This window comes from Acomys minous (genome assembly GCF_964271855.1).
Source record: "Acomys minous genome assembly, chromosome: 11".
NCBI classification, from domain to species: Eukaryota; Metazoa; Chordata; class Mammalia; order Rodentia; family Muridae; genus Acomys; species Acomys minous.
Genome location: NC_140492.1, coordinates 4,658,219 through 4,728,829, shown reverse-complemented (window position 1 = coordinate 4,728,829; position 70,611 = coordinate 4,658,219). Strand labels below are relative to the sequence as shown.

Sequence of the window (70,611 nt, the reverse complement as noted above, 5' to 3'; positions counted from 1 at the left end):
GCTTTTCCCTTCTTGACATCATTTGTAGGGGGCGCGTTAAAGAGACTGCCGACATGACCTCTCTATTAGGCTGGGTTTTTATTGTGGGTAAGAGAAAGAAGATATCCAGAGGCATCTGGAAGAGTCTAAAAGCAGAGACGGAGGGAGGGAGAGGAGGGAAGGAAAGCAGAGAGCAGAGTAGAGGGTAGTTCAGGGAAGGCGAAGCTCAGGTCTGTATGAAGGAAGAGGGACTTTTTGGGGATGGATGTCCCATTTCATACATTCCTGAGGAATGCTGGCTTTTCTCTAACTGCCAGAAGCCCAGAAGTCTAGCTTGACCTCTAGCTATGGTCAAGTATGGAGGACCTGGGACCTAACAAGAATCCGTAACGACTGACTTCCACAAACACCAAATGTGACTTCATCTGTATGTGTCACCAGGCTCCCACTGGGTAGGCTTATCCCAGGGACCTGAAAAGAAAGCATCTCAGAGGCGATGTGAGCGTACGTCTTCCCTGGTGCAAAGGCGCAGATGGTGGCAATGTGGACTCAGGTCGTCTGCGGTTGGCATGTCCTAGCCTGGCAGACGCCCCACCTCTTACCAGCGGGAATCACAGGCATCTGCAATTCTGTCGTGTGTATGCAGTGCGGGGCTCAGACCCAAGGCTAAGCAAGCACTCTGCCAACTGAGCTACACCTCCCGTCTACCGATGCCTCCCTTTGAGATTTTTTTTTCTTCCCACTGAGTGAGTTTCTGTACCCACCTTGAAGTCAACTGCTCTGGCTCCATCCCTCCCAGAAAGAGTGATGGAACCGACCTGAGGAGTCACTGCACTAGGCAGAGGTGCACTAGGGAGAGGTGGTGCTTGCCAAGGGTGACAGGCACAAATGACAACAGTCTTGGTGTTCTTCTAAAGCCCGGAGCTTAGGAGACAGAGAACTTGAGGGGTGTTGGTGTGAGTGAAGGCTGCGCATGCTGACATGAAGTGCTTCCTCCTACCGGGACCGGGCAGGGTGCCCAGCACCTCACACACATGGTTTTACTGTCTTGTTAACACTTCCAAGATGGACGTGAGGCTCAGAAGCAGGCCCAGGGATCAAAACCAAAGTCCCCCAGACTCTAGAGCAGTGTCAGCCCCAGCTTTGAGAAAGCAGACCAGGAAGGAAGCCCCTGCTGCAGCGAGAGCTTGTAAATTCTGGTTTCTTGGGCTGCCCCACCCAGCTGTGACTTCCTGGAAACCAGCCTGTCCTGGGGCCACAGCACTGAGGAGGCCTTCCAGAGGCACAGAGAAAAAGGAAGGAAAATAGGAAGAAGCCATTAAACATGGGACCCAGTTGGCCATAGCCAGAGCTACACAGGAAAACCCTATCTCCAAAAATAAAAGATAATAAACCTTCTCCTCGGGGCTGGAGAGATGGCTCAGAAGTTAAGAACACTGACTGCTCTTCCAGAGGTCCTGAGTTCAATTCCCAGCAACCACATGGTGGCTCACAACCATCTATAATGAGATCTGATGCCCTCTTCTGGCCTCTAGGTGTACATGCAGGCATACATGCAGGCAGAGCACTGTATATGTAATAAATAAATGTTTGTTTGTTTTTAAGTAAAAAGCTAAACCTCATCCTCTACCACACCTAGGTGCAAGCGTGCCCTCTCCTTCCTTTTTTACATTCACACTGTCCTTTCCTGGGGTCAGAATGTTTGTGACCCTGAGTTTCAGCCTGTTGACATGTGGCTGAAGCTGAGGTACATACTTCAGGGAGCCACAGGAACACTTTCATTTGCAAAAGGAAACTCTTGTTAAGAAAACAAAAGTTAGCAAGCAAAGATGCTTTTTCTTAAAATGTAAGCTTCATTTAATCTTTACAGATGGGTTGGAAAGTATGCTCTTTAAACAATGTAACTTAGCTGGGTGTTTACGCCTTTAATCCCAGCACTCAGAGAGGCAGAGGCAGATGGATCACTGTAAGTTCCAGGCCAGCCTGATCTACAAATCGGGTCCAGGACAGCCAAGGCTACACAGAGAAACCCTGTCTTGAAAAACCAAAAAAAAAAAAAAGAAAGAAAGAAAGAAAGAAGAAAAATAAATAAATAAAGGAGTGTCTGTGTGTGTCGTCTGGAGGACTGCCTCCAACATCCTGGAGGTGCCGTCAGGAGTGCTGAGACTGACGCACCTCAGATGCCCTGGCCCAGTGCTGGGAGACACAGTTTCTATGGAGCGTCCACCCTGAGACACTCCAGGCCCCCAGGATCTTCTCTGCTCCTATAGCCTCAGAGGCTCCCAACACCTCCACCTTAAACAGGAAACCACGGAGAATTCCTAGGCTCTGTCCCCTCTGAAAGTAAGTCTGTTTATGACACCTTCTGCATAGGACACTTAGGGAAGGCTGGGATCCGCATGGATATTTGCCGCAGGCCCTCTCCGTCAGGTATAGGTCCTTGGGAAAGGGAGTTCAGGGCAAAGATAGGCGAAGCGACAGAGAGAAACCCAGGGCAGTGTTTGAATCTGAGTGTGTTTTTCAGGCAAGCAAGCTAGGTTTTTATACATGGCTTTTGGAACAGGGAGTGTTTTTGTGGTTACATTTTTTTCTTTTTTTCTTTTCTTTCTTTCTTTTTTTTGTTTTGTTTTGTTTTTTGTTTTTTGTTTTTTTTTTTTTTTTCGAGACAAGGTCTCTCTGTGTAGCCCTGGCTGTCCTGGACTCGCTCTGTAGACCAGGCTGGCCTCGAACTCACAGTGATCCGCCTGCCTCTGCCTCCTGAGTGCTGGGATTAAAGGCGTGCGCCACCACGCCCGGCATGGTTACATTTTTTTCATACAGTTCAAAATACAGGATGCAGAGTAATAATGTTGTCATCAATCTTGAATCACTATTCTTAAGTCATTAGTTTGGTATCATATGCATGTGCCCTCTTTATCAAAGGTCAGTGTTCTCATTATGCCAAACACCTGTGAGTCAAGACAGTTTTTTTAGCTCTTCTCGTCACTACCTGGAGCTTTCTTAAACACTTTATCTGTAAGTCATACTGTAAACTATGATTAATCCTTAGCCATGTTTTTATTAACAAGTGGAATGGAGCTTTGTGGTAAAATCACCTGAATGACCCTTGGCTGTAGTCCCAAGTTAGGGTGTCTCCTGGCAACACAGTTACCTTTAAAAGTTCTGATGTGAAAGTAAAGGCAGAATGTGCCAAAACAAATGTGTAAGAAAAAGGCTGCACTGGCAGGAACACCAGACCCATTCCAAGAGGCTCTCCCTGGGTGGGGGTCGTCGCCTTGGGTTGTGCAGTATCGTTTGTCACACAGACTCCACTGGAGGGGGAGGGGGTCGTGACAGCTGTTGCTGGATTCCCTGGGCTCAGTCTGTGGTGGTCACCTCTGTCTGTTCTCTTGGTTGGAGAGACAGATCTAAAATGGGAAAGGGAGTGAACAATACCTCAGATACTGCTGAGGTGCAGAGACACTTCCGGGAGGGGCTGGCAGACCAGGGCAGATAAACTGAGCGCTGGCCTTCTCCCTGCAAGACCCACCTCCCTGACTCCAAACCAGTGCCTCCTTGTTAGGGACCAAGTCCTCTTGGCTTGGCCAGAGAAAGCTAAAACCTCGACCTGTTCTCTCAGCCCTCTGGGAGGAAATTGACATCCGCCCCCCCTCCGTGTGTGCTGTGGTAGGTGTTGGAAGGACCCTGCTGTCTGGGGCTGCAGTCCTCCCAGTCCGGATAGCCATTCTGAGCTAGATGGAGGCCTCCTTCTCCCCAGCAGGGCCTCCGGCTCTCTGCCTGACCCCATCTGGAGAGTCTTTAGACATAGATGTCCCTCACCACACTTGATATATGGCCCTTGACACAGCTCGCTGCTAGCCCTCCCCTCCTGTGCCTATAGCATAATTAGGGACTGTGTTCCCAGTCATATGATAGGAGTGTGCTGCCAAATGTAAAGCAAGCATCCTTAAAGTGCCTGGTTTTAACCAATTATGAGTGTCTATCCTGGAAGCCCCCCCTCCCGCCCCCCAGGCACTCCCCAAGGGCTGTACAGCCTTTGTTCTCCCTGAGTGAAGTTGAACCAGCTCCTGAAGTGGTTCCCTGGTGTTTGATCTCTGCTGTGCTATGGCCTGCCAGGCCCTGCGTCTGGCCTCATCCTCTGTTCCTCTTGCCTCCATCGGTGCCCCAGGGAAGAGGAGAGCCACAGGTAGGCCATGGCTGCACCTGGAGAGTGGGGAAATAGTGCCCTCTGCCCTGCTGGGGGGCATGAAGTCTGTCCCCTTCTGTCTTAGTCCTCGTCCTTCCTCTGCTCCCGGGGACAGGCCCCCTCTTCCATCCACACCCTCGGAGTTGCTCAGGCTATGGGGGCTCCAGGAGAAATTCCTTGGGGCAAAGGCAGCCTCCATTAACCCCTTACAGGAGTCACCTCTGCTGGGCCCAAGGCCTGAAGGTTCCCAACTCTCCATCTTTCATGGGTGTAGTGGATGTAAACTTGTTTTTGTTTTGATCCCAAGTGTGGGATGGGGAACAGACTTGTGAGAGAACAGGTGATGTTTCTTTTTATTTTTTAATATTTATTTATTTATTATGTATACAGTGCTCTGCCTCCATGTACACCTGCAGGCCAGAAGAGGGCACCAGATCTCATTACAGATGGTTGTGAGCCACCATGTGGTTGCTGGGAATTGAACTCATGACCTCTGGAAGAGCAGTCAGTGCCCTTAACCTCTGAGCCATCTCTCCAGCCGAGAACAGGTGATGTTTATCCACTTAGAATTCAAACCACTAAAAAAAAAAAAAAAAAAAAATCGAACCACTTCGTGGGCGGGGAGGGGCTTGGTTTTTGCCAGCTGAAACACATTCTAATACAGACTATATATTTTCCCCAAAGAGGAGGCAGGGGCTTTTTTGGGTCTTAATATCACTCCACTTCTAGATGCTTCTAGAGAGAACTGCTCCAGAGAGCACTTCAGGGCTCCAGGTTCCGGCTGCTGTTTCAGGTCCTGGCTGCTGTTCCAGGTTCCAGCAGCAACTCTGGTAGAATTGCTGGTCTGCTGAAATCCTGTTGACTACGCCAGGGAATCGCTCCCAGGAACTGAATTCAACAAGGTCTACTTCTCCTGTTCCCACTAACCTCCTTTCTCTCCTATCTAGGGTAGGTGGGTTGGACAGGAGGTACATGCATTAAAAACCCCAAATAAAGTAGGTTTGGAAAAGGCGAAGCCTACACATGGGTTATGTCCTCCTTTCAGACAGTTGATCTGTATAATTGGGAAACTCAGAGCCGCCGTTCTCTGAAGACACTCAGGCTCTCATTGTAAGACTGAGACCCCCAGAGAGATCTCTAGTCTATGCCTGGAGTCCCCAAAGAGAAACGGAGTCCGACGCCGATGCAATACACACAGGAATGTTATTAAGTGGATGTGCATCAAGGTCTGATAGCTCTTTTAAGCTGCCGACCCCTAAAAGCAGGCGCAAGTGCTTGTTATATCTTTTTGCAAAAGCAGAATTTAGCAGGCCAGCTGGGAGGGGTAAGTATATTCCAGGGGTAGGGGTAGTGGAATATTTTTAGATACAGGTGGATCCTCAGCATAGGTTGGCTGGCCTTGAGTCAAGCTGGACCCTCAGCACAGACTGACTGGCCTTGAGTCAAGCTGGACCCTCATTATTTTTATACAGCTGGACCCTCAGCACAGGCTGGCTGACCTTGAGTCAAGCTGGACCCTACAAGGGGCCAAACAGCTACAGAACACACATAGTGATTTGATATTGATACCTTGGTTCAATATCAATATTGCTTCCTGGCCCCTCCATCGTTAGCCTTCCTGAGGCTGTCCTCTACAGCCACCAGCTGACCAAGAATGACGGTCAACAGCTCCTGGCCGCCCTCCTCACCTCTGAGGAGCTGGACAGAATCTGGCTTGAGAGTAGGGAAGGCACCCTTGGCCTAGGTAGGGGAGTCCCTGAGGGCAGTGCAGCCCGAATAGAGCAGATTGTCCCTTCTATCTGACCTGCCGGGGACCCCAACACCAACCAAGGTAAGGAGGCCCTGGATAGTTTTCTCCAGTCCCTTTTGGGAGGATTGAAGACAGCCGCTAGGAACTCTCCAATCTGTCTGAGGTGAGTGAGAGCACAGGAGTCCCAAGAACTGTCCCTGATCCCAGAGCACCTCTGCAAGACTTACAGTTCTTTATCCCAATAGACCCAGACATTCCAGAAAAACAGCAGGCAGCCAGCCAAACAGCAGGCAACCCCAGATATCAGGGAAAAAAGCATCAGAAGTTGGAAGGGTTTGAAAGTATGAATAAGTCCCAGTATTGAAGATTTCTCAAAACTGATAGGCTATCTCCGCCAATTCAAGCCAAATCCAGGGGATGGGGGTGGGGGGTGGGGGTGGGGTGGGGTGGAGGTTGGGGGGAGGAGGGTTGGCACATGCCTTTAATCCCAACATGTGGGAGGTAGAAGCAGGCTGATCTCTGTAAGTTTGAGGCTAGCCTGGACTACAGATTTCCAGGACAGCCAAGGCTACACAGAGAAAACCTGTCTCGAAAAATCAAAAAATAAAATAAAGTATAAAGGCAGGTTTGTTGGAGTCAGCTCTCGGGTGGTTTCACTAGTCCCAAGGAATGAGACCAGGGAAGTCTCCATGCTGAGGGAGGCAGAGAGGAGGGGGAAGGGAAGAGAAAGAACGGGCCACACCACACACAAAGGGGTGGGGGGGGTGGGGGAGGAAAGGGAAAGAGAGAGATGAGAGAGATGAGAGAGAGAGAGAGACAGAGAGAGAGAAAAGAGAGAAACAATGTCTGGAATATATAGTGAAGAGCCTCTGGGTGAGAGGAAGCTGGGCTGGAAAGATCAGCATAGGGGGCGGGGCATACCAGCCATGCCCTGTAACAGGCAGGGACTGAGGGATGCTGGAAGAAAATGGAGGTCAGGTCCACTTTACTATGTTAAATAGGCAGCTCAGGCGCTTGACCCAGGTCTGAACCCTAACAAAAAGATTTACGATAACCATGATTTTGCAGAACAGTGGTTCTCACCTTCCCAACGCTGCAGCCCTTTACTATAGTTTCTTACACTGCGGTGACCCCCAACCTTAAAATTATTTCCATTGCTAATCATAATGTAAATAGCTGTGTTTTCTGGTGGCCTTGGTGATCTGTGAAAGAGTCGTTCCATCCCAAAGAGATCTGGACCCACATATTGAGAACCACTGCTATAGAAGACGCACAGAACAAGCAACTGACCCAAGCAGCAGGGCAGTGCCCAGAGAGACCAATAAAGAACTCCCAGAGAGGGAGCCAGCCGGAGACGGCGGAGACGGCGGGAGAGAAGAGACTAGAAAAGGACCAATGTGCTTACTGTAAACAAAAGGAACACTGGAAAAATGCCCAATCAAAACAGTCAAGAAGGGCACCCTGTCCCTCCCTTGGGCAGGGACTGCTCAGGCCATGGCTGCACCCCAGAGCGTTCCCAGGAGCTCATAGAAGGCGAGTCTGTTCAGTTACTGGTGGATGCCACTTTGTCCCTATGCCCTAAATGGGAAAGCCTAGGCACTGGAACCTGCAAGAGACCAGTAGCCTACCCATCGAAAAGACTGGATCCTCTTTCTGCCACTTGGCTGGCTGGTTTGTGGGCAATTGCCCCTGGTTGTGAACTATAAAACCCCATTTCCTGTTTATTGCAAACAGGTGATTATGGTGTGGCTCAGCCAGCCCTAGCACGCACCTTTAATTCAAGAGTTTTTCTGTACACAGGATTTAGTAAAGTTAAGCCTCAGTCAAGAGGTGGAGCAAGAAACCAGCTGACAGGGATTAAAGAGTAGGAGGGCCTTTGAGTTGAAGAGGTTTATTTTGAGAAGAGGCTTTTAAGCTTTGGGCTAGCAAGCTCTTTGGCTTCTAGTGTCTGGCTTTTCCTCCTGGGCTGTCAGCTGAGCCAGCAAGTTTTGGGCTTTGGGCTTTTTTGTTTTTCCTTTGGACCAGGAGCTGAGTAGGAAGGTCAGGTGGGTGATTTCTCTGCCTCTCTGAGCTACACAGGTTTTCACCCCAGCACCTGGCTTCTTGTGGGCCCTCGTCTCCTCCACTCCCTCCGGGTAAGCTTAGTGCTTGGGTATAGGTGAGCGGAGGCCCTGCTGATAACAACCCGCCAGACCCAAATACGTTAAAGAGCTAGTTCCTTGCAGACCCTAACCCACACCAAAGGTGTCAAAAGCTGACTATTTGAAGAAAATACATCAAAGGTGCCCTGGAAGTGTCCTGGGAGTGTCTCCTGCTATTCGGGTGTGCTTAGTTTAACCCCCCCCAGGTTGGAGGTTTGCATGCACCCCCATTTCTCCCTCCCCCCATATCTCCCTGTCCTTGTCTTTCTTTTACCATTAAGCTTAGTGAATTAAAATCTAGTTCATTGTCTTTATTTTGATCAAGTGCAGTTGGCTACCTGGCCTTCCACAAGCCAGAGGCTCCCTTCTCCCTCTGGAAGGGATGCAGATTTCCCTTGACTCAACCTGGCTGAGCGCACACGGCTGCCCTGCACTCCCTCCCTCCCCAGAAGGCCGCCTTCGTGACTGGTTCTCAGGACAGAGCCTTCAGCTAGCCTCCAGAAGGCTAAAGAGAACTCTGTGACCAGATTTTCAGCCCAGCCTCCCAGAGAAGAAACCCATAGCTTCTGAGTCTTTTTATTTTTTAAGATTTATTTATTATTTATACAGTATTCTGCCTGTACATGTGCCAGAAGAGGGCACCAGATCTCATTATAGATGGCTGTGAGCCACCAAGTGGTTGCTGGGAATTGAACTCAGGACCTTTGGAAGAACAGCCAGTGCTCTTAAACCTCTGAGCCATCTCTCTAGCCTGGCTTCTGAGTCTTAATTGGTTAAAAAAAAAAAAAAAAAGCCTGGCGGTGGCACACACCTTTAATCCTAGCATTCGGGAGGCAGAGGCAGGTGGATCCCTGTGAGTTCCAGGCCAGCCTGGTCTACAATATGAGCTAAAGACAGGCAAGGCTACACAGAGAAACTCTGTCTCAAAAAACCAAAAAAAAAAAAAAAAAAAAAGAGGGGGTGGGGCTGGAGTTCAATTCCCAGCAACCACATATTGGCTCACAACCATCTATAATGAAATCTGTATACATAATAAATAAATAAATAAATAAATTTAAAAAAAATTATGTTCCTCATGGCAACAGACTTTGAACTGGGAGCTATATAGTATTTGTTAGTTTTCAGTGTACCTTCTCTGAATAGATGGAAGCCTGTCCTATCAAAACAGACACAGCCCCAATGGTCACCAAGACACCCCTTCAAGAGTTCATTTCTAGATTTGGATTGCCTCTCCTCCAGGGCTCTGACAGTGGTCTTCTGTATCTGAGCCTGCACACAAGGTACTGCCTGGCGACCTTGTATGGGTAAAGAGGACCCTGACCCACACTCTGGAAAGGTCTATACCCTGTGGTCATCACTCCCACAGTAGTGAATGTCACCAGTGTCACCGCAGGGATCTACCACACCTAGCTGAAGGAGGCTGCAGAGGACAATAGCAGATGGCTAGCCAGGCATGATGGTACACGCCTTTAATGTCTAGGGAGGCAGAGGCAGGCAAGTCCAGCCTGGTCTACAAAGCGAATCCAGGACAGCCAAGGCTACACAGAGAAACCCTGTCTCAGAAAACAAACAAACAAAAAACAAACGGGCAATTAGCAGATCCTCTGATCCCTGAAGATAAAGACTGGGCCCTGTAATTGTGGTATGGGAATTAAGAAAGACCAGGACGCAGGAGCTCATGCCCAGTTTACCCTCTTAGATCCAACCCAGCCTCCGGTAGAGGCCGATGGGGGGTGGGGTGGGGAGGATGGTTTGCCTACCACGAGAATGAGCATGTCCCCATGGCTGCCGGCTTCCCAGGGAGGAAATGGAGCCAGCAATATGGTGCATGCCTGGGTGACAGCTCCCTGAGCTGCCAGGAGCCATATGCTCAGTGTGGCTATGAAACCAAGTCTGCCTAGGAGTGCAGTGATCCCTTTATAGTCCCAGAAAAGAAAAAAACCAAAAAAACAAAAAAACCTCCATTGGCCCAAACTGACCCATTTTGGCACCTCCAATATCAGCCCCCTAAGGTGGCAATGCCTGCAACTCCAGTTTCCCCAGGAATTCCTTTAATAACCTCAGGGACAAAGGTCCTGGAGTCAGCAGAAGCCAGCCTCTCAGTGTTCAGGGTGCTAGAAGAGTGAACCAATTCCTTAACCACCCACAACCTGACAGGTCAGCAGGGCTGGCTGTGCCTGGACCCCAAGCCTCCATTGTTAGCATTTGGCAGCCTCACTAACCTGCCTCTAGGTTGCTTAGCAACCTCTGACATGGTGGACATATGTGCACGCCAGATGTACTTCAGCTGTAAAAGGACCAACCCCCAGCCTGGTCTACAGAGTATATCTAGGACAGCCAGACTACAGGAGAAACCCTATCTCCAAACAAACAAACAAACAAACAAAAAACCCCAAAGGACCAACGACCAACCCACCTCTCTCTCTCCATTTCTCTGTCCCTCCCTCTCTCCCTCCCCCCTCTCTCTCCCTCTCTCTTTTTTTCCCTTCCTCCCTCTCTGTCTTCCTGTCTTCCTCTCAGTCTCCCTGTGCACCCCCCCCCATGCACACACTATAAATTGAGAAGGTTGGACATTGCTAAAAGATTGGTGACAGAAGCCACCTACTGGTCCCAGAAAGACCCAGCAGGGAAAGATCTGAGTCAATCGGCTGCTAATATGACCGTATCTGCCTAAGGCCTCTGGATTATAACTTGAGTGACCAGTCACGTGATTGTTCCTTAGTCCACCCACTCAAATCAGAAGATTGCATACCCTCTTAGAAGACCCCTAGTTCCCTATAAAAAGGTCTGCGCACCTTTGACTGGGGTGGCCGCCATTTTATATGGTTGGCTGACCCCTGTATGCAGGCTTTTTCTGCAGAATAAACTTTGTTTTTACATATTATTTAAGTCTGGGGCCTTCTTTCAGCAATTTTCAGACCCTTAAAAAAATCTCTCCATATCAGATCTGTTTCATCTCTATTTATTTTTGGTGATAACATCCATAGGATGCAGGGATTGAAACCAGTCCCACAGTTAAGCCCCACTTCCAATCCTAACAACTGTCACTGACACCAGCCACTTTCTCTAGTAGACTGACTTGTAACATGGTCGAGTACAAATGTGCCCTTTGGATTCAGATTATAATTTACTCTGGGTCAAGCACAGATGGCTTCTTATAAACCATGCCAGCAGGATCTATCCATTCTTTTGCTTGTAGCCCTGACTGTTCTGGACTCGATTTGTAGACCAGGCTGGCCTCGAACTCACAGCCTCTGCCTTCCCAGGGCTGCGGACTAAAGGCATGCACCACCACGCCCAGTCTCCACCCATGCTTCTCCGAGATGCAACTGGACCTTACTAGACTCATTAAGGTGTTCATGTTATAAATGTATAATCATGCTCTCATATTGGTAAACAATGCAGATCTCGTGCTGTCTGTAATGGCTGATGTCATCAACTTGACCTCATCTAGAATCAACCAAAATCCAAGCAGCAGGACCAGCTGTGGAGGATTTTCATCTTAGCTCATTTGAGGTGAGAACATGCACCCTAACTAAATCTGGGCCACGCCTTCTGGTGGCAGCCCACATGAAAGGGCACAGACAGCAGCGTTTGCTTTTTGCCTGCTTTTTCTCACTCTCACTGGCAGGCTCATCTACTTTACTGCTCAGCTTTCCTTCAATGACATCAGAACCCACTTTGTGATTTCAGGGTAGGTCAATTAAGACATCCTGCCTGATGGGTGGGACAGCTCCTGCATTCTCTGGGTTTCGCAGGAAGATTGGTTGAGGTAAGAGCCACCACAGGATGAATTCAGGCTTCTCAGTAGCTGGAGGCTCAGCCTTTGAAGGACCCCCAACAGCTTCCTAGAACTCTTTATTGTTACACAAAAGGCAACTTTAACAAGTCAATTCCCACATTCCAAAGCCTCTTATCTGACCTAGGGGCTATCTTGAAAGACCTAGAGAAACCTTAGCAGGAGCAGCCCCATAAAGTCTCAGGTGGCAGTCCCTGACAAAAGGCTACTTCACGGCTTAGGTGTTATTCACTCCAGATTCCTGCCAGATACAACAGTTCTGTTAAAACTCTAAACCAGAAATGGCCAGGACTGCCTGCTAGGACAGAGGTTTGGGGACAAAGACAAGATGGTCTGGACCAAGGGGGAAAACACTGGACAAAGCCAGCTCCTGGTTCCTGATTCCAAAGTGACCACTGTACCTAAGACACACCTACAGGGCCCTGAACTCACCAAACAAGGCTATAACCCCTGCATCTGCATGAGGGCACAAATCCCCCGACTCCCCTTGAAGAAGGCCCTGCTCCAGCCCTGTGAGGTCACTGTCCTCACAGGGACCCTGCCTGAGAGATGCCCCCTGCCCCCCAATCAACCTGCCTTTTTACTATAAAATCCAGCTTGCTTCCGTTTGTTATGTCACGGGAGAAGCCGTTTACAACCTGGGTCACAGACTGTAAGACACTCTAATAAGTTCCCTTTTGACGTAGACAAATCGGTCCTACCAGTTCGCCATCTCTGGAACTGAATGAACACCACCACTTCTAGACTTGTTCAGTCGGGGGCTGGAGAGATGGCTCGGTGGGTAGTGCTTGCCACACAAGCCTGATAATCATCTTCTGAAGCGGAGGAAGGAGAGAGCCAAGTCCCGAGGGTTGTCCCTGGCCTCCCCATGTGGGTCCATGGCACACATGTCTGCATTCACACATGTCCTACACACATAACAACACATAGGCTGCTGTACCCAGATCACGAGATCCCCCCAAAAAGACAATCAGGACTCGATACGATGCAATACACACGAGGACCTTTTAATTTTTTTTCAACTCCAGCCGGGCCCTGACAGTCACCAACACAGTGGTATCCAGAAAGAGCCCAGAACACTGAGCTGAGGGTAAATTTATAGGTTCCTATCCCTCCCAGTGACCCAAAGCAGGGAGTTCCAGCCTGGCAAGCGCCTGTTGGTTGAGTAACATACAGAGGTCTAATGTCTATAAAGGTGACAGGCTACAGAAAAAGGTGCCAAGGCCGCCCATGGCTTAGCTTTCTTTGTTCTCTTTGTTCACTACCTTGTCCAGGGAAGTGTCCGGTTTCTTAGTAACCCCATCTCCGGCAGGCAGGAAGGAATCTGGCCCTAAAACCCACTCTCTTATCAACTCTATCTCCAGTGGGACCCTTCGGGTCAGTCACTAGACAATGCTATCTCTGGTGGGGCTCTTCTTGGCAGCTGGCCACATTGTCTCCAATAGGCCTGTTTCTTTTTTTGTTTGTTTTGTTTTTGTTTTTTGTTTTTCGAGACAGGGTCTCTCTGTGTTAGCCTGGGCTGTCCTGGACTCACTTTGTAGACCAGGCTGGCCTCGAACTCACAGCGATCTGCCCGCCTCTGCCTCCCGAGTGCTGGGATTAAAGGCATGTGCCACCACGCCCTAGGCCCGTTTCTTAACCTTTGCCCCAGAAACCCTGAAATCCAATTTTAGTTTTTCTGGTATCGCGAGGCAGTGCCTAGCAGTGGTTGTTGCATTTGTGTGGGCCCAAGACTCACCTGAGAATGAAGGGTTAAAACACATGGTGATTCATGCCTTTAATCCCAGCACTCCAGAGGCAGAGGCAGGTAGATAGCTGTGAGTTAGTTTATGGCCAGCCTGGTCTACAAAGAGAGTCTAGGATAGCCAAGGCTACACAGAGAGACCCTGTCTGGAAAAAAAAAAAAAACAAGCAAGCAAACAAACAAACAAAATCCACACAGTGCTGTCCATCTTCTTCAGGAGGCTTGATTGAAACTAAGTGGCTGGCAGGCTACAGATCATCTGGCTATCACTTAAGAGAACCTCCTGCTGGCCTCAAGAAATCAGGCCACACTTCCCCTTAGGACAGAAACGTGTTAAGCAAAGGCTGTGGCCCTTCTAGCTTCACCAAAAGACTAGAGAACTTTCTCTCTCCCTCTTGTAGCTGAGAATAATCTAGTCTAGTCCCTCCTGGGCATAGCACGTAGGCTAGTGCGCTCTCTTTCTCTCTCTCTCTCTCTCTCTCTCTCTCTCTCTCTCTCTCTCTCTTCTTTTCTCTCTCAACACACACACACACACACACACACACACACACACACACACGGTAAAAGAAATAAATTTCCCTATGTTTGGAACTGAAGGGAGTGTCCCTCTCTTCAGGGCCATGTCATGGCTGCCTATGGTCTGATACAGTTTTCCTGTGTCAGACATGGTCACACCGTTTTTGTTACAGGGAGCCCACCAGAGATGACCACTCAGGCACGGCAGATGACCAACTGAAACTCCTTAGTCCAGGCGGCTTTCAGGAGTCCTAGCACTGAGCCGCTAGAGCGTGGTGGGGGTTTTGAAGGCAGAAAGCAATCCCTGGCATCTCAAGTGGCAGCTGCAGAGGAGGCTTCACATAAGCAAAGGATCTGACAGAAGGTGAGAAAAGTTAGCTAGGGCACCCTGACCTTGGGTTCCTACAACAGTGCTGGTTAATTTCCCACAGAATTCTCCATCAGGGAGAAAAAATTCTAGTTAACCTGAGATGGCCTCAGTAGGAATACAAGATGGAGGAACCTCTGCACTGCCTTGCCCTGTCACATTTTGTAAAGCTCCCCTGTAATGTCCAACTCAGTTGTGAAACCCCCAAAGACCACTAGGAATCAGTCGAATGCAAGTCACACAGGGTCTTGTTTATTAATCAAGTTCAGAGCCTGGACTGTCAACCCCCTCGTAAACGGGGAAGATGGTGGCCCCTAGCGCTAGGGGAACAGGGCTTTTAAAGGAAAAAACTGCAAGTGGAGCAGGCTGGTTGCAAGCCATTTCCAAGCCTTGCTGTGACCTGATTGGTTAGTGTACAGAAAAGTAGCTCTTTAAGCTGATTGGCTTGGGGACCAGGACTAAGGCAGGGGGGGCTGGTAACCAGGGTTAAGGCAGGGGACCAGGGCCAGACTACAGGAGGGAATTTTTTGCATGTTCTGGTTATGGTGATCTGTGGCTCTGATTGGTTGGCACTGAGTGCAAGCTCATAGGAACAGTTGCTAGCTTTGCTAGCTGTATATAAGGAACTCCTGGATGCAGGGGTGGGGTGGGGTGGGGGTGGGGGTGGGGTGTCAGGTTCTCAAGCCCTGACCCAAAATACTCAGGCCTTGAACACAAAATGGCGTTGATTTGGTCCCTACACCTCCATTTAGCTCCTGTAGCTAAGCTAACTTAGCTCCCAGAACTACTGTTTTTCTAGGTTCTTGTCCTTTGGACCCCCGGTGATGGCCAGCCATGAGAATTTTTTACTTTCCCTAGCTGTCCCAGCCGTGCTAGCCACTGGACAAAAAGGGAGCCTTTTCACTCCCCTTTCCTCCTTCCTGGCTCGGTGACACCAGTGTGTTTGGCGGATGGCAGGCTGTGTCTTGGACTGGACAGCCCACCTGCAGCCTTTCCCTAAATACAGCCTATGCTGTCATTGAGTCATTTGCCCCTTTGTCCTGCTCACTGCCTCTTAGTAACATCCCCCAAAGGAAGCGCACATTTTTAGTCCTGCTGAACCCATGGCATCTTCATGAGGCAGTGGCTGCACGAGGATGCGCGTCTGCAGGGCTTCCTGGCCCTCACCAGAGGAAGCACTGGTTTTCAGAGCAATTCACTAGAGAGGTGACGGCTCTGTGCAAACAAAGAAGAAGCCACAGAGGCACAACTGTGCTTGGCTGCTGACCCTTCCTATACCAGGGTTTCCTTGTCAGAGAGTCTCACTGTCTAAACACTGACATGCGTATATGAACTGTGGGAGAAAGGAAACAGGCTACATGTATGCTATAGCACTTTATTGCTTGTTTGTTTGGTTTTGGTTTTTCTAGACAGGGTCTCTCTGTGTAGCCTTGGCTGTCCTGGACTTGCTTTGTAGACCAGGCTGGTCTCGAACTCACAGCGATCCACCTGCCTCTGTCTCCCAAGTGCACCAATATGCCCAGCTTGATCTTAGAAGGAATTTTAGAGAGCATTTTACGAGAGTTGAAGAGCAGCGCAGGCAAACCATAAGTCTTGGCAGCTGCTGAGCAAAGAGGGAAGGAGAAGAGAAAGAGAGATGGTCATATTGTGAAGGAAAAAAAAAACTTTATGTGTATTTGTGTTAGCTCCCATGTGCCCCGATGATGTGTGCGCATGAAGATCGGAGGACGGCAACTTACGAGAATCCTGTCTTGGTTCCTTTTTTATTGCTGTGATAAGACACCATGACTAAAACAACTTCTAAGAGAGAGCATTTAATTTGTGGCTTACAGCTCAGGGTGGGTTCATGTGGAGGGCATGAAGTCCTCCCTCTCACAGGTGTGTACTAGGGACACCAGGAATGTCAGGTAGGCAGGGCCGTCCCTTCCGTCTCTGACAGAAGGCTGGGAGTGGGTGTGGTAGTCTGTTGGACACTCATGTTTATCTCCTCACTCTCCCTAGGCTCTTATCTTGAGCGCTTTTTTTCAGTCAACAGAACTCATCTTTATAGACGAGGTCACATGTACTTTTAAAAGAGTTTCGATGTAGTCATGCCTTAAGCTTCACTGTGCACGTGGCACTGAGTTAATTGTCACCAGGAAACTTTTTTCTAAAACTGTGCTGTGCTTAACTGGCCTAAAATAAACTGCCTGGTGTCAGACACAGGAGGTTTGAGCCAACACCAGCCTCTGAGTTGTGTTGATCAGGACTTCTGTCTTTCCTCATGCTGACTGGCTCGCTGTTGACCTAACAAATGCATGACCATCGTGACAGGGAACATGACAACAGACAGGCATGGCACACATACAAGGCAGAGAAATGGAGCTAAGTGGGAAATGGTACACTCCTACCCACCATCTGCCCCCGTGACACACTTCCAACGAGGCCACGCCCCTGTGACACACTTCCAACGAGGCCACACCCCTGTGACACACTTTCAACGAGGCCACGCCCCTGTGACACACTTTCAACGAGGCCACGCCCCTGTGACACACTTTCAACGAGGCCACACCCCCTAATGTTTCCCAAACAGTTCCACCAACTGGAAATCTAGTGTTCAAATATAGGAACCTAAGCTGTGGTCATTCAAACCACCACAAGTCAGTTCTTCCCTCCCACTGTGTGGGTCCTGGGGCATAACTTAGGTCATCAGGTTTGTTACAGTCTTAAAAGGAATAGAACTCATGAGTAGAGGCGCTCTGTCATGAAGGGCGCTGGCTGACCGGAGGCGCTCTGTGGTGAAGGGCGCTGGCTGCTCTTCTGGAGGACACAGCAGCTCACAAGTCGTCTGTCACTCCAGTATCAGGGCAGATAATGGTTTCTTCTGGTCTCTTCAGGCACCGCACAGATGTACATTTAGCCAGCGTGTGTGTGTGTGTGTGTGTGTGTGTGTGTGTGTGTGTGTGTGTGTGTGTGTGTAGGGCGTGATGGTGCACGCTTTTAATCCCAGCACTCCAGAGGCAGAGGCAGGCCGATCACTGTGAGCCTGGTGTACAAAGTGAATCCAGGATAGCCAAGGCTACACAGAGAGACCCTGTCTCGAAAAACAAAACAACAACAGAGGGGGGGCGGCAGGGGGGAAACCCGAGTCAAAGCGTAGAAAAGGAGAGGCTCTCACACTTCAAACAGCGTTTAGTAGTAGACAGCGTGGGTCCGGAATAAAGAGCATTAAATTGTTATTTCGATTTTTTGAGACAGGGTTTCACTGTGTGGCCCTGGCTGTCCTGGATTTGCTTTGTAGACCAGGCTGGCCTCGAATTCACAGAGATCCTCCTGCCTCTGCCTCCCAAGTGCTGGGATTAAAGGCGTGGCGCCACCACGGCCCGGCGAGCACTAAATTGTTTATCTGCAAAAGAGGAACTTGGTAAATTTTATGCTTCTGTATTACTTGAACTTTTACAAATAAAACATATGACTTTCATAAGATGGGGACGGCAGTGCGATTCTCATCCGAGTTTCTCTAGCTTCTCCACACGTCGTTCTTGGCGCCATTCTTCAAAGTCCAGCGACCTGCCGCACGAAGCGCGTGCCAGCCCGCCCCACGCATGCGCCCCACGCCTGGGGGGGGCACGAGCGCGCAGCAGGACAGACCCCGCGGGGCGAGCCTCTTGGCCTACAGCCCCAATTCGTCTTTGCCCGAGGCGGAAGTGAACGGGCGGGGCCTCGTATAGCCGACCCGCCCCGGAAGTGGGCGGGGCCTCGAACCCCACGGCTGACTCGCAACCTCCCAGTCGGGTTGCGGCCGAGGCCGGTCCTGGCTTTGTAGCTCGCTCAAGATGGCGGCGCAGCCACCCAGCGGGATCCGCCTCAGCGCGGTGAGCAGCCGCGCGGGGGAGGAGCGGGCCGGGTCCCAGGAGGGCCGGGCGGGCCAGCGAGGCGGGGGTGGCGGCGGGCGGCGGCGACTCGAGGGGCTGGCGCGGCGGCCGAGGGGTCGCGGCGGGGACGGGCGGCCGCCGCCATGTCGCTCCGCTCCGTGCGCGCCGGGCGTCTCGGCCGTGCTGCGGCTCCCGGTGGCGGAGGCCAGCGGTTGTGGGAGCCGCGCCCTCCTCCGCGACCCACCCGCCCGCCCCGGGCGCAGCGGCGGGCGCGGAGATCGGCCGCGAGCCGCCAGGCCTCGCCGGGGGAGAACGGCCAGGGCTGCCGTGCGACGCGCTTCCCGCCCCGGTCCGCGCCGCGGGGCCTGGCACGGAGGCGCCGAGGCCGGGGCCGCTCTTCCCCTTCGCGTCCTCGGCTTTGCCCCTGCGTCCGCTTCGGGCCGTGGCCACTACTGGGCGACCCTTCAGATGCAGTTGGGAGTGGCCACACACAGAACCGACTTACACTTTCGGGTCCAAAACATTGTGGGCGTGGCTTCTTCACCTGAGGATTCCGCACAAAGTTTTATTCTCTGCGGTCCCGGAGGTCTTGCCGGGGAAAGTACTAACTCAGGTCGAGGAAGCCGGTGTTTGAAGGATGCCTGCTGGAGGTGGGGGCTGTGGTGGCGCATGCCTGTAATCCCAGCGCTCGGGTGACAGAAGCAGGAAAAATCTAGGACACTTCAGGGCATACTGGGAACCTGTATTTAAAAAAAAAAAAAGGAGGTACTACAGTGTTACTGCATTTCATTGCTGAGCGGTAAGGATTTCCGGAAGTCAAAGCACCTCTCGTAGGTTCTCGCCTGCACTTGAGGAATGCATCTGTTCTGCTCCCATTCATTAGTCGATAGTCTTCATATGGGATGTGATAGTCTAAGCGTGCACGGAATGTTAGTTGGTTTTATTGTCACTGCCAGTTTGTGAGGTTGAGCACTCTAAGCATCTTTTGTTATGTTTTTGTTTTTCGTTGCCTGTTCATACAGTTTGCCCAGTTCCGCCCCCACACACACATTGGCTTATTTTACGTGTTATGAGTGGTTTGCCTGCACGTGTGTGTGTGTGTGTGTGTGTGTGTGTGTGTGTGTGTGTGTTGTGTGTGTGCACTTGGTGCTCCGGGAGATAAGGGCTTCAGATCCCTTGACTTACTGATGGGCTTGGGCTGCCCTATGAGGTGCTGGTCCTCTGTAAGAAGGAAGTGTTTTCTTAGCACTGAGTCATTTCTCTAGAGCCTGTAGTTTGGCCATTCTTACTCTCCTGTTGGGAGAGGAATAGTGCTAACTATCAGACTTGTTTACATATCAAGGGCCTTTACGTACATATTTAGTTTGTTTGGCAGAAAAGTGTTTAAGAGAGTAGCTTTATTCTTTCCACTGGGTTTAAGCGGTACTAGTTCTGCTCCACAACAGGGTGAATCCGGGCAGAATAAGACTTGCCCCTCTAGGGCCCAAAGAGTTCTTATTCCCAGGGAAATGATAGAAATTGCTCTGTGTCACTTACGAGTGTTCTGTTGCTGTGTCCCCGATCTTATGGAAGCTTCAAAATCATACAACAAAACAAAGTCCTAGGCGAGGAGCATCAGGCAACAGAGCAGAGAAGGTCTCCTCTGGGCTTCACAACTCTCTGAGAGAGAACATGCTAGTAAGGAGGGTCAGACACAGAAGATGATGGCAAAGAGGAACTGAAATGTCAGGCCTCCTGGCACAGATCTGTAATCTCAGCTACTCTGGAGACTGAGGCAGGAGGAGTACAAGTTCAAGGCCTGCCTCAGCGACAGAGCGCGTTCAAGGCCCTCCTGGACAACTGCCTCACAGTAGAAAGGAGGGAGGACCGGGCTGTGTTTCAGTGGGAGAGTAGCTGCTCCGTGTGCTGGGGCCCCCAGCACTTTTGGGAAGGGCACTAAAGATAGCTCAGCATTCCATGTCTCAGGCGTGATGGGCTAGTTAGCCAAACACATACAGGATCTTCAGTACAGATGCAGCTAAGAGGGCTGCCTCAGGTCCTGCCGCAAGTGTTGGAAGTCCCTGTTCTGGGTCAGGGACATACATCAGTATAATAGCACACACTTAGCCGGCGCCAGGCCCTTGGTACTACCCCAGGACCAAACATAAATACAAATGCTTTTTTTAAAAGTCACATCCCAAGTGACTAGGCTTTGCACACATACAAGCCCAGCACTAAGAAGGCTGAGGCAGGAGGATTGAGAGTTCCGGGGCAGCTTAGAACATGTTTCTTGAGCCACCACCTAAAGAGCAGTCCCAGCTAGCCTCATGGGAGGAGAGAAGGGTGAATTAGATGTTTATTTTAATTGCTTCTGCATCTGAGTCCCCCCTTTTCCTCCTCCTTGCGTGTGCATTCTCTGACTCTTCAAAATTGAGGTGAAGGGCAGGGAAATGGCTCACTCGGTTCAGTACAGTGCACACTGCAAAGAGTGAAGACCTGAGGCCAGATCCCGGCCCCCAGTAAAGTGTCTGTCAGCTCAGCACTGGGGAGGCTGGAACCATCTGGAACTCACCAGCCAGCCAGCCAGACCAGTGAGCTCCAGGTTCAGTGGAAGACCCTGCCTCATAAAGAAAGAAGATGGACATAGCCGGGCAATGGTGACACACACCTGTAATCCCAGCCCAGAGTGAGTTCCGGGACAGCAGGGGCTGCACAGAGAGACCCTGTCTCAGAAAGGAAGATGAGAGTAATTGAGGAGGAAGACAGTCCTGCTCAAGCTCTGGCCTCAACATACGCAAACACCCGGCACAAAAAGAGTGAATTCATACTGGGCTTGGTGGTGTGTTTCTGTAGTTCTGATTGCTCAAGAGGCTGAGGCTGGAGGAGCACAAGTTCAAGGCCAGCCTGGACAACTCAGTGAGAGCCTGTCTTGAAATATGAGAAAGAGGACTGGGGACACAGCTTGGTAGAACACTTTGTCTGTCATGGGCAGGAGGCTAATTAGATCCCCAGGATACATAAGGACAAACAGGAAAGCTTGGCCTGTGCCTGTAATCCAGCACGTTGGAGGCAGAGGGAAGCTCTGGGAACTGTGTGACTTCTAGGCCAGCCAGGGTAACATAGTGTAACCCTGTCTCAAAATAAAGATTGAAATGAGGAAGCAAGCAGACCATATTCCTTATGTTGGCAGTGTTTCCAGATGGAATGTTCTTGAAACCCTGGGTCCATCCCTAGCACGTAGCAAAGTCCAGAATTACTAGTGGCCCTGCGTGTGGTAGTGTTGGGAGGTTAATTTGGCTTTTGTGGATAATATGGGCTGTTTGGAACCTTAGAATTTTTCACCTGTCTGCTTTTAGTTCATAACTAGTTTGTACATTCTAGCTCATGAACCAAGTTCAGCCTGGCGCCTGTTTTTGTATGTACTGTGATGAAAAATGAGTACTCAAATGTTTGAGAAAAGTTGTGTGACATTTAAAGTATCGGAACTCACCCTGCACATCAGTTTGCTTATAACTATGACGTGCTTGGAGTGGGAGAGACTCTAAACATGAGCTGAAAGTTAGAGGAGGGCTAGGGCCGTGGTGGCACACACCTTTAATCCCAGCACTCGGGAGGCAGAGGCAGGCAGGTGGGTCACCGTGAGTTCGAGGCCAGCCTGGTCTACAAAGTGAGTCTAGGACAGCCAAGACTACATAGAGAAACCTGGTCTCAAAAAGCCCCCCCCCCCCAAAAAAAAAGTGTAGAGGAATTGAGGGCGGATAAAGTAACAAATAAGAAAGATTTGACAGAATGAGTCAAAGACAGGCTATGCCCAATTCATGAGGACAGACCAGAAAGGCTATGTAAGATCAGCGCAGAGGTAGTAGGGTAGAGCTTGGTGCATTTGAGTTAGTGATGTCCATTTGCGGAGTTCTGAGGCAATTTTTCCAAACAGAGCATTCTGTGAGAAGTGGAGAAAAGCCAGTTTGAATCATTCATCTGGGAGAGGAGTTTTGAGTCCAAACAGGGCTGGAGAGATGGCTCAGCGGTTAAGAGCAGTGTCTGCTCTTCGAGAGGTCCTGAGTTCAATTCCCAGCAACCACACAATGGAATTTGATGCCCTTTTCTGTCATACATGCAAATTGAGTCCAAACAGCTGAGTTGAACCAGCTAGCCAGAGTTCAGAACTAGAAAGAGTGAGTTTATTAAGCAGCAAGTCTCAGAAGCTGAAGAATTCTAGGCCAGGGTTAGTAGATGGAGGCTGGAGGCTGAAACTCTGAAGGCCAGGGCTTGCAGATTGGATTGTATGGAGGTTAGAAGCTTTGAGGCCCAGGCCTAGGGATAGATGGGAGTGCTGTGGGCTGGGCCCAAGAAGTGTTCTAGTAAAGTTCCCGTCTCATCTCATCTGCTTTGGTTTGGTTTGGTTTGGTTTGGTTTGGTTTGGTTTGGTTTTTTCCCAAGACAGGGTTTCACTGTTTTAGTCCTGGTTGTCCTGGACTCACTTTGTAGACCAGACTGGCCGCGAACTCACAGCAATCCACCTGCCTTTACCTCCCCAAGTGCTGGGATTAAAGATGTACACTACCCCTACCCAGCCAGGGCAGCATTCTTTTTGTTTGTTTGTTTGTTTGTTTGTTTTTGGTTTTTTGAGATAGGGTTTCTCTGTAGCCTTGGCTGTCCTGGACTCACTTTGTAGACCAGGCTGGCCTCCCTGCCTCTGCCTCCCAAGTACTGGGATTAAAGGCGTGTCCACCACGCCTGGCTTAGGGCAGTGTTCTTCACTGTGCCATTTATACACACATTTTAGAATCATTTAGGAGGTCTGAGATCCTAGTGTGGACTGCAGTGCTAGTTAAACATTTTTTATCTTCTGTAGTTGTAAATAAAATGCTTACACTATTTACTGTTTGGTGCCTGTCCCACACCCTCAGAGATCCTTGTGCATGTAGCTGATACAGGTGCACTGTTCAGTGATACTACTTTGTTTACTTTTGTTTTCGAGACAAGGTTTCTCTGTGTAACAGCCCTGGACATCCTGGAACTCACTATGTAGACTAGGCTGTCCTGAACTCACAGAGATCCATGGGATTAAAGGTGCCACCACCCCTGGCTATACTTACCTATTTTTGTTGAGGTTAGTTTATTCTGTTTTATTCTCAGATATGCCTGCCATTGTACTGTAATTATCATTTTTATTTGATTATTTTATTTTCTTCTTTTATTTTTTATTTTTTCCTTTTATGTTATTCAAGACAGGGTTGCTCTGTGTAGCTCTGAGTCTCCCTTGGTAAACCAGGCTGGCTTCAAACCCAGAGCGATCCTCCTATCTCACCTCTGTCTCCCACGTGCTGGGGTTAAGTATTTGTGCCACCACTGCCTGGCTGCATTTTCTTTACAGCTTTTTTATTTCCCTGGAATTAGTCAGTGATACATATTTTATTTTCTGCATACTGATGACTAGATCATTGATACTTGTAAGAATATAGAAGTCTTTTCCAGCTGTGTTTAATACACCCGGCATGTATCAGTTGGGAGTCCCTGACTGGATGGTGACTTGGGGACCTGTGTAACCGTTAGGTCACTGTTGGGACTGTGTGGATTTCTTTAGGAAGCAATTAGTGGTTAATAGCATGGGCTGACCCTGGCCCTGTGGCCTCAGTCCTGACATAATAACTGCTGGTGTAACTCGGTCTCTTTGTACCCAAGATTCCAATCTGGATGATAATAATCTTACCTACAACAGGATGGTGTTGTGTTTTAAGTTTTTGAGGAGCCATTGTGCTATGTTCATTGCAGCTGTACATTTTACATTGCCAGCAAGTGTCAGCCTAAATAATACAGAGCGGCTCTCCAAAACAGCAGATTGCAGTAGCGGGGCGTTGCAGGCAGGAGACAGTAACCGCCACGGATGTAGGGAGGCAAACAAGACAGGTGTGCTAGCAGTGATTGGGGAAGGGTTGCTTTTTGAAACAGTTGTCTTTGGCTGCAAGGACCAGGAAGCAAGGATATCCTCAGCTCAAGAGTGGTAGTGAGTGTGGGCAGGGGATGCTCTGAGCTCTTCATCTGTATATGCGGCCATGGTTTCTGTTATCTGGCAAGGATTTTTTTTTTTTCCTGGCAAGGATTTTCAATGACCCCCCCCCCATGGCTTTCTCTGCTTTGATTTTGGTCCTGACAACTTTCTTTGGTTTCCGTGTTTATTTCCTGGTGTAGGGAATGGAGGTGTGCTGTGGGATGTGTTGGGAGGTTAGAGGTCAACTCTTTGGCCTCAGTCCTCCCTCCACCATATGGGTCCCAGGGTTGAGCTCAGGTTGTCAGGCTAGATGCCAGGCAGGTTTTTACCTGCAGAGCCATATTGCCTGCTACCCAACAGAGCACAGAATCACAATTTCTTTATACGTTTGGCAACTGTTGTTTCCTTTTTCTTTCTGAGACAGTCTCACTATATAGCCGGATGGCCTCTCCTGGCCAGGAACCTGCTGCATAGCCCAGGATGGCTTCTGCCTTCCAAGTGCTGGAATTAAAGGTGTGCACCACCACACCTAGCTTCCCTTGGCTGTGCTCGTCTGGTTGGTTGGGTTTCGTTTTTCATGTATGTGTATACATTATGTGCATGCAGATGCTGTGGGAGCCAAAAGAAACGGTTGATTTGCTTAGTGCTAGAGCTACAGTCACTGTAACCTACAGTTACAGTAGGAGCTGACCAGTGTGGGTGCTGGGAACTGAACTCTGGTTTAAGCTCATTTGAATTGTTAGTTGATTTTTTTAGTTTTTGCTTTTCTCTAATGCTAAGATGAAACCCAGGACACTTGTACCTGTTGGGCAAATACTCTGCCATTAGTGTATGTCTCCAGGGTTTTCACTGTTACTTGTGTTGTGACTGAGATTTCCTGGGAGAAGATGGGCCTACAAAGGCCAGTTGACACCCATTATGTGGATTAAGTGTTCAGAGCTAAGTCACACTTTGCCCCTTAATAGCCATTTACTGCCTCCTCTGTGGCTACCGTCTCTGTGACCATTGGGTAAGTGGTTTGAAGTACACAGATAGACCCCTCGCTTCCAGCCAGCCGACGATGGGAGAGATGCGTGAAGCGTCTGAGGCTGAAAGCAGTGCTTTCCCAGCTTTGCTGTAGCCCAGCTCCTGCTGTGGCTGATGCCTTGATGTGTGTGTCTCTCTTTGCTACTGTAACAGCTCAGCAAACTTCCCACACTGGGTCAGGGATTTGGGGTCACTTGAATCTGTTGTAGGATGTGGCTCTAGAATGAACTGCCTTCTTAGCCCTTTGATATGAATATGAGAGAGAGAGAGACAGAGGGGGGGGAGGAGAGAGGGAGTGATATCTTTAGATTGTATAGTTGTAAATACATTTATTTGTTTGGTTGGTTGCTTGGTTTTTCAAGACAGGATGCCTCTGTGTAGGCTAAATTTTCTTATCAATTATATTTTATTGTGAACTTATTAAGCGAGCCTACCTCCCTAACAACCTGACTAACCCAAACTATCAGAAAAGGATATTAAAAATCACTACAATGAAACCTTAAGGATATCAGTTCCTGGGTTGGTCCGCAGGGTTTCAGCAGACCAGCATCCCACCAAAGATGCTGCTGGAACCTCACACCGCAGCTAGAGTCCAAAGCCTTGAAACTTTACCTGGAGCAGTTCTCTTTAGGAGCCTCTCGAAGTGCAGGGAAAACAGCCAAAAACCAAGTCCCAACCAACAGAAATCTGCCTGCCTCTGCCTTCCTAAGTGTTGAGATTAAAGGCTGGGTGCACACTTGTCTCTGAAGTCTGTTTTATTTGTTGTTGATGTTTTTTCTTTTTTTTTAAGTTTATTTATTTTATGTATGTGAGTACACTGTCTTCGTGCAAATCAGATCCTATTATAGATGGTTGTGAGCCATCATGTGGTTGCTGGGAATTGAACTCAGGACCTCTGGGAGAGCAGCCAGTGCTCCTAACCATTGAGCCATCTCTCCAGCCCTTGTTTGTGGTTTTCCAAGAGTTTCGCTGTGTAGTCTTGGCTGTCCCGGAACTTGCTGTGTGGACCAGGCTGGTCTCGAACTCAAGATCCTCCTGCCTCTGCCTCCCAGGATTATAGGTGTGTGCCACCATGCTGGGCTATTTTAGGTTTTTGATGTATTTTTACTTAATTCCTATGTGTTGTAATACAGGAATTTGGTTTTCCCAGCATTATTTGTTGAAAAGACCTTTCCCCAGTGAATGATCTTGGTGCCATTTTATATAGGGTTTGTTTGTAGGCTGCTTGCTGCTTTGCTGTTGTGAGTCTGCTGATCTTGGTTGGTCTTGGATTCCACAGCTGGCCCATATCATTCCTGTAGGGAGGGAGCAGGTTGCTGTAGTTGCCTAGGTTTTCGTGTGGTTTTCTTTTTGAGACAGATCTCCAACAGTCCGTGCTGGTTTCCCAGCTTAGGACTTGCTAAGGATAACCTTAAGTTTCTGATACCCTGCTTCCCAAGTGATGGGATTACAGGCTCTTGGTCACCATGCCCAGTTCTACAGGGGGCTGGAGACTGAACCCAGGGCTTTGTGCACGTTAGGCAAGCATTCTGCCTTTGAACTCCACCCCCAGCCTCTTATGTTGGGAAGGTGGAGGCAAGAGGATCACAAGCTTAAGGTGAGTTTAAGGCTATCCTAGGGTACATGACCCCACCTTGAAAGAAAATGTGCAAACTAATGTATTACTGTGTGCATGTGTGTGCTTAAGTTGCTCAGGAACTTAGTGTTCGTCACTCTTCCTCCATACCCTGCCACTGAAGAGCAACCTCGGACGTTACAGCGAGGTGTTAGTAATGCTTCACGTTGTGTGAAGAGGTCATGGGTGCAGACCAGGCCACTGTTGGCTGTGATAAAGCTGGGATAGATGATAAAACCAACTCAGGGTGTCAGATAGTTAATCTCTGGGAGGCCACGAGCCAAGCAGCAGATGAAGCAAAGCTGGTTAGACCTAATTAGTGCACTAATGGCCAAACACCTCCTGACAAGATTTTGTCTCAGAGTAGGGAGACTTGGGGCGTGATGTTTGTGGGACTTCAGGATGTTGGCTGGGTCAGGGTCTTACAAGGGAATTGGGAACTGGGCGTTGTGTACAGAGGAGACAAGGGGTTGAAAGGGTCTTGGTGTGTAAGCTATTGAGTTGTTTCCCCAGCTTTATCTTCCAGGAAGTTTCTAGGTTTTATCTTCTTGGAGCAAGCAATGAAGTCATTTTTATTTGGCCTCAATTTTGTTTAACAGATTATATTGGGTCTTATGCTCATAATTAAGGGCTGAATTAAATTATATGAATTGTTGGTTTGTTTCAGCTTTGCCCGAAGTTTTTACATACAAATTCTACTAGTCATACTTGGCCATTCAGTGCAGTTGCTGAATTAATAGGTATGTAAACTGATGTTTTCATATGCTATCTCTTAATTATAATTATAGTTTAATGACTTCTGAAAATTAATATGCAACTATACCTTTAAAAATGTATCCTGAGTAACATTGGTATAAAAGTTTACTTAACAGTTGTTTAAGTTGGCATCAAGTGAATTACACCTCAGCCTTCCCTGTACTACCCAAGTGTGTCACAGCTTTTAGTACTTGCTAAGTCTACAAAGCACTTAACGTTGAAAATATTCTTATTATGATTATGAATGTAAAAAAATATAACTTATGCTTCACCGTAGTGTGTGTAACATAGAGTGGATTCATCTTTCAGGTGTTTCTTGTTTCCACTAAGGGGATGATAAGGTCCAGGAATATACCTTAATTATTTAATAATCATGAGACAGTACATAAGTTGTATTCAGATTTGTATCATGAGGTCATGATGATTTTCCCCTTAGGAAATTGCACAGCAAGAATTTTTTTTTCAAATTTAGGTGTATGTTTTAAATGTGGGAAATCTGTTTTTTTGTTTTGTTGTTGTTATTCCAGACAGGGTCTTTTGTGTAGCTTTGGCTGTCCTAGACTGACTTTGTAGACCAGGCTACTCACCTGCCTCTGCCTCCCAGAGTGCTGGATTACAAGTGTGCACTACCACACCCAGCATTAACCTCAGGAATTTCTATACATAGTTTACAATGGGGTCTCTCTCTCTCTCTCTCTCTCTCTCTCTCTCTCTCTCTCTCTCTCTCTCTCTCGAGACTGGTCTTCTGTGTGTCCCTGGCTGTCTTGGAATTTGCTATGTAATGTCCAGGCTGAACTCAGAAGATCTGCCTGCCTCTGCCTCTGAGTGCCAGGATTAAAGATGAGTGCCACCATGCCTGGCTTTAGGGTGGGATTTTTATTAAAGGAATGTTCTGCCTGAGGTATAAAAGCCAGAGGAGGAGGAAGAGGGACTTTGGAGGTTTTGTTTATTGAGGAAGGGTCTCCCTCTAGCCTAGACTGGCCTGGAGCGCACAGTGGCCTTTGTCCCCAGCTTCTCTAATGCTGGGGTTGCAAGGTGAGCCAACTAAGGTTCTTCTAAAATCAGAGCTAATACGCAGTTAAGAGATTGTATTTTTCTTCTCTCAAATCTACATTTCAATTAGGGGCTATTCAAATGGACTTTATATAAGTCACATACTGATTTTTATTACTAATAACAGTTAAGTATTTTTCATTTTTAATATATTCCTATATATGTACCTGTTCTGAGAGAAGTGAGTATACTAAATAGGATGTTAAAAGTGGTAAAAGAAATATGCAGTAAAGCTGGAAGAAACTTGACAAGGATCACAATGGTAGACACTTGGAGGAGGTGGATCTTCCATCACTGTGTGTAGCTTTGAAGAAATGGCACTGCCTGCTGGTTTCTTTATTTACTGTCATTTATCTTCTGTGTCAACGTCTAGTGCTCACTGACATACAGTCTTTGATTTCCCTTACGATAGACCAGCTGGTCTTAATCATCTCTGTGAGTTGTGGAGCTTCATGCTGCACTGTGGAGGGCGCCAGGCTTTACCCCTTCGTGATGGGAAGGGCTTGGAGAGCTAACTGACACAGTCTGTGTTTTCAAACCTCAGTAATGGCCTTTAAAGTAATGGCGGCGCTCTGTGCCTGCTGCACATTGGTCTATGGAATGGCGTCTCTAAAATGCAGACTCAGACTTTCTCCAAACCCTTTGTCTTCCAGATAATGCTTATGACCCTGATGTGAATGCGAAACAGATCTGGATTGATAAAACAGTCATTAGTGACACTGTATGCTTGACGTTCACTGATAATGGGAATGGGATGACAGCAGATAAGTTACATAAGATGCTGAGGTAGGTAAAAATGTGTCACAGTTTGGAAAACGAAGGCTTCTGTCTTGAAATTTTTCATGTGTCATACAAAATACCATTTTTTTGTTTTTAAAACATGAAATGCTGCTGGGTGTGGTGGCCCTCGCCTTTAATCCCAGCACTCAAGAGGCAGGCAGATAGCTGTGAGTTCCAGGTCAGCCTGGTCTACAAAGTGAGTCTAGGACAGCCAGGGCTACACTGAGAGACCCTGTCTCAGAAAAACAAAAAACAACAAAAAAGCCCCGTGAAATGGCTTACCCACAGGATGACAAGGTCTTCCATTATTTCCTACACTAACGTATTGTTAGGCAGTCCCGCCGTGCTAGTCACCTTCCCCCATGTCCGCCTCCCCAACACCCCAGTGTTCCTTTGCACTTGGAGCACACAGATGACAGCTTTTTGCTTTGATATAAATTAGGCTTAGCTTGTGTTTCTAGTGGAGTTTGCTATTGGAATGGGATGTTGTCTTTAAAGAGACTGAAAGGATGAAGAGGCGCACAGTAATGTATGCAGTCTCAGGCTGCAGGGTCAGTGAACAGTGTCAGCGGGGCAGGCTTGTTTGCAGTGGGCACTGACGTGTTCAATACAGAGTAGACTGAGAGCCTAGGCACAGAGGCCTCAGTTGTCTCCCGTGTTCCTCTGCTGCCAAACAGTTAAGTTGACCAGGCATTAATCATGCCACGGCATTGTTCAGAGCAAGAGAATGGCTTATAGCTGGAGGAAATGGCCTGAGCTGTGAAACCTGAAGGTCCTCCGACATTGAGTTACAGCCTAGGCCGCCCGGGCGGTGAGCTGGTAGGAGCCAGCAGTCCTCAGCTGTCAGAGGTGGGAACATAAGGAAGGTCCCTGTTATCTGCCCAAAGACGATGCTCCCAGGATGAGGACACTCAGCACTCTAACCCAGGCGTTTTGCTTGGCATTACATTTATTAGGTTTATTAAAATTTAATACTTTCTGAACCCCCCCTCAAGACAGGGTTTCTCCGTGTAGCCCTGGCTATCCTGGACTCACTTTGTAGACCAGGCTGGCCTTGAACTCACAGCAAGGAGTGCCTCCCAATTGCTGGGATTAAAGATGTGGACCGCTTGCCTGACTTACTAAATTCTTTAAAAAACATTTTTTTTTAAATGAGTGTTTATTGTTTAAATCTTTCTTTTTAGCTTTGGCTTCAGTGACAAAGTCACCATGAATGGTCATGTCCCGGTTGGATTGTATGGCAACGGCTTCAAGTCAGGCTCTATGCGACTGGGCAAAGATGCAATAGTTTTTACCAAAAATGGAGAAACCATGAGCGTGGGCTTCTTGTCTCAGACCTACCTAGAAGCCATAAAGGCGGAACATGTTGTGGTCCCAATTGTGACGTTCAACAAGCACCATATCCTTTTGACTTTGGAGGGGATGCTGTAGAGGAAGGTTAAAGGGAAGGCACACTCTTTCTTCTTTCCTCAGTCCTCGTCTTGCCTGCCGCTTCTTGCTGTGGAAAGGTTCCTTCCTGTGACTCAGGCTTGCCTCCAACCTTCTGATTCTCTTCCTTTTTTAAAAAATTTAATTTCAATAGCAGATGTCCTTTTTAAAAAAAGATTTATTATATACACAGTGTTTAGCCTTCATGTACACCTGCACACCAGCAGAGGGCGCCAGATTTCATTATAGATGGTTGTGAGCCACCATGTGGTTGCTGGGAGTTGAACTCAGGACCTTTGGAAGAGCAGCCAGTGCCCTTAACCGCTGAGCCATCTCTCCAGCCCCAAAACTATTGATTTCCTGTCCTATCTAACCAAGAGCTAGGTTTAAGAGCATACAGCGCCATACGTATCCAAACTTGGATTGTTTTTAAAGTTATCGTTTGCGTATAATGTCTTGTCTGCATTATGGATACACACCATGTGCCTTTGTGGTATCTGCAGATGTCAGGAGAAGGGGTTCCTTCCCCTGGTGCTGCACACGTGTGCCATGGCGGTTATTTGGAAGTCAGTTTTTAGGAAGCCTCCCCTCCCCATGCGGGTCCCAGGGTTGAACTCAGGTGTGCAGACTAGATGCCAGGCAGGTTTTTATCTGCAGAGCCATATTGCCAGCAGAGCACAGAAGTCGCAATTCCTTCACATCCTTGGCAACCATTGTTTCCTTTTTCTTTCTGAGACAGTCTCACTATGTAGCCGGATGGCCTCTCCTGGCCAGGAACCTGCTGCATAGCCCAGGATGGCTTCTGCCTCAGACTGGAGTTAAAGGTGTGCACCACCGCGCCTAGCTTCCCTTGGCTGTGGGCTGCCGTGTGGGTGCTAGGAATTGAACCCCTCTATCCACAGGAGCAGCAGGTGTTCCGCACCACTCGGCTGACTCTCCAGCGCGCACATTCTTACTCCAGTGGTTGTCTGCGCACACTTCCTTTATCCTGTGCCTAATGTCCCACGTGCTTTTTCTTTTCTTTTCTTTTATTTATTTATTTATTTATTTATTTATTTATTTATTTATTTATTTTTTAAAGACAGGGTTTCTCTGTGTAGCCTTGGCTGTCCTGGACTCACTTTTTAGACCAGGCTGGCCTCGAACTCACAGAAACCTGCCTGCCTCTAAGTCCCACATTTTTATTCCAGTTCTTGTCTCTATATACTTCTTTACCCTGTATTTTGTTTTTGTTTGTTTGTTTGTTTGTTTTTCTTCTTTACTGGAAATTTGCTGTGGAAATCTTCAATGTAATACAATTATGTATAGTTACTTGATTGCTTTGTTTGAGACTGCGTCTCACTATGTAGCACTGTCTGGTCTTGCCTCCTCTGCCTCCTGAGTGCTGGGATTAAAGATGCCACGGTGCCTAGATGAGTTGTTTTTTGTTTTCCCAGGGCTGGAGATGAAGTCCACAGTAGAGTGAGAGCACTGGTCTGTCATGTATGAGGATTCCATCTACAGCACCACCAAATGGCAAACTTATTCCAGAGCTCTGGTTTTCCTAGACGTGGTCTCAGTGTGTGGTGGAGGATGGACACCCCTGGCCTCCTACGCAGCAGGGCTACAAGCATGAGCCGCTCTGCTTACCTGATTTCAAGCTTAGTGTGGCTTAATAAGAAACAGTGGCGCGCAGCCCCGAGTCAGGCAGGAGGAATGCACTTGCTCTCTTCTTTCTCCCCTCTCACAGGTGGATGAGCAGTTGCCTTGAGCTCATAATCCCCTCCCTCAAACTCACAGCAATCCACCTGCCACTGCCTCCCAAGTGCGCCACCATGCCTGGTTTTCTGTTGAGTTCATTATTAAAGTTGGTTTCTACATTAAAATTGTATAAAATCTGTTGTTGATTTCGATCTTTAACTAAGGACATACGACAGATGATTAATTTAGCAGAATCAAAAGCAAGCCTAGCAGCAATTCTGAAGCATTCTCTGTTTTCTACGGAACAGAAGTTGCTGGCAGAGCTCGATGCCATCATGGGTAAGAAGGGGACGAGGATTATCATCTGGAAACTTAGGAGGTAAGTGTGGGCCTCTGCTGGCAGCTGAGCGTTTGGGAGCTGAAGTCCATGTACAGGGTTGGTTGTGTTGTTTTTAATCCTTACACAGAGTAGAAATGAATGGAAAAGCATTTGTTGGAATATTTTGTGCTCTATCTTTCCTAAGATATTTTATTGAGCCCACGTTGGCTTCAAAGAGTTACTTTCAAATTGCTCTAAAATTTTCCTGGTCCTGTTATTCAGTTTCCAGTAGCACTGTATGTTAGCTCATTCCTAGACTCCAAAAAAAAAAAAAAAACCAAAACCAAAGCTAAACTAACCTAAATGGAGAAAGAAAAAAAAGAATACTTGCTAGTCTACCTTGTGGAATTTAGGTCACATGAGCTAGCAATCCAATAAGTAATATAGGTGAAAATCTTGCCTCGATAAAATTTTATAGTTCTTGAGTTTGTGAGATGGCTCACTTGGTAAAGATAAGCTTGCGGCCAAGCCTCATACTGTGAGTTCAGTCCCTCAGATCGACGTGGAAGAAGAGAACGAACCTCCCAAAGCTGTTCTCAAATCTTTACACAAGCTCTCCCCCCCACACACACATTTTCTCTTTCTCTCTCTCACACACACTCAATGAATAAAAGAAAACATGAGTAAAATAATTTAAAAACTAAAATTAAGTTGTGCGGTGGTGGCGCACGCCTTTAATCCCAGCACTTGGGAGGCAGAGGCAGGAGAATCTCTGTGAGTTCGAGGCCAGCCTGGTCTACAGAGAGAGTTCCAGGACAGCCAGAGTAGTTACACAGAGAAACCCTGTCTTGAAAAACGGGGGGAAAAACAAAAACTAGTAATTTTAGTAAAAAAATTTACTAGTGAAAAAACTAGTAAAATTAGTTATTCTTTGTCTTTGTTTTAATATACTCTTTTACAACTAAGGGCTTTAAATAAATAATAATTGTGAGAAGCCTACAGTACATTGAACCATAGAATTAAGGCGCCGATACTATTAAACATAAAGCTCGTTTGTTTTTCTGATGTGCTGAATGAATCCCGTCTTTTTTATTTTTTTTGTTTTTCAAGACAGGGTTTCTCTGACTGTCCTGGAACCTGCTCTGTAGTTCAGGCTGGCCTTGAACTCATGGAGATCCACCTGCCTCTGCCTCCCAAGTGTTGGGATTAAAGGCGTGCGCCACCACTGGCTCCCTCTTTTCTTTTGCTTGCATTTACTTTCTTGTCCCTCCTCCTGGCTATTTCTCAGTCAGGCTCTTTTTTTTTCAGTAACTGGTAATTGATAGGCACTTAGTCTCTATGTCCTCTCTCTTTTTTTTTTAATATTTATTTACTTATTATTATGTATACAATATTCTGCCTACATTTATGCCTGCATTGCAGAAGAGGGCATTAGCTCACATTATAGATGGTTGTGAGTCACCATGTGGTTCCTGGGAATTGAACTCAGGGCCTCTGGAAGAGCAGCCAGTACTCTTAACCTCTGAGCCATCTATCCAGCTCTCTGTGTCCTCTTTATCAGTTATCTCTAAGTGGTAACAGTGCCAAGGTGCTGCCCTGGGTGTGGTAAAGTGCAGGGCAGGTGGCTCAGCACACCACCACAGTGCACTCTGGCCATACTGGCTGCTTCTGTGCTGTGCTTCTCCAGTCCTGGCAGCCTCTGACCTTGACCTTTGCTTGATCTTGTGGTTTCAGAAAGTTACACAAAAGATAATTATAGGTGTTGCTGTTAATTTAAATGTATGGCCTAGTTGATGCTTATTATTAGGCTTATAATTATTACAGTGGTAATATCTAACCCACTGTCATAATAAAGAAGACACAGACACCGGTTGTATTTAGAATAAGCCTTATTTTTATTTTCCCTGGGGCTGGGCAGATACTAACCCTAAACTGCCTCCCAGTATCTCTAGTCCTCTGTCTGATGCCGTCTGTTTTCTGCCAATTCCTGTCTCCCACCCAGAATCTCAAAATGCTTGCTAAGGTGGCTCATCTGGGCCATTTCCTTCATGTGGGTCTTTCCTATCCCATAGTGATTCTCCTCTTCCTCCTCCTCCTCCTCCTCCTCCTCCTCCTCCTCCTCTTCCTCTTCTACCTCCTCCTCTGTCAGTCCCATCTGCTGCTTCTTCCTAAGATCCTCTGTGTCCCACAAGCCCACAAACTTTTACTCTGCCCTTTCCTTCTGCCCTGCCCAAAAAGTGTTCGCTTTTTAATCAGCCAATCAGGAATAATTTTACTTTCTTCTTTTTTTAAGATTTATTCATTATTATGTATACAGTGCTCTGTCTGCATGTACACCTGCAGGCCAGCAGAGGGCATCAGATCACATTATAGATGGTTGTGAGCCGCCTTGTGGTTGCTGGGCAATGATCCTATGACCTCTGGAAAGAGCAGTCAGTGCTCTTAACCTCTGAGCCATCTTTCCAGCCCAGGAATAATTTCTCAGCAAGGTTAAACAGCAATACTTGGGGTATGTGACAGTTTTCTCGTGGGCAGTAAGAATCTCGGGTTAAGCAATGAGCACATATAAAGCACCAGACCATATTCCAACATCTTGGTATGAAACTCTTGGGGTTGTAGGCTTTCATCTTTTTTTTTTTTTTTTAAGATTTATTTATTTATTATGTATACAAATCTCATTATAGATGGTTGTGAGCCAACATGTGGTTGCTGGGAATTGAACTCATGACCTTTGGAAGAGCAGTCAGTGCTCTTAACCTTTGAGCCATCTCTCTAGCCCGTAGGCTTTTATCTTTTAAAATCTACTTTATTTGGGGTTCTGCCTTGACCTCCCTTCCAATCCTCCAACCTTAGATAGGCGAGAAAGATGGTTGGTAGAGACAGGGGTGGTAGACCTTTCTAGACTTAGTTCCTTGGGGCAACTCTACTCTTCGTTGTCAGAATTCCATCAATCCAGCTAAACAGCAAACCAGCAAACACGGTGGCATCCAGAGATGCCATAGCAACCTCAAAGAGTTCTCCTGAGCATTTCTCTCTCGGGGTGTTACAAAGTGAGCTCTGTGTTTTTAGACTATTTTATGCCCTCCAGAGTCTGTACTGGATGTTTTTCAGCTGATAGAAGCCACTGGACCTCAAGAGTCTGTGTCCAGTGGACAAACATCACATCCCACACTTGCAATCAAAACAAAAACCCATTTAGATTAATCCCAGCCGAGGCAAGTGAATCTCTGAGTTCAGTGCCAGCCTGGTTTACAGAGTGAGTTCTAGGACAGCCAAGGCTACACAGTGAAACCCTCCTTTGAGAGCAAAAAACAGCAAACATTGCTGCAGGTAATATAGTAGCTGTGTTGTTAGGTTTTGAAAACTTGCCAGACTCTCCTGAGGCACTGTATCATTTTTCTTTTAAAATTTTATTTATTTATTATGTATATAGTGTTCTTCCTACACACCAGAAGAGGGTACCAGATTTCATTTTAGATGGTCATAAGTCACCATGTGGGTGCTGAGAATTGAACTCAGGACCTCTGGAGGAGCAGCCTGTGCTCTGAACCTCTGAGCCATCTCTCTAGCCTGGCACTGCCATTTTATGATGTAGGCAGGCACAGATGTTGTTCTTCCTGCATGCTTTTTTTTTGTCTTTAATTGTTCTGTATTTGCCTCTTGACCCTGGCCTACTGTTTGCTTATTTACTTCCTTACCATTTTGTATTTATTTTTCTTTTCTTGATGTGAAGTTAAATTTTGCTTCTTTCTAAATTTTTTTCTTACAGTTACAAAAATGCAACAGAATTTGATTTTGAAAAGGATAAATATGACATCAGAATTCCAGAGGATTTAGATGACACTGCAGGGAAGAAAGGGTACAAGAAACAAGAGAGAATGGACCAGATTGCCCCTGAGAGTGACTATTCCTTAAGGGTATGTACTCAGCTGCTGTGGAAATGAGCAGTCAGCAAGTCCTGGAGCCGTGGGCAGGCTTGGCTTGTAAAGCATCAGAGGTCTCTGGCTGGGAGTGTGTTAGACATGACTCCACATACTAAGCTGCTTAGTAGTGCACTAGTTGTTGTAGTTGCTCAGGGAACCTTATTTTAGAAGGTCGGTTGGTGCCGGGCGTGGTGGCACACGCCTTTAATCCCAGCACTCAGGAGGCAGAGGTAGGCAGATCGCTGTGAGTTCGAGGCCAGCTTGGTCTACAAAGTGAGTCCAGGACAGCCAAAGCTACACAGAGAGACCCTGTCTCGAAAAACCAGAAAAAAAAAAAAAAAAAAAAAAGGTCAGTTGGTATGTAGCTTAGTTGGTAGAGTGCTTGCCTTGCATGCACAAGGCCCTGGGATGGATCCTTAGTGACAAATAAACTAGTGCATGTCTATAACCCTGGAGTGGGGTGAGGAGGGAGGGAGGCCAGAGGACAGGATTTCAAGCTCATCCTGCCTACATAGTTGAGGCCAGCCGTGGTTATGTGAGGCCCGGCCTGAGAACAGGGAGGGGAGACATCAGTTCCCATGGTGCTTTGGCTTTTCTAACCTGCACTTAGTTTATTTGAATTGATTAGTCAGTGCATTTTATGGTGACCATACTGGGTAGTTCAAGTCACAGAACACCAAATTCAGCATTTTAAAATTGTTGTGGGAGCTGGGCGTGGTGGCGAATGCCTTTAATCCCAGCACTTGGGAGGCAGAGGTGGGTGGATCTTTGAGTTCGAGGCCATCCTGGTCTACAAGTAAGTCCAGGACAGCCAGGGCTACACAGAGAAACCCTGTCTCGAAAACCAAAAATAAACAAATAAATAAATTGTTGTGGGATACACACCTAATATATCTTGATTTGTCTTATTTTTGTTTTTTGTTTGTTTTTTTGAGACACGGTTTCCCTGTGTAATAGCCCTTGTTGATTTGTCTTGTAATGCAATAAGTTATTGACTAGAAAATACACAGTAATAGCTCCTTGTGGTAAGCATCTGCTGATTTAGAAATAGGTTGTGTTTCTAAGACAGTGTGTTAGTATCTGTCTCACTGTGACCAACACCCAACAGAAGCAACAGGGATGGGCTGGCTACTTTGGCTCACAGTTCTAGGGAAGGTGTGGTCCAAGGGACAGAACAGCACATGGACACTGCCTTTTATCCTACCCAGTACCAGGGTGTGACTGCTTAAAGTCACACACTTATGAGTGAGACTGGTCCTACCAGTGAGGGCATAGCTGTCGCACCCAGTGCAGAAACCATGAGGGAATTGTGCAGAGGCATCGTACCTGGAAACGGGGAGAGTAAAAATGTTCAGGTTTTACTTTTCTACTGAGTCTTTCATCCATCTGAATTATTCAACATACTTCATTCAGATATTCTTGCAGTAATGGGGAGAGAGAAGAACATGGTTTAGTGTGTAATGTTTGGCCAGTTTTCTTGTTACCTTTTCTTTTGTTGTTGTTGTTGTTGTTGTTGTTGTTTTTGAGTTAAGATCTTCCTGTGTTGTGTAGCATAGACTGGCCTTAAGTCTCAGTCTTCCTGTCTCCGCTTTCTAGTTGCTGTGATCACAGGCATGTGCCACTATGCCAAGCCAATTTGCCTGTGTGTTTGTTTGTTTGGGGGTTTTTTGTTTTTTGAGACAGGGTTTCTCTGTGTAGCCTTGGCTGTCCTGGACCTTTGTAGATCAGGCTGACCTCGAACTCACAGAGATCCACCTGCCTCTGCCTCCCGAGTGCTGGGATTAAAGGTGTGCATGCCACACCTGACAGGTTGCCCTGTGTTGAATGCAGACAAGCTGGGCGTGTTGGCTCATATCTGTCTTTTCAGCACTCTGGAAGCTCAGGTGAGGGGGTTAGCCTGGGCTGCAGAATGAGACCCTGTTTCAAACATCCACCCCAAAAAGAAAAGAAATGAAAACATGCTTTGAGCCTGGTGTGTTAGCGTAGTCCTTTGACCCAGCACTTGAGGCATAGAGGCAGAAGAATGTGAGGGTACAAGGCCCATCCCAACTGCATGGAATAAGGTGAAGGCGAGGCTTCTCAAGAGAAACTTTGTCAGCTTATAACATTGTCTAATTTGAATTTGAGATTGCTTGTTTTGCCTAACAAATTGTTTTAGTTTGTCTTTTTAAATTATAATGCCGGAAAGAGGCAGGACAGCCAAGGCTACACAGAGAAACCCTGTCTCAAAACAAAAAACAAATAAAATTATAATGCTAAATATGAAAGGTCAGAAAATGTCCTTTTGATTTGCATATTTTTTCTAATTAAACCCACTTATTTGTAATTTTTTTAAAACATTAAAAGCATTCTGTCAGTCAGGTGTGGTAGTGCATACTTGTAATCCCACTGCTTAGGAGACAGAGACAGGCAGATCGCTGTGGTGAGTTTGAGGCTAGCCCAGTCTACAGATTGAATCTAGGACAGCTAAGGCTACACAGAAACCCTGTTTTGAAAAACCATAACAAAACAACAAAAATAACAACAACAACAACAACAACAAAAATATATATATATATAAAATATTTTTTTTTTTTTAGTTGGGCGTGGTGGCGCACACCTTTAATCCTAGCACTCCACAGGCAGAGGCAGGCCTGGTGTAGAAAGTGAGTCCAGGCTGTAGAGATGGCTCAGCGGTTATGAGCACTGTCTGCTCTTCCAGCAGTCCTGAGTTCAATTCCCACAACCACATGGTGGCTCAACCAGCTATAATGTGATCTGATGCCCTCTTCTGGACTGCAGGTGTACATGCAGGCAGAGCACTATATACATAATAATAAATAAATATATTTTATTTAAAAAGTGAGTCCAAGACAGCCAAGGCTACACAGAGAAACCTGATCTTGAAAAACAAACAAAAAGCCATATTCTTTGCGAACATGTACATGTATACAGTGTTTTTTATTTGTATCCACTTCCCCCCCCCCCCCCCATTTTTTGTTCTTTTGAAGCAGGGACTGGCCTCAAACTTGATGTGTAGTCAAAGCTGACCTTGAACTCTGATTCTCCTCCCTCAACTTCATCAGGAATTGGGTATGGGTATAAGCCCGCACCCCTGGTTCCTGTCAGGGGTTAGGTATGGGTGTAAGCCCGCACCCCTGGTTCCTGTCAGGGGTTAGGTATGGGTGTAAGCCCGCACCCCTGGTTCCTGTCAGGGGTTAGGTATGGGTGTAAGCCCGCACCCCTGGTTCCTGTCAGGGGTTAGGTATGGGTATAAGCCCGCACCCCTGGTTCCTGTCAGGGGTTAGGTATGGGTGTAAGCCCGCACCCCTGGTTCCTGTCAGGGGTTAGGTATGGGTATAAGCCCGCACCCCTGGTTCCTGTCAGGGGTTAGTTATGGGTATAAGCCCGCACCCCTGGTTCCTGTCAGGGGTTAGGTATGGGTGTAAGCCCGCACCCTTGGTTCCTGTCAGGGGTTAGGCCCACCCCTGGCTTTTGAGAGGCCCTAGTGAAAGAACAAAGGAAATACTGGCGCTGTGTCTTTGCCCAGGGTCAGACTTGCCAAGCAAAGTTTTGTCAAAACCCTACTTGTCCCTCTGAAGGGCCATGGCTGTCAGTCTCAGAGCTACTGTATGTTGGTCTGGCACTACTGATCTCCTTGTTCCCTTTGCACAACATTATTCCTGCCAACTTTGTCCCATTTTCCCTATTGCTGGCGTGAGCTGTCAGCTCCTGCAGCCCTCCTGACCCCAGCTCTGTTTTCTCAGCCCTAGTCCTCCCTCTGACACCTAGCAGCTTGGGCCTCCATCCTCTAGGCTCTGCTGAGGTTCCGTGGTAGTTACCCATGGCGGTTACCCTGGTCTTAGTGTCACTGCTCAAGTAGTAGTTGGACCTGGGAGAATGGAGCCAATAAATGAAGCAGGCTACAGTCTTGTGCAATAGCCCACTTTATTGAGAGCCTCACACAATTTATACTGAGGTCATGAGCAGAGTTCTCATGAGTTCAAGCCGCGTACAATCACAAGAACCAGCTACACATCGCATAAGCATGTTTCCCATAGAGGCATGCATGTAAAGTGTAGCCGAGACATGTAATTGAAGAGCAGCAGCAGCAGTAACACTGACCTGAAGAAAACGAACTCTGCCCACCACACCTGGGTGGGGGAGGAGCACAGAAGCACATGCCAAGAAGAAATCCATGTTTGAAGAAACTGAGGTCCAAGACTCTTGCCTTGTATTCTTGGAGTGTTCTCACAGCTCTGTGCCTGAGCTGTGTTCCAACAATTGAGTTTGGTTTTTGTTTTGTTCGGTTTTGTTTTTTCGAGACAGTTTTCTCTGTGTAGCCTTGGCTGTCTTGAACTCACTTTGTAGACCAGGCTGGCCCTAAACTCACAGAGGCCTGCCTCTGCCTCCTGAGTGCTGGGATTACAGGCATGTGCCACCACGCCTGCCTTGAGTTTGTTTTTTAATAATTTTTTGAGGCAAGATCATATTAGGTCGCCTCAAAATGAAGACCCTTCTGCTTCAGCTCTGAGTGCTAGAGCTGTACGGTGGTACGCGCCTGTAATGCTTCCCTCAGGGAGGGCAAAGGAGTGCAAAGCCATCTTTAGCTGAATGTTGAGTTTTAGGTAATTTATGCTATATTAAGACCATGTCTCAGGTTTTTGTTTTTGTTTTCTTACATCAGAATAATACAATTTTGTATTGTTATTCTTGATACTTGAGTTTGAATCCAGGCCCTCATACCTTGTTTACCTCTGAACTACGCCCCCATTTGACAGTCTGTATAACTTTATTGGGAGAGTAAGGTGTTTGTACTTTCTTTTAAAATTCATATCTGAATAATGTTGAACAAATCTGTGAGTACTTCTTTGGAAAGGACAGTTTGCTGTGTTTTTTTGCAGGCTTACTGCAGTATTTTATACCTTAAGCCAAGAATGCAGATCATCCTGCGTGGACAGAAGGTGAAGACACAGCTCGTATCAAAGAGCCTTGCCTACATTGAGCGTGATGTTTATCGACCCAAATTTTTAGTATCCTTTATTTATAATGCTGTGTAAACATAGTGAGGCATACTCAGTGTCTTTGCTCTTTCCCTTTTCCTCCCTATAGCATTTTCTTAAATTACAGGTGTGTGTGTAGGTGTAGATCAGAGGACAACGTGGAGGAGCCAGTTGTCCTTTCACCCCGTGAGTCCCAGGGATTAAACTCCATTGTCAGTCTAACAGCATTTTATCCTCTGACCCACCTCACCAGCCTTCTCTCACAAGAACTCCAGTCTCCAGATTGCTTTTCTGCATGTACTTTGGGGTGATTCTGGACACTGGCTGATGCCAAGTCCTTTTTAAAATATTTATTTATTTTATTTTATATATGAGTGTTTTGCCTGCATGTGTATCTGTGCCATGTGGGTGCCTGCTGCCCAAGGAGGCTACTAGAGTGTCAGATCCCCTGGGACTGAGATGGTTGGTTATAGGCCACCATGTAGGTGCTGAGGACCTGACCTGTGTCCTGTAGAACACCTGTCATCTATCCAGCCCTTGTATAGTGGGATTTATTAATGATATTAGAAAGGGTCATCGCAAGAGAATGAACTGTTGTGCTCGGAATTTTCCTTAATATTTTTAAGACTAGAACAGTGAGAATTACTTTTGGATTCAACTGCAGAAATAAAGATCACTATGGAATAATGATGTATCACAGAAACAGGCTCATCAAGGCTTATGAAAAAGTGGGATGTCAGTTAAAGGTAAGATTTATATTTGAAAATATTTTTAGTGAAAAAAATAAAAAAGTTAGGAAATTTTATAATGTTTTTTGCTCATGACTTTTTAGGTGTCTTATGTTTTGGAGGTAGGAAGGGGTGTTTTTTGAGATAGGGTCTCCATACAGCCCTGGCTAGCCTAGAACTCAGTTTGTATATCGGTTGGCCTCTGCCTCCCAAATAATGGGATTAAAGATACGTGCTACCACACCTGGCTAGGTATCAGGTCACACACATACATACACACACATACACACACACACACACACACACACACACACACACACACACACACACATACAGATATATTTAAATGCACATTGATGTTTTGCCTGCATGTATAGTCTGTGTGACAGGTTTGGATCTGGGGTTACAAACAGACAGTTGAGTGCTACCATGTGGGTGCTGGGAATTGAACCCAGGTCCTCTGGAGGAGCAGCCAGTAGTGCTCTTAATCACTGAGCCGTCTCTCTGCCCCAGTGTCAGTCTTTTAAAAGCAGAATTAGCGTAGCAGTTGACTGCATTCATGTGTCATTTGAGTCCCAGTATTCTGGTGCCCTACAAAAGGAGATAGAGAACTTATTTTGCCTTATAGATTTGGACATTGGGACCCATAAGTATATAGTTTACCAAAGACTTAATAGGCAGTGTGGTTCTCAGGCACAGAAATACATCTCTGTGGCTGAATTATTCGGAGGGAAATGTTTGGTATTTGTCTGTTTTGTGTCCGTCTCACTAGGTAGCTCAGGCTAGTCTACATCTTCTCTCGCCTCGGCCTCTGTGCTGGGGTAACACCTTCTGGGGTGCATTTGGATATGAATCACATGATTGCTTCCTACTGGAATGAAATTGATTGGTGTGTGTTTGTTGTTCTAACTTGGCTGTTTTTATTAGTGTGTACAGAACTAGCCTGAAAACCAGTAGCTGATTAAAACTGCCCTCCCCTGCTTGAGGCCTCAGGTCAGCAGGCTTAGTAGCAGGAGCCTGTTCCCTGACCTGACTTTCTGGCCCTAGAGTTACTGCCCTAGGAGGTAACTTTCATTGTTATAATATTTAGTTTAGGGTATTAGTCATAACCCCATGTAGCTTGTTCTGTATACATTAGAGTATCTGTATTTTCTAGGTATTGGGTGACAATTATGAGAATAAATCGTCCTGATAAAAGGTTTGTTGTTTGATTTAAATATGGAACATTAATGAATTCGCATGTCATCCTTGTACAGGGGCTATGTCAATCTGTGTGCCCTTCTAATTTTAGTATCTGCTGCTGAAATGAGTGTGTGTTAGAGTCTCAGGCTGGGTGTGCTTTCTTCCTATCTCTTTTTTTTTTACCCCTAAGTGTTTTGGTTCTCATTTTCTTTAAATCTTATTTTAAGTTCCTTGTAGAATGTGTTATGAGTTCTGCACAGCACAGCAGTGTGGATTTGTGGAGACTGCTGTTTATAATGTCAGATGTAAGACGACAGCTCAGGCGGCAGCCGGGAGTGCTGCTGTTCTGTTGGTTAAAGGTTGCAGGTCAGGTGGCTGTCTGTGGATTGTGCTTTTGCGACTCACACGCATCACAGTAGACATTGTCCTTTCTCTTGTGTCAGTTTGCACATAATTCTCACCTAGATGGATACCAGCCAGTAATGGGGTTTGGAGGAAAGCTCTAAATATATTTAGGAGTTAACTTACCACAAACAAACAAACAAACCTAAGCACATACCAAGAAATTTTAGGGGAGTCATACAAGATAAAGTATAAGGAGGTAGCTTATGATGTAAATCTTTTGAAGGGTGTGGTGAGCATCACATTCTATCTAAATACCTTTTCATTATATTTCAGGCAAATAACATGGGTGTTGGAGTGGTTGGAATTATAGAATGTAACTTCCTTAAGCCAACTCACAATAAGCAAGATTTTGACTACACTAATGAGTACAGGTATGTTGCTCGTTTACTGACTGGTGTGCTGAGGGAGGAGTGTGTTAGGACGATGGCTGGAACCTTCGTCTCTCCGTTCCTTTAGCTTGAGGACGTATTTTAGATAGTCTCTTGTGTGGTAGCTGGCTGTAAACCAGCCATTCTGCCTGGGGTGCCTTGAACCTCTGACCATCTTGCCGTCACTTCCCACGCCCTGCAGCTGCCCGTGGATGCCCTAATACCATGCAGGTACTGCTCTGTTGCTCTGAATCTCGGGGTGATGTATCACATTGAGAAAACCAGGATGTATATTGCTTGTGGTGGGATAGAGGACAGCGTGTGAGGTAGAAGAAGATGGTCAGCGCACTTTTCTCTATTAGTCTGTCACTGTTTTCAAGTTCTGTAGTGTAAGGCTTCTCTCCTTTTTGTTTTTTATTAAAGACTTTTTTTTTTCCCTTCTTGAGACATGGTTTCTGTGTTAGCCTTGGCTGTCCTAGACTCACTTTGTAGACCAGGCTGGCCTCTGCCTCCCGAGTACTGGGATTAAAGGCATGCGCCACCACGCCCGGCAAGACTTAGTTTTTCAAGTATGCATGTATGTATGCATCTAAGTGTCAGTCTGCACATATGAATGCAGATGTCCCGAAAAGGTGTTGGCGCCTCTGGAGCTGAAGTCTGAGTTTGGTTCTGGGAACCGAGCAGAGGTCACCTGTAAGAGCAGTAACCTCTCTTGACCACCGAAGCATCTCTGCAGCTCCATATAGTTTCTTTCTGGACGTTTTATATTGCTGTGATAAGACAAATCAACCTGCAAGAGAAACATTGAATTTGGAGCTTCCAGTTGAGAGGTTGAGTCCATGTCCGTCAGAAATGGGAGTATGGGGGCAGGTAGGTATGGCGCAGGAGCAGTAGCCCAGAGAGAAAGCTAACTGAGAAACGGCGAAAGCTTTTGAAACCTCAAAGCCGATCCCCTAGTGACACACCTCCTCTGAGGCCACACTTTTTAATTCTTCCCAAACAGCTCCACCAACTTGGGGCCAAGTAGGTGAGCCTATGAGGGCCATTCTCATTCCGACCACCAACGCCGGCCCCAGGCTCAGCCTCAGCGTTGGCCGTCCTGCTCCCTCTGTCCAGTAGCCCACACAGGCTCAGCCTCAGCGTTGGCCTTCCTGCTCCCTCTGTCCAGTAGCCCACACAGGCTCAGCCTCAGCGTTGGCCTTCCTGGTCCCTCTGTCCAGTAGCCCACACAGGGTCAGCCTCAGCATTGGCCGTCCTGCTCCCTCTGTCCAGTAGCCCACACAGGCTCAGCCTCAGCGTTGGCCTTCCTGCTCCCTCTGTCCAGTAGCCCACACAGGCTCAGCCTCAGCGTTGGCCTTCCTGCTCCCTCTGTCCAGTAGCCCACACAGGCTCAGCCCCAGTGTTGGCCTTCCTGCTCCCTCTGTCCAGTAGCCCACACAGGGTCAGCCTCAGCGTTGGCCGTCCTGCTCCCTCTGTCCAGTAGCCCACACAGGCTCAGCCTCAGCGTTGGCCTTCCTGCTCCCTCTGTCCAGTAGCCCACACAGGGTCAGCCTCAGCGTTGGCCGTCCTGCTCCCTCTGTCCAGTAGCCCACACAGGGTCAGCCTCAGCGTTGGCCGTCCTGCTCCCTCTGTCCAGTAGCCCACACAGGCTCAGCCTCAGCGTTGGCCTTCCTGCTCCTACTGTCCAGTAGCCCACACAGGCTCAGCCTCAGCGTTGGCCGTCCTGCTCCCTCTGTCCAGTAGCCCACACAGGCTCAGCCTCAGCGTTGGCCTTCCTGCTCCCTCTGTCCAGTAGCCCACACAGGCTCAGCCTCAGCGTTGGCCTTCCTGCTCCCTCTGTCCAGTAGCCCACACAGGCTCAGCCTCAGCGTTGGCCGTCCTGCTCCCTCTGTCCAGTAGCCCACACAGGGTCAGCCTCAGTGTTGGCCTTCCTGCTCCCACTGTCCAGTAGCCCACACAGGCTCAGCCTCAGCGTTGGCCTTCCTGCTCCCTCTGTCCAGTAGCCCACACAGGGTCAGCCTCAGCGTTGGCCGTCCTGCTCCCTCTGTCCAGTAGCCCACACAGACTCAGCCTCAGCGTTGGCCGTCCTGCTCCCTCTGTCCAGTAGCCCACACAGGCTCAGCCTCAGCGTTGGCCTTCCTGCTCCTACTGTCCAGTAGCCCACACAGGCTCAGCCTCAGCATTGGCCGTCCTGCTCCCTCTGTCCAGTAGCCCACACAGGCTCAGCCTCAGCGTTGGCCTTCCTGCTCCCTCTGTCCAGTAGCCCACACAGGCTCAGCCTCAGCGTTGGCCTTCCTGCTCCCTCTGTCCAGTAGCCCACACAGGCTCAGCCTCAGCGTTGGCCGTCCTGCTCCCTCTGTCCAGTAGCCCACACAGGCTCAGCCTCAGCGTTGGCCTTCCTGCTCCCTCTGTCCAGTAGCCCACACAGGCTCAGCCTCAGCGTTGGCCGTCCTGCTCCCTCTGTCCAGTAGCCCACACAGGCTCAGCCTCAGTGTTGGCCTTCCTGCTCCCACTGTCCAGTAGCCCACACAGGCTCAGGCTCAGCGTTGGCCGTCCTGCTTGGATCGGAGGGTGGAAGGAATGGTTCCAGCCCTGAGGTGGGACAGTGTCCCAAGGGTATCCTGATGCACAGGAGCCCAGGTGGTGGTACCCAGGGAGCTTAAGAGTTGAAGAGGGGCACCTGGAGGAAAGTGTAGGGGGAGCCCAGAGGCAAAACTTGAAGCTGCCCAGCCTGACTGCTGAAGCTCCTCAGGCAGAGGCCTGGATACTTTCCTTCAAAGTGTACAAAGTTAACAAAGAGAGGCTTGTGGTGGTGAATAGCCAATAACTACAATGCAAAATACATTTTCAGTCCAACTTAAAAATCCTGGTAGTCTTCCACAGTCTCAGCACAGTTCAAAAGTCTCTTCTGAGACTCAAAGCAGTCTCTTATCTGTAACCCCTGTAAAATAAAAAAGCATATTGTGTACTTCCACAGAATGGCTCAGAATATACATTACCATTCCCAAAAAAAGGAGTAAGGGCTCAGTGAGGAAATACTGGACCGAAGCAAGACCAAACTTCATCAAGGCATGTGCCAGATCCTGTTTATCTCTGATGTCAAAAGCCTTAGACTGCTCTCCTCTCTCAGCTGGTGTTTGGTTGATTTTGAGACAGTCTCTTTAGTACTGCTGTTCTGGAGCTCGCTATGCAGAACAGGCTGGCCAGGTATCTATGAGCCACTTGTGTGTCTGATGCCTGTGGACGCCTGGAGGTGGCCTTGACTCTCCCGGAACTAAAGTTAGAGATGATTGTGAGTCACCACGCCAGTGCCAAGAGTCAAACCTGGGTCCCCTTTAAAAAGCAGTGTTCCGGACTGACATGAACTCTGGTGCCCATATTTGACCACCTCCCCTTGGTGGGGAGGCCTGGGGGCATTCAAAGAAAGTATAAGCAGGCTACCAAGATGAGACTTGATAGCCTATGACCATATAGTGGGGGAGGAGGTCCCCCTCGGTCATAGACCTAGGGGAGGGGAATAGGGTGAAAGCCGGAGGGAGGGAGGAATGGGAGGATACAAGTGATGGGATAACAATTGAGTTGTAATTTGAATCAATTAATAAAATTTTTTTAAAAAGGAAAAAAAAAAGCAGTCCTCCTAACCCTGAGAACGCCCTCCAGCCTTTTTTGTAACGGAGCCTCACTGTTCAGCCATCTGCTTGCCATACAGACTGGCCTGGCCTCTGCCTCCCGAGGAATGTGACCTAAGTGTCTGCTCCACACTCAGCACCTGTTTGTGAGGTTTTGTTTTTTGTTTTTCTAGACAGGGTTTCTCTGTGTAGCCTTGGGTGTCCTGGACTTGCTTTGTAGACCAGGCTGGCCTCGAACTCACAGAGATCCACCTGCCTCTGCCTCCCGAGTGCTGGGATTAAACGTGTGCACCATCACTGCCCAGCCCATTTGTGAAGTTTTTAAAGGATCCTTTATAACCACCAATTGAAGGGTATGCTAAGCAGAGAGAATTTGTAAAAGAATATTTAAAAGTGAGTATCATTTCTATATGTTAATTATTGACATGTTTCCTCTCAAAGCGAGAAGGAATAAGAATATTAGCTGCTCACCATTGTCCCTGAGGCAATAGCTAGTATAATCCAGGAAAAGGGAGTGAAAGGACTCGTGGCTGGCAAGTGGCTCCAGGTGACGTGCTTGCTGCACAAGCCTGACACCCAGACCCATGTTAGAGTTGGAGAGAGAGAACTCTTCCTGGAGGTTGTCCTCTGATGTCAGCACATGTGTCCACCCACACATCATAGAATGCACAAGGCTAGGAAGAAGCTGGGAACAGTGCTGCACACCTTCTAAGTTTGAGGCTACCAGGGCTACACAGAAAAAAACTGTCTCAAATGAAACAAAACAAACAAATAAATAAATGAAAAAAATTAATTTAAAGGGCTGGAAAGAAAAGTAACAATTAGCTGGGCTGGTGACTCACACCTGTAATCCCAGTAATAGAGAAGCTGTGTGTGGCTCTAACTTTAAAAAACCAACCTAATTATAAAGCGGGGGGAAATCACCTTTCTGGGGAGTTTGTGATCTGAAAATACGAAGACCTATAAACTAAAGCATAAAACGTTGGAATGGAATTTAAGATGTAAATAAATCATTAATTTACCTACTTACTTATAGGCCTGTTTTATAGTCTTGCCAGCAAGTCAACCAGAGTCACCTAAGACAGTCCCTGCAGAAGAAGCAGGTAGACTGATTTTGAATCTTTATGCTTTGCTTTTAGATCACACTAACCCTATAGTAACTAGGAAGTCTGTCTTAGTGGAATGATGGATGATCTAAGCGGTCACAGCCTTTTGTGCATCTGATCATAGGGTGTATTTAGAGTGTACATGATTATAGAGTAGGAGAATGCTGCCTGTGGCCGTGCTAGAGCCGGAGCTGCAGGCTGCACCTGGCTAGTACAGTGGGAAGTGCTGCCTGTGGCCGTGCTAGAGCCGGAGCTGCAGGCTGCACCTGGCTAGTACAGTGGGAAGTGCTGCCTGTGGCCGTGCTAGAGCCGGAGCTGCAGGCTGCACCTGGCTAGTACAGTGGGAAGTGCTGCCTGTGGCCGTGCTAGAGCTAGAACTCAAAGGCTCCAATGGGCGGGACAACAGCTATGCTGTTGTCATACTAGACAAACACACTGGTGGCATAGACCTAAATTAAATACCTCTGAAGTGAAAAGGACCTGGTAGACGTTGGCAGATTGTAAAGGGATTGGTGTTCTTAAATTACTGATAGCTGTGGAAATTATGGGCTGTTCTGTGAAAACAAGTAGTCTACTAAGTAAAGCTGTGTATTAGTACATATCCTCCAACTTTGATCCCACTCTGGGCATATGTTCAGGAGAAATGAACATAGTTGTATAGCTTGAGGTATGCAAATGATGATGAAAAGTGTTGGATAGATGTGACAGGTCAGGAAGGAAGCTGACTTGTCACCTGGGCATCACTGTGCTTGTGTAGCGGGCCTTCTGCGGGCAGTGAGGTCTCAGGGAACTGCGTGGGATAGGTTGCAGGGCAATAGTTATCTGTACTGGTGACCTGCCATCTAAGTGGGAGGTCTAGTTGTTGTTTGTTTGTTTGTTTTAATTTTTTTTGAGACAGGGTTTCTCTGTGTAGCTCTGTTGACCAGGCTGCCCTTGAACTTACAGAGAGCTGCCTGTCTCTACCTTCTAGTGCTGGCGTTAAAGGTGTGCACCATGCTGTCAGGCTGAAGATCCGGTTTTTAAAGAAGCTTTATTTTAAATTCTGAATGTCACACTGACTTTAAGATCTGGTGTTGTCTGGGCATGGTTGTACAGCATTCAGGAGGCAGAGGTGGCCAAATCTCTGTGAGCTCAGGGCTAGCCTGGTCTACATAGTAAATTCCTGGACAGCCAGGACTGTGTAGAAAGACCTGTCTCAAAAACTCCTATATGTCAGCTGAGACCTACTGTGCTGTTCTTTGTAGAGGAACGTTCATTCAGAACATGGCTGCTCTGGCAAGTGATCACATCCAAAGACCTTCTAGGTCTGGATGGAATACAAGGAGACAGATCTGAGTTCAAGGCCAGCCTGGTATAGAGCAAGTATCAGGTAAAGAAAAGCTTAGGTCCAGTTGTGGTGGCACACACTTTTAATCCCAAACGATGAGGTAGAGTTGATTTTTATAAGGAAGCACCCATGTTTGAAAGTGATATCTTAATTGAACAGCAGGAAAAGTAACAAGTCAGAAAGATTTGACAGAATAGGATACGCCCAACTCTCATGAGAACAGAGGAAAGAAAGGGAAGCGACGTAAGGGAGCAAGACAGAGGATGAGAGAGGAGGCCGTTTTACCCGGAGAGTTTTACAGAGAGAGGCTGAGTGAGGAAACAAGGTAGACACAGAAAGCAGAAGGAGTCAGAGAAGCAGAAGGAGCCAGAAGATTAGAGCGGATCACTGAGGCAGTTTGAGGCCAAGCAGAGCAATTCCTTGCCAAGAGGGAAGCCAGATTAACTAAATCAGCTGGGAGAGGAGCTTGAGCCAGAACAGCTGAGTTGAACCAGCTAGGCCAGAGCTCAGAAAGAACAAGTAAGGCTGAGCTCATTAAGCAGCAGTAAGTCTCCAAGTCTAAAACATTCCAGGCCTGGGTTAGATTGTGAGGAGGCTGGGCACTTCCAGGACTGGGCCTTGGCTAGCAGACAGAGGCAGTAAGCCTCAGAGACAATGGAAACAAGTGAACGAAAGCTGTTACGTCAGACATACTGAACAAGAGCACTATTTCTAAGCTGTGCCTGTAGGGCACCCCACCCCGTTCTGTCCTGTCCTGTGGTCCCTGTCATGTCATCCTGTAGGGCACCCCACCCCGTTCTGTCCTGTCCTGTGGGCACCCCAGCCCCGTTCTGTCCTGTCCTGTGGTCCCTATCATGTCATCCTGTAGGGCATCCCACCCCGTTCTGTCCTGTCCTGTGGTCCCTATCATGTCATCCTGTAGGGCACCCCACCCCGTTCTGTCCTGTCCTGTGGTCCCTGTCATGTCATCCTGTAGGGCACCCCACCCCGTTCTGTCCTGTCCTGTGGGCACCCCAGCCCCGTTCTGTCCTGTCCTGTGGTCCCTATCATGTCATCCTGTAGGGCATCCCACCCCGTTCTGTCCTGTCCTGTGGTCCCTGTCATGTCATCCTGTAGGGCATCCCACCCCGTTCTGTCCTGTCCTGTGGGCACCCCAGCCCCGTTCTGTCCTGTCCTGTGGTCCCTATCATGTCATCCTGTAGGGCATCCCACCCCGTTCTGTCCTGTCCTGTGGGCACCCCAGCCCCGTTCTGTCCTGTCCTGTGGTCCCTATCATGTCATCCTGTAGGGCACCCCACCCCGTTCTGTCCTGTCCTGTGGTCCCTGTCATGTCATCCTGTAGGGCACCCCACCCCGTTCTGTCCTGTCCTGTGGTCCCTATCATGTCATCCTGTAGGGCACCCCACCCCGTTCTGTCCTGTCCTGTGGGCACCCCAGCCCCGTTCTGTCCTGTCCTGTGGTCCCTGTCATGTCATCCTGTAGGGCATCCCACCCCGTTCTGTCCTGTCCTGTGGGCACCCCAGCCCCGTTCTGTCCTGTCCTGTGGTCCCTATCATGTCATCCTGTAGGGCACCCCACCCCATTCTGTCCTGTCCTGTGGTCCCTATCATGTCATCCTGTAGGGCATCCCACCCCGTTCTGTCCTGTCCTGTGGGCACCCCAGCCCCGTTCTGTCCTGTCCTGTGGTCCCTGTCATGTCATCCTGTAGGGCACCCCACCCTGTTCTGTCCTGTCCTGTGGTCCCTGTCATGTCATCCTGTAGGGCACCCCACCCTGTTCTGTCCTGTCCTGTGGTCCCTATCATGTCATCCTGTAGGGCACCCCACCCCGTTCTGTCCTGTCCTGTGGTCCCTGTCATGTCATCCTGTAGGGCACCCCACCCCATTCTGTCCTGTCCTGTGGTCCCTATCATGTCATCCTGTAGGGCACCCCACCCCGTTCTGTCCTGTCCTGTGGTCCCTATCATGTCATCCTGTAGGGCACCCCACCCCATTCTGTCCTGTCCTGTGGTCCCTATCATGTCATCCTGTAGGGCATCCCACCCCGTTCTGTCCTGTCCTGTGGGCACCCCAGCCCCGTTCTGTCCTGTCCTGTGGTCCCTATCATGTCATCCTGTAGGGCACCCCACCCTGTTCTGTCCTGTCCTGTGGTCCCTGTCATGTCATCCTGTAGGGCACCCCACCCTGTTCTGTCCTGTCCTGTGGTCCCTATCATGTCATCCTGTAGGGCACCCCACCCCGTTCTGTCCTGTCCTGTGGTCCCTGTCATGTCATCCTGTAGGGCATCCCACCCCGTTCTGTCCTGTCCTGTGGGCACCCCAGCCCCGTTCTGTCCTGTCCTGTGGTCCCTATCATGTCATCCTGTAGGGCACCCCACCCTGTTCTGTCCTGTCCTGTGGTCCCTGTCATGTCATCCTGTAGGGCATCCCACCCCGTTCTGTCCTGTCCTGTGGGCACCCCAGCCCCGTTCTGTCCTGTCCTGTGGTCCCTATCATGTCATCCTGTAGGGCACCCCAGCCTCATTCTGTCCTGTCCTGTGGTCCCTGTCATGTCATCCCCCTCCTGTCTTCCTGGGTAGTCTAGGGACTTCCAGTGACTGTTACAGGAAGAAAGTGAGCATATGTGAGTATTATGTATTCGCCATTCCCCTGTTGGGGACAGGGAACAGCCTTTCTGCTCACAATACTCCTTCCTTCCTTCCTTTTTCTCTTTCCCTCTTTCTGTCATTCTCTCTTTCTCTCTCTTTTTTCCCCCCCTTCCTTTTTGGGTTTTCCAGACAGGGTTTCTCTGTTTCCTTGGCTGTCCTGGACTCTATTTGTAGACCAGGCTGGCCTCGAACTCACAGAGACCCGCCTGCTTCTGCTTCCCAAGTGCGGGGATTAAAGGTGTGCGCCACATGCCTGGCTCACAATATTCTTATAATCATTACTGAATAATTTTTGTTTTATGTTTACTTTTTTAAAAATTGATCTTGAATTGATTTCTTTTTCCTTGAATTAATGTCATAATTTTTTTTTTAAGGCTTACAATACTAGCACTAGGAGAGAAGCTGAATGATTATTGGAATGAAATGAAAGTGAAAAAAAATGCAGAATACCCTCTAAATTTGCCTGTTGAAGACATACAGTAAGTACTGAGTACTAAGTACCAAGCCCTGAGTCCTGAGGGACTGTTAGAGATGGTGATGCTGCTGTGGCCTTCCATAGACTCCAGGCTCATTCTAAAAAAGAACCCACACACTCCAAGTTAATGAGCTCTTTGTTTCATCTTGCCCGTTTCTTTTTCTTTTCCTCTTCCTGTGTATGGATATTTGCCTACACTATGTTTTGTGCTCCATGTGTGTGCCTGGTACACACAGAGACTAGAGGAAGGTTGGATGCCCTGGAACTGGAGAGGTTGCTTAGTGGCTAAGAGCTGTTCAGAGGATCCAGATTTCACTCCCAGGACCAGGGAACCCTGAGCCCTCTTCTCTCCTCCCTAGGTACCAGCCACTCACATGGTGCACAGACATGCATGCAGGCAAAACTCTCACCCACATAAAGTGAAACAAGAAATTAAATTTTAAAAAGGAGAAGGACTGGACAGTATGATTAGCACATGTAGCACACACTAACAATTCTGTAAAGGTGCAGTGAATAAAATCTCTATGTTGTGATAGGCAGTGAGAGCCAAGGTGTACCATGCCTGTGCCTTTATAAGCATGAAAGTTAATCAGTTCACAAAGTGAATTCCATGATTTTATGAAGCCAGGGTTGTTAGGTTAGTTTTACCTCTTACTTAGTAAATCTAGAGTTCCTTTGAAGTTTTACGGTAATAAGGCCTTATTTATACAGAGTATCTCTTCCAGGCCCACTGTTGTGGAAGCATGCTCTTGTTTGTGTGGTTTGCCACAGACTCACTAAGTTTACTCAGGCTTTGAACTTGGACTCCTCTGCCTTTGCCACCTAAGTGCTGGGATTAAAGGCGTGTGCCCCATGCTTCGCCATACCCCACTGTTTAAAAACTGCACTGAAAAAGTTGCTACAGAGGGAATAGAGACATAGTCAGGCAATAAAGTGCATGCTGGCAAATATGCAGATCTGAGTTTGATCCTAGAACCCTGGTGAAATAGCTGGGCAGGGAGTCATACACTTGTAATCCCTGCTGGGGCTGCCTGGCCAGTCAGCCTTGCCTATGTGGTAAGTTCTTGGCCAGTGAGAGAACAAAATACCGTTATAGTGTTGGTAATGAAAGATACTGGAGGTGACCTCTGGCCTCCACAAGCACATGTGCACATACAAACAAGCATGCCCGCAAACTTACACAGACAAAAAAGAAGTTATTAGTGGCTCAGGTGTGTGATCCAGCCCTCAGGAGACTGAGACTGGGCATGCTGACACACACCTTTCATCCACTATTCAGGAGGCTGAGGAAGGTAGATCTCTTAAGTTGGAGGCCAGCCTGGTCAGCATGGCTGAGTCCCTGGTCAACCAAGGCTATGTGTGCCTGAGACCCTGCCTCAAAGGGAAAATCTTATAAAATGAGTCTTCATAATTTATTTCTTAAGTATACAGGTGTATTGCTTGCATGTATGTCTGTACCCCGTGGGTGTCTGGGGTCTACCTGGCCCTTGGATCCCCTGGAACTGGAGTTACAGATGGTTATGAGTTGCCAAGTGTGTAGGGGGACTTGTACCTGGGTCCTTTAGAAAGTAGCAAGTGCGCTTACCCAATGCGTTACCCTCTAGCTGGCTGAACATAAATCCTTCCTAAGGCAAGTATCTCTTTCACTACCCAGCTCTCATTTTTCGAGGCGGCTTGTCTCGTCGCCATGGCTGTCCTAGAACTTTCTTTATAGACAAGGTTGGCCTCAAACTCAGATCCACCTGCCTCTGTTTCCCAAATGCTGGGACTAGAAGAGTCTACCGCCACTAACCGACCATCCCTTTTAAAGACAGGGCCTCACTGTAGCCTGGGTAGCCTGGACTTTCCACACATCTTCTGCCTTCCAAGTGCTAGGATTAAAGAAGATACTTGAATTGTTATATTCAAATTAGTGTGTGACCATAAGCTCTTGAAAATTACCAAGATTCAAAAACTTAATTTTATATACAGTAAATGTAGTTTAGTCACACAGTTTTCAGGATTGGAAATGAGCAGATATTTATTGTGGAAACAACTTAGAAAGTAAATGAAATACTTAAGAATTGAAAGCTCCATTTTAATGTGCTGTTGTTCTTTTGTTTAAGGAAGCGTCCTGACCAGACATGGGTTCAGTGTGATGCTTGTCTAAAATGGCGAAAGTTACCAGATGGCATAGATCAACTTCCAGAAAAATGGTACTGCTCCAATAACCCTGACCCACAGTTCAGGTACCTTATAGTTGGCAGTGCCCTTTCTGGAAAGGCAGACGTGCTGGTGGAGGTGTTTGAACGGGACTGGTGATGTGTTACTCCCATGTGATCTTTCTGTCTGTCTAGAAATTGTGAAGTTCCAGAAGAGCCTGAAGATGAGGATTTGGTACATCCTACTTATGAAAAAACCTACAAAAAGATGTGAGTGTTGTGAGTGTGGTGACAAACTGTGAGTGGTACTTTGCCTCTGGTGTCCTGTGTGGAGCAGCACAGGTGTGACTGGGCGGGTGTAGCGGACACAGCAGGGCGTGCTGCTGTTGTCTCAGCTTATGCTGTGGGTGTGGCTTCACCAGTTTCACCAAGAGGAATTTGGGCTTCAAAGTCATATTAGATGAGCTGTAGTAGACACTCCTGTATGAGCTGACATCTTGGCACAAAAGGTGGCGTGTATGTTAACAATGAGAAGTTGATGAGCCTGAGATCAGAGGCTCTCCTCCCAGAGGACCTAGGTTTGATCCTGCACCCTGTGGTAGTTCACAGGACCTGGATCGACAGTCTTAGCAGACCCAGCATCCTTTCCTGGTTTCCTTGGACATGACACACAGTCTTGTAATTCCAATTTAAAGAATCTAAAGAGTGTCTCCTCCAAAGTAAACACATTTATTATATCACAGCTTGCTTTTAGGCTGACAGTATTTGTAGCGCTTTTGTTTTGTTTTTTATAAAGATTTATTTGTTATTTTATATCATATTCTATCTGCATGTGTGCCTACATGCCAGAAAAGAGCACCAGATCTCATTACAGACAGTTGTGAGCCACCATGTGGTTGCTGGGAACTGAACTCAGGACCTCTGGAAGAATAGCCAGTGCCCTTAACATCTTAACCATCTCTCCAGCCTGGCATTTGCAGTTTTAAGCCACTCTAGACAAAGAGTAAAATCTGAGCTGGTCTTTTTGTGAATAGCAACTACTAACACCTAACTCCTTTACTATATTGTTTCATCATCTACACTAAGGAGGTAAGTTTTACTTACTGAATCCTATTCCTTCAGAGGTGTACCCTGAACAACCCCCCTTTTTTAAAAAATAATTAACTTGTATTTTTGTTTTGCCTGCATGTATGTCTGTGTGAGGGTGTCAGATCCCCTGGAGCAGGAGTTACAGATAGTTGTGAGCTGCCATGTGGGGCTCTTCCAATCCCACAACCCCCCTATCTTTAAACTGCATTTTCAGAGATCCCTAAAGGGCATAATAAAAGGAGATCTTGAATCTGTAACCTGTTCTTCTGGCCATTCAGGGTTGGTATTGTCTCTCTTGACCTTGCACCAATTATACTGTGAGTTTGCTAAGGGCTGGATGCCCCAAGAAGATCCCTGGAGTAATAGCATTATAAAGAAATTTCAGCCCTGCATGATGGCACTCACCTGTAATCCCAGCTCTCAGGAGGCAGAGGCAGGCAGATCTCTGAGTTCAAGAAGGCCAGCCTGGTCTACAAAGGGAGTCCAGGACAGCCAGGGCTACACAGAGAAACAATGTTTTGAAAAACAAAAAAAACAAAATGAAAATGGGATTGTGAAATAATAATAGTGTAAATATCAAGATGTTGATTTTTACCTTTCTTTTAAAGCAGCAAGGAGAAGTACAGGATCAGACAGCTGGAAATGATCCCTCGGGTAATGAATCCTTCCATTTTATATGTCTTAATTTTTAGAAGTGCTTGGTTTAACTGATGCTGAATTTTAAAGTTTTGGACTTTTATAACCAGTTTAAAGGAACTCGTTGAATATACTTTTGTGGGGGAGGGGCATCTGTTCTTGCTCTCTTCCCCAAGTCTTCCTAGCCCAACAGCCTTTTCAGACTGTTGAGTTAATATTTGGTGGGATATTACTGAGGTAAGGCAGCCTTTTAAAAATCTTGTCAGAGGGCTGGTGAGATGGCTCAGCGGTTAAGAGTACTGCATGCTCTTCCAGAGGTCCAGAGTTCAGTTCCCAGCAACCACATGGTGGCTCACACCATCTATAATGAGGTCTGGTGCCCTCTTCTGGCATGCAGGTGTACATGCAGACAGAGCACTGTATTTAAAAAAAAAAAAAAGAATCTTGTCAGAAACTCAACACTTGCTGGAAAAAAAAGACAGTAAATGCCTATGGTGTGCACAACCATAAATGGGGCATGGGTATCATACCCCTTCCCCTAAAGCTGAGAAGACAGTGGGGAAGGGCTGAGGACAAGACTGTTAGGACCAGCGGCGTGGAGAGAACAGAGCCACAGCACTAGTGACTGCCTACACAAGATTGGCGTCTTCTGCACTGCAGCGTGCAGGGGAGCCATGTTGACAGTTGATGGCTACTAGGGGAGGGACACTTTTCCTTCCTTCCTTTCTTTATTTCTTCTTTTTGTTTTTCGGATACAAGGTTTCTCTGTGTAACCTTGGCTGTCCTGGACTCACTTTGTAGATCAGGCTGGCTTCTGCCTCCAGAGTGCCGGGATTAAAGGTGTGTGCCACCAGGCCCAGATCTTTTCATTTTCAAAGATTCCTTTTTATTTTAATGTGCATTGGTGTTTTGCTTACGTGCATGTCTGTGTGAGGGTTGCCAGATCCTCTGGACCTGAAGCTACAGATGGTTGGGAGCTGTCCTGTGGTGCTGGCAGTAGAACCACAGTCCTGGAAGAGCAGCCAGGGCTCCGAGCCATCTCTTCAGTCCCGTGGGCTCTCTCTAAGCGTTAGCTCTCAGTAGGTTAGCTTTGCTCCGGCACATGGCTCCACCCCATTTGTGTATAGGAAGCTGGGATCGGCTCTAAAAGAGTCATGTGACTAGAGAGCGGTATGTGGGTTTTCACACACCTATTTGCTTAGCACTAAGGAGGCTGACACAGGAGTCCTGAGGTGGAGGCAGCTGCTTGAGAAGCTGTGGGTAGGGTGGGCAGTATTTTTTGGGCAAGAGGCTTCCATCTGCCCTAGGGTATGTATGCTTGGAGGCTCAGACCCCATGCTCGCACCCATGCTTGTAGTGAGTGAGAGTGTGTGTGTGTGTGTGTGTGTGTGTGTGTATAGTCTCCCAGGACTTGGAGGCTCAGACCCCAGCACCCATGCTTGTAGTGAGTGAGTGAGTGTGTGTGTGTGTGTGTGTGTGTGTGTGTGTGTGTGTGTGTGTGTGTGTGTAGTCCCAGGACTTGGAGGCTCAGACCCCAGCACCCATGCTCGTAGTGAGTGAGTGAGTGAGTGAGTGAGTGAGTGAGTGAGTGTGTAGTCCCAGGACTTGGAAGGCTGAGTGAGACAGGTCGATCCCAGAAGTTTATTGCCTAGCCGTTCTAGCCAAATGGGCTAGCTTCAGGTTCAGTAAGACCCCATCTCAAAACATGATGTGGAGAGTAAGTGAGGAAGAGAGCTAGCATTGACTGCTTGCTGCCTTCCACAGCTTGAATCTATATGCACACACACTAGCATGCACAGGCGCCCACACAAAACTGTATGTGTGCATGAGAAGTAAAGATGTGAAACTGTATTGCAGACTGGACAGGCTCACTGGTACATTTGCCCGCCCCTGCTTAGCAGAAGAGATACACATGCTTAGGTTAATTCTCATGTCTTCTGGGTGAAAGAAAAACAGATTGCATGTATCTTGAGTTTGGTAAATGTTACATCAAAATAGTTCCTCTAAGCCAGGTGTGGTGGTATAGGCCTGTAATGTAGATCGCTGTAAGTCGAGGCCAGCCTGGTCTACAAAGTGAGTCCAGGACAGCCAAGGCTACACAGAGAAACCCTGTCTTGAAAAACCAAAACGAAAAAACAGTTCCTCTAAGATCCACTTTTTTTTTTCTCCGACAGATTAATCATGAGGTGTTATATCAGACCAGTATTTCACGTCAGAGCTTTTCTCCCGCGAAGGAGAGTGCTCCGAGGCCACGTCTTCCAGAACTCAGGAGTCCCTTTGCAACACGGCCTATAAATAACCACCTTGCCTCCCCACAGTCTGAGCCTGAGAGCAACAGGTTAGTGGTGACATGAAGGGTTTTTGTAGAGCACGGATGGAGTGCCGTGTACCTCTTCTGCAGCAGGGATGCAGTTCTGAGATGAGACCGTCTCAGGGACTATCCCTACCTTCTATCTAAACACCACATACTTAAATTAGCTCAGAGGATATCAATTGAGTGGGTATATTTAGCACTTACTGGAAATTGTGCACTCGAGGTGTGATATGGTTTGATCAGCTCTATCTTTTGCTAGCTCCTTGGGTGGTTAGTTTATTTGTTCAAGGTCGGTTTGGAGCTATAAAGTGGGAGTTCTAGGCTCTACTCCTCCCCCTGGGTGTCGTGTCCCCCACTCCCATCCCCGAGACAGGGTCTCTCTGTGTAGCCTTGGTTCTCCTGGACTCGATTTGTAGAACAGGCTGGCCTGGAACTCATAGATCTGCCTACCTTTGCTGGGGTTACAGGCGTGCGCCAGCATGCCTGGCCTGAGTTCTAGGTTCTTACACAGCCATCTCAAGCTAGAAGCACAGCAGGCCCGAGTCTGTAGACGAGTGGTGGGAGCACCTCCTCACTGTGCTCCAGGCACAGAACCCACTCCTCCTGGTCCATACACTTCTTCAGTTAGCAGAGCTACGGAAGCCAATGCTACAGTTAGTGCTTTTAGGGACTTCCCTGGGTCCTAGGACCACAGGGCTGGGCTTTGGTGGAGTAGCTCTTTGTTTCCATGTTGGCAGGTGTTGGGGCCTGCGTGCTAGGTTTTAAGACCAGAATGGTGCCTGTAGCATGGCGTCAGTTGTGCTAAGGTCTGAGGGCCTGTAAGAGTCGATAGTATAAAAGTCACTGCTTTTTGAGCCAGGTGTGGTGGCGCACGCCTTTAATCCCAGCATTTGGGAGGCAGAGGCAGGCGGATCGCTGTGAGTTCGAGGCCAGCCTGGTCTACAAAGCGGGTCCAGGACAGCCAAGGCTACACCGAGAAACCCTGTCTCGAAAAAACTAAAAAAAAAAAAAAAAGTCACTGCTTTTATAATGACCAGTGTCTGTCTTGGTTATTTTTCCTGTTCTTGTTATAAAACACCATGACACTGAGGTCTGTTTATTAGGAGAAACATTGGACAAGACACTGGGAGGTAAGGGACCAGGCCTTTTGAGAGGTGGAATAGCCTTCCCATTCTAAAAGTGGAACTGGGGTGAGCTTGGTTATTAGAGTGGTGGCCACCATGCATGAAAGCTCTGGGTTATCCTTGGGACTGTAAAAAACTGGGTGAGGGCTTGAAGCCCCGTTCTCAGGAGATGAAGGAGGAGGGACAGCAGCTCAAGGCCGTTCTCGTCTACATAGCACATTCAAGACCAGCGGGAGCGAGACAGGAGACCCTGGGTCATGGAAAAACAGATGAGTTAAAGTACGTGCTGGAGAGGTAGCTGAATAAAGGCACTTGCCAGGCCTAGCAATGTCGGCCGACCGCTGTACATCTGTGTACTTAACCACCCCATACAGTATAAATAATTTATTATTAATAAATAAGTTAATAATAGATAAATAATAAATATACTAGGAAACTGAAAATTTAGTGACTATGGACCCTGATGATACAGCTCAATTGGTGGAGTGCCTGCCTAGTCTGCACAAAGCCATGGGTTCTGTCCACAAGGAAAAATAAAGAAAATTGTTTTATTTTACCAATAAAGACTCAGGAGCCAGATGCTGGGTGAAAAACCTTCTAGCTCAGAGAGGCAGAAAAGTACCCAGCTGACCTTCCTACTCAGCTCACATCCTAAAGGAAAAGGCCCAAAAGAAAGGCTCACTAGCTCAGCTGCCAGCCCAGGAGGAAAAGGCCAAAAAAACCTAAGGTCAAAGGCTTGCTAGCTCAAAGGCCAAGGAGCTCAAGAGCTAAACAGCTAGAAGTTCTTTCTACTCCTACACCCTACCTCAAATACTCTTTAACTCTAAGGCTCTCCTGCTCTGTAACCCGTCAGCTGGTTTCTTGTGCTGCCTCTTGTTCTTGGGTTAGCTTTATTAAATCCTGTATACAGAAAGCCCTTTGATTAAAGGTTTGTGCTTGGCCTGGCTGAACCACACCTTAATCACCTGCTTACAATAAACAAAGTTCTTGGATTAAAGGTTTGTGTTAAGGCTCAACCACAGAAAACAGTTCCCAATCTCAGGGCTCACAGTGGAATCAAATATCCTGCAACGGGCTGGAGAGATGGCTCAGCAGTTAAGAGCACTGTCTGCTCTTCCAGAGGTCCTGGGTTCAATTCCCAGCAACCACATGGTGGCTCACAACCATCTATAGTGAAATCTGGGGCCCTCTTCTGGCATGCAGGTGTACATACAGATAGCGTGTGTGTATGTGTGTATACACATATGTGTTTGTATGTGCGTGTATATATATATTATAATAAATATTTTTTTTTAAAGTTAAAAAAAAAAATCCTGCAACAGCGAGGCTGTTTTCACACAGGTGTGTACAGGTCCACACACATTCAGAGGCCAGAGAAGACATCAGGTATCCCACTGTACCCCTGTCCACATGATGCCCTAAGCAAGGTCTCCTGCTGCGTTTGAGTCTCACTGTTTGGGATGGCTGGTCAGTGACTTCCTACATCTGTCTGTCTCCACCCTCCAGGGCTGCAGTTGCAGACACCTGCTCAGCTTCTTTTCTATGCGAGGGATTCGGACTCAGGTCCTCCTTGTTAAACAGCAAGTGTTCTCACCTCCTAAGCTATCTCCCCAGCCTCAGGACAGTTATTTTATATGAAACTGACCTGGGCCAGCAGTTGTTCTTGGTGATGGTTTCCTTTGCAGGAGGTGGACAGCAGATGAGAAGAAGAAGAAGAAGAAGAAAGGGAAGCTGAGGTTGGGAAGTCTTACACGAGCTCTGTCTTCTGCTGAGCAAGGCCATTTAGAAGTATAAGTTTTCCTGACAAGGAAGGTGGGACAGAGCCAGCAGGGAGCTGTCCGGACAGTGTTACACAAAGGGGACGCACACATGGGATCTCACGACCATTACAGGCTCAGTGCACAGCAGCTTGGGGACTGATAGCCATAGCCCTGTGTGGTGGGCAGAGTTGGGTTCTCCAGATCCACAAGTTCCCAAGGCTCTGGCCCTAAGCATGCTCCTGGTTTTAGACAAGGAACTATGTTACTTCTCAATACGTCAGTGCCTCAGGGAAAATCTTGGGTCAGCCTAACCCCAACACAAAATACTAGAGAATACTATTTGCCTTTTGTCACTGTAGGGGAAAAATTGTGGTCAGATGAAAATGTCTTTGCCATTCCCTCACAACGTCAAGAAAGAGTCTGGTGTCAGGCCGACATTCTGCTTGGGGCTAGTGTTTATTATAGTCCTGGAAACCACCTGTGAAGAGATGTCCGACAGGGTAGACAGGCAGTTCACGCAGGCGAGAGTGAGAGAGAGATCTTAGTAGTCACAAGTTGTAAAAGGAGAATGTAATTCGCTTTAGCTCAATGCTAGCACTGAATAGTGTGATAATGAAAAGTAAGCATGGACATTTCTTAGACTTTGAAGAGAGAGTTGTCAGCACAGAGCCTTTGTTAGAATGATTTGAGTGTGAATTCTCCCCACCGAGTCTGTGTGTTTGTGTCCTTGGTCCTTACGGTGCTGCTTCAGAAGGCTGGAACTGCCGAGGCCCCATTTCTGCCTGTTTTGCCAAGATGTGAGGACGCGCGGTTCTGCCGCCGCTGAGCCTCTTTTGCCAGGCTTCCCTTGCTGCGCCCTCAGTCCTTCGTGGAATCGCTTTTACATACTTGTCACAGAAACAAGAGCTTCAGTATTTTGTCTTTCCCATGCTTTGCAAACTTACGTTTTATATATAATAATTTCTTTCAGCCTGAAGCGAAAGCTTAGTACTCATTCAACAATTCTGAATTCAAAGACTCAGAAATTAAGTAATCCTCCATTTGAAAATTCATCGTACAGAAATGATGATGATGATGATGAAGATGTCATCATTTTAGAAGAAAATAGTACCCCCAAACCTGCAATAGATCTTGATATTGAAGTTAAATCAGAGCAGAGCCACATGGAACAGAGCGGTGTTCAGGTTGAGCTCCTAGGCAGCCCCGAACCTTGTGTGCAGGCTAGTTCAACAAGCACACCCACCTCCAGGTGTGACCAGGCCACTGCTGTCTCCACTCAGACTGAAGCTCCAGGCCTGACTGTTAAAAAGGAAGAGAGTGTTGAAGATGAGATGGGCGCAGTGAATGACGGAGCCGCACTGGCCTGTGCAAACGCTGAGGCAAAGGTGCGGGAGACCTTGGATAAGGCAGAAGATGCTGGCCGTCAGCTACGGGAACTGAGAAGTGAGCTGCTTTTGGTCACTCAAGAAAGAGATGAATACAAGAGACAGTGTGCCGTGTTTACTGATGAGCTAAAAGTGTTAGAGCAAAGGATAGTGGAGATGAGTGACAAGTACATGAAAAAGGAGACTTGCCACCAGTCGACTGAAACCGACGCCGTGTTTTTACTTGAAAGTGTCAATGGTAAATCTGAAAGCCCAGACCATGTGGCATGTCAGTATCAGCAAGCTCTGGAAGAAATAGAAAGGCTGAAGAAACAGTGCAGCACTCTGCAGCACGTGAAGACTGAATGCAGCCAGTGTTCCGGGACCGAGAGCAAGAGCGAAGTGGATGACATGGCGGTGCAGCTCGATGATGTGTTTAGACAGCTGGACAAGTGCGCTGTGGAGCGGGACCAGTACAAGAGTGAGGTGAGCCGCCAGCAGGCGCCGTCACTTGATTTAATAACAACTGTGCTTATTGAACGCCTCTTACTGCTTTGGTTCTTAGCAGGAAGTGGGCCACCTGGAAGCGAGAAAGGATATGCAGAAGCATTTTTTATTCTTCTGTTTTTTTAAAGATTGGTTTATTTATTATGTACACAGTGCTCTGCCTCTATGACAGAAGAGGGCATCAGGTCACATTATAGATGGTTGAGAGCCACCATGTTGCTAGGAATTGAATCAGGACCTTTGGATGAGCAGTCAGTGCTCTTAACCGCTGAGCCATCTCTCCAGCCCTATTTTAGACATTTTTAAGAATAAAAAATGTGAGGCTGGAGAGATGGCTCAGAGGTTAAAAGCACTGACTGCTCTTCCCAAGGTCCTGAGTTCAATTCCTAGCAACATGGTAGCTCTCAACCATCTATAATAGAATCTGGTGCCCTCTTCTGGCATGCAGACAGACCTGCAAGAGAGTGCTTATATACGTAAGTAAATCTTTTTTTTTTTTTTTTTTAAGAAGTACAATTTCCCCCACCCCACACCCCAAGACAGGGTTTCTCTGTAGCCTTGGCTGTCCTAGACTCATTTTGCAGACCAGGCTGACCTCGAACTCCGTCTCCCGAGTGCTGAGATTAAAGGCAGGCACCACCACTCCCGGCAAGAAGTACAAATTTTTTTTAAATGTCTAAAATAGGGATGGATGAGCTGCCTCCGTGAAGAAAGCCTTTGCCTTGTGGGCATGGGCACTGGAGTTGAGATCCCTTGGCTGTAGCAGCTCACTGTAATCTGCTCATGAGGCAGCGGTAGGCATTATAAGCTCCAGGGTCATTAAGAGAGGCTGCCTCAATAAATGAAAGCAGAGAGTCAGTAATCAGGGAAAACACCAGATGCCAGCCTCTGGCCCCCACATACATACATACATACATACATACATACATACATACATGAATAAGCAAATGATACATATTAATCCAGGTGTGATTATAAATACCTATAGTTTCAGCACTTGGAATATAGAATCAAAAATTAGGAGTTCTATGTCATCTTTGATACATGGTAAGTTAGAGCTAGCCTAGGCTACACAAGACCCATGTCCCTTCCTTGGCACTCCTCCCAATGCCATTCCAAAAAAAAAAAAAAAAAGGTTTGAGGGTACTAAAAAATAATGGGAAAAGGCTGGGTGTTGTGAATGTCCTATAGTGAACAGGATGTTGCTGGAGAGTGAACAGCTTTTACTCTGTATAGTCAGAATCTGACATGTAAAACCAACACACCTTTATCATCTTACAAGGCAGCCAGTAGTGTCCTCACTGTGTGGAAGACAAAGTCCAGATACAGTGGCAGCTCCACAGCTGAGCCAGGCTCCTCCTGGGCTGGCTTGTTCTTAGAGCAGCTGTGACCTGAGATAGCATCCCCAAGCTAAGGAAAGAAGAGTTGTCTGTATTCGGTAGGGCTGATGGGTACCTGGGAAATGTCCTTACTGTTCAGGAGAAAATATTAGATATCAGGAGATGAGCAGTGGCCTGTGCACATGGCCCACTGCTTCAAATTTGCAAAGTGTTTTGTTTTTAAGATAGTTCTTAAATGTAGCTCTGGCTGGACTGGCACTTGATCTGTAGACCTGGTTGGCCACAAACCCAGGGAGACCCACCTGCCTATTACCTCCTGAGTGCTGGGATTAAATGTGTGTGCCACTACACCCAGTATAAAGTCACAGATTTAAAAATGTTTATTTTATGTATATAGGTGTTTCCTATATATGTGTAGTGTGTGTGTGTGTGTGTGTGTGTGTGTGTGTGTGTGTGTGTGTGTGTGTGTGTGTGTTATCCATCTGTGTCTTATTGCCAGGAGAAGGTGTGGGTTCCCTGGAACTGGAACCACAGTAGTTGCGAGATCCTCTGAAAGAGCAGCCAGTGCTCTTAACTAATGACCTGTCTCTTCAGCCTTGTATACACACATTTTTAAAAAATAATGTACTTATTTTTATTTTATGTACATTGGTGTTTTGACTGCGCATGTATGTGTGAGGGTGTTGGGTCCCCTAGAACAGGAATTACAGTTGAGCTGCTGTGTGGGTGTTGAGGACCCAATGCAGGTTCTCTGAATAGTAACCAGTGCTCTAAACTGCTGAGCCATCTCTCCAGCCCCAACACTCTTAATGCTAGGTTATCTTGTGTTAAATGACAAAATAGAAGCAAGTTATGCAAGCTTTTGCTATAACTTTAATCATGAAGTGGATGAAATGAGCCACTTCAGATGAGAACATTAGCGTCTTGGTGTTTATTTTCTAGCTTGTCACATGGTAATTAACACTTTGTTCCTCACTATAAAATGATAGGGAAATATGTTTAAGGGAAAGTTATTGGAGGCTGGGATACAGCGCAGCAAAGGCTTGCTGTATGGGCAAGGCCCTGTATCTCGAGGCCTGCGAGAAAAGAGCAACAAGCCTGTCTGGGTGTCTGTGTCTAGTGTGCTTTGGCAGCTGATAATTTCATCAGGGTGTCTTACATTTCTTAGCCTAAACTTGCACTTGGAGTGTATTTCTATTTTTTATTTTATTTATATGAGTGCATTACCTGCATGTACGCCTACATGTCAGAAGAGGGCATCAGATCTCATTATAGATGGTTATGAGTCACCATGTGGTTACTGGGAATTAAACTCAGGACCTCTGGAAGAAATTCAGTGCTCTTAACCACCAAGCCGTTTCTCCAGCCCTGGAGTATATTTCTAAATGTTCTGCTGATAAAATTTATTTTTTGTCAGGTTCAGTTATTGGAAATGGAGAAATCACATGTTCATTCGCAGTGTGAAGAACTCAAAACTGAAATCGAGCAGTTGAAGTCTACAAGTCAGCAGGCAGGAGCAGATGTGTCCACGTCAAGCAGTGCTGTGGAGCCCGTCAGCTACGTGGACGGGGAGAGGTACTGGAGCTGTGGGTGCACGGTCGGGAGGCCCTGCTCTCAAAAAGTCCCAACCGCCCTTCTGATGTGGAAGGCCAAGAGAAGGAGCCCGTCCTCGTGGCTTCAAGTCGCCAAGTTAGGAGCAGAAAAGGGTTTGGATTATTTGGGTAAAAGAGGAATATGGGCTTTATCTTTGAAAATGGAGTGGATTTCACTATGCTATGACATAGGACACAGTCTCTGTCTCTCTATCTATCTATCTACATATAGATAGATGTAAAGCATACTGTTAGCGGGGCTGGAGAGATGGCTCAGAGGTTAAGATCACTGCCTGCTCTTCCAGAGTTCCGGAGTTCAATTCCCAGCAACCACGTAGTGGCTCACAACCATCTATAATGTGAGCTGATGCCCTCTTCTTACATGCAGGTGTACATGCACTCATAGACATTAAAAAAAAAAAACATATATATATAAAGCATACTGTTAGCACATCCAGTTAACCTAGAGCTGTGTGTTTAGGCTTGGGTTTTTGTTTAGATTTGGGTGGGATTGTGGTGATCTTTTTGGTCCAGGGTCTCAGCTATTTACTGTGTGGGCTGGGAACTGAACACAGGACCTCTGTAAGAGCTACAAGTCTAAACAGTACATGAATTATTCCCCTATCTCTTGGGATAAGTTGGCTTCTCTGACCAAAAGCAGCTTGGGGAGGAAGGGGTTTATTTGGCCTGCACTTGCAGGCCACAGTCTCTCATTGAGGGAAGAAAGACAGGCGCTCGAGGCAGGAAGCGTGGGCTCGGCTCATCCTGCCTGGAGCTTCACTTGGACTCTACGTACACACCAGCTTGTTGCTGAGGCTTCTTTCAGGGATGCTAGGCTGTGTCACCTTGACAGTGAAGCCTACTAGGGCAGAGAGATTTAGAGAAGTTTCACAAGGTGACAGCGCCTGCTTAACTTACAAACCAAAGTTGTGGAAACGTACTTGACTACAGAATTGTTTCCTTTTATACATAATTAAGGCCCCAGGCTGTGTTGGCGCACACCTTTAACCCCAGCATCCCGGAGGCAGAGGCAGGCGGATGACTTTGAGGGCAGCCAGGACTACACAGAGAAGACTTATCTCAAAAAACTGTAATTAAGGAACGATTGATTTTATTTTCCCCAATGGGAAGGTGAAATTCAAGCTCTGTATTTCAGTTCTTAGATGAATGTTTCTGCCAGCTTATTGCTATTTTCCCAGGTGATAGGAAATTGGAAATAACATGTAATTGGTGTGTTTTGCCGTCCCAAGTTGTCTCAAGAGCCACTAGTTTTATGAAACATTCTTCTTGGATTTAGCCTAGCATCCAGTGAATCGATTGGTTATTGAATTAAATCCAGTTCTTGAGGGAGTTAGTACTTTCCATTTTATTTTTTTATCATTCCTAGAAGATTTTTGTCTTTGCACTTTACCTTCTGTAAGAGGAGTCACTTGTCTTGCAGTAGCCACCTAAGCACTTGGTGTTTGTGCTTGCAGCCTCAAGCTCCGCTCTCTTCGGGTCAACGTAGGACAGCTGCTGGCTATGATTGTGCCGGACCTGGATCTTCAGCAAGTCAATTACGACGTTGACGTGGTGGATGAGATTCTGGGACAGGTGGTGGAACAGATGAGTGAGATCAGCAGTACCTAGAGCCTGGCTACAGCGGGTGGCGGGCCAGGCTGCAGAGCCGACTCTTGACTGTTTTCTATGCATTCTAGCCCCACAGCCACTGGGGCACAGCCCTGACATAACCTGTGAATGCTGGTGTCAGGCAGCGGGATAGTTAGCTTCTGTTCTGAGTGTAAATATTTGTATTAAACCCACACATATTTTTTTATTGCCCTAGAGAATGGTGTTTTTCACCAAGAGCTTTTCAGGTTGTTACTACGGTTTGTGCAATTTTTCTGGCTCCCTAAAATGTATTTTTCTCAAAATGGAGGGCTGTGCCATAATGTAAATGGGTATGTTGCTACTGTGGTTTCTTTAAATGAGCATTAAGAAAGATTTTGAAATAATGTAACTATACCCCTGATGGAGCTCTTCTTCTGGGGGAATTGAGCATTAGTGCTGTTGTCTATAAACTCCTGTCTCTGGAGTAACTATTCATAGGAGAGAGGAAAGCCGAAGCTAGCTACATTTGTCTGGCTTTTTCTTGTGCTGAGATTGCTAGTCGTCAAGTAAAGAGTGTTTTCCAGGACAAAGAAAAGATCTCTAAAGTGTTAAAAATGCCCAGTGACAACCATGTTTACTTTGAAAACCCATTTTTGGCTGTTGATTCAGCGTAAAGTGGGTGCAATAATTAGTTGAGATTTCTTTTTGTGAAATTTCCTGTATAGCCTTGTAGGGTTACTGCAGGTTAATGTAATCTGAAAAGGCAGTCTTTCTCGAACAGTGCTGCGTTATCTTTTACTATATTATGAATGTAAGTGCTTTTTATCCTGGAGTTCATCACAAAGGGGCCTGGCATTATAGTGTCACATGCCATAAATTGCTTTTACTGGTCCCAAGTTTTGTGCAATCTGAACAGGTGGCTTTACATATGTGTATCTGTATATAATTAAGAATCATATTTTCCTCAACTAGAATGTGTTATTTTTTCCAAAGTTTTATTGTTGCTATTTATTTTAACTTTTGTTTATGAAAATTCAGTACATACTCATTTTTTTTGTGTGTGTGTGGTTAATTATACATCTGTTGTATACGACATTGGATCTTTGTGTATTTTACCTTCTGGAAATTGCAAATAAATGAAGTTTTTGTTTTTATTTACTTGATAAAAGTGATTGGAAGTTATTTTTGGTATAGGATGACTTTTTCTTCAGTTGTGCTAAGTATGTATAATGATAGATCCTCAGAAATGCTTTTGAAGAAGTTGGGGTTGGCTTCAGATGTTTAAACACATGACCATGTGGCCCTCGCTGACTTGAGCTTACTGTGTTAATTATACGCTCTGCGCTAGAGACTAAGACTCTCCCCTCAGGAAGGCCAGGCTCACTGCTCTGGAGGGTGAGATGTGTGCTCAAGAAGAGG

General features: G+C 47.3%; 1 protein-coding gene across 3 annotated transcripts; it reads left to right on the top strand.

Annotated features, from left to right (window-relative positions):
• The first annotated feature begins 18,172 nt into the window (after window positions 1–18,172).
• MORC3 (MORC family CW-type zinc finger 3) lies at window positions 18,173–70,360 on the top strand. 3 transcript variants are annotated; one of them, XM_084801050.1, is made up of 17 exons: window positions 18,173–18,336; window positions 27,616–27,688; window positions 29,411–29,543; window positions 30,722–30,936; window positions 32,877–33,024; window positions 36,734–36,881; window positions 41,771–41,899; window positions 42,496–42,615; window positions 44,458–44,555; window positions 53,635–53,739; window positions 55,841–55,963; window positions 56,072–56,146; window positions 57,574–57,619; window positions 59,776–59,939; window positions 63,770–64,649; window positions 67,428–67,585; window positions 69,078–70,360. In XM_084801050.1, the coding sequence occupies exons 1-17, from the start codon at window positions 18,298–18,300 to the stop codon at window positions 69,229–69,231; spliced, it is 2,808 nt and encodes a 935-aa protein (XP_084657176.1). In that variant the 5' UTR covers window positions 18,173–18,297; the 3' UTR covers window positions 69,232–70,360. The 3 variants fall into 3 exon arrangements, with proteins under 3 accessions (XP_084657176.1, XP_084657177.1, XP_084657178.1); XM_084801051.1 differs by having other exon boundaries at window positions 18,174–18,336; window positions 57,577–57,619; XM_084801052.1 differs by lacking the exon at window positions 27,616–27,688 and having other exon boundaries at window positions 18,224–18,336.
• Window positions 70,361–70,611: the final 251 nt, after the last annotated feature.

Bases quoted from the DNA above. Each gene is read 5' to 3' on its own strand.
- MORC3 (XM_084801050.1), top strand. From the start codon at position 18,298: ATGGCGGCGCAGCCACCCAGCGGGATCCGCCTCAGCGCG. The intron at 41,900-42,495 runs GTATCCTTTATT...AATATTTTTAAG, and splicing joins TTTATCGACCCAAATTTTTA to ACTAGAACAGTGAGAATTAC. The intron at 64,650-67,427 runs GTGAGCCGCCAG...ATTTTTTGTCAG, and splicing joins GGGACCAGTACAAGAGTGAG to GTTCAGTTATTGGAAATGGA.